General features: G+C 34.2%; 9 protein-coding genes and 2 non-coding genes across 13 annotated transcripts in view; 5 read left to right on the forward strand and 6 right to left on the reverse strand.

The window, feature by feature from the left end:
- Positions 1 to 13,544: 13,544 nt before the first annotated feature.
- LOC18035479 (defensin D2) lies at positions 13,545 to 14,062 on the reverse strand. The gene is made up of 2 exons (XM_006423263.2): positions 13,987 to 14,062; positions 13,545 to 13,717 (listed from the first exon to the last, which is right to left on the reverse strand). Exons 1-2 carry the CDS (start codon positions 14,060 to 14,062, stop codon positions 13,545 to 13,547), a joined length of 249 nt encoding a protein of 82 aa, XP_006423326.1.
- Positions 14,063 to 16,821: 2,759 nt separating this feature from the next.
- LOC112095758 (defensin-like protein 1) lies at positions 16,822 to 17,185 on the reverse strand. The gene is made up of 2 exons (XM_024177884.1): positions 17,110 to 17,185; positions 16,822 to 16,997 (listed from the first exon to the last, which is right to left on the reverse strand). The coding sequence occupies exons 1-2, from the start codon at positions 17,183 to 17,185 to the stop codon at positions 16,822 to 16,824; spliced, it is 252 nt and encodes an 83-aa protein (XP_024033652.1).
- A 2,297-nt stretch (positions 17,186 to 19,482) lies between these two features.
- LOC18034480 (defensin-like protein 1) lies at positions 19,483 to 20,297 on the reverse strand. The gene is made up of 2 exons (XM_006423264.1): positions 20,222 to 20,297; positions 19,483 to 19,655 (listed from the first exon to the last, which is right to left on the reverse strand). The coding sequence occupies exons 1-2, from the start codon at positions 20,295 to 20,297 to the stop codon at positions 19,483 to 19,485; spliced, it is 249 nt and encodes an 82-aa protein (XP_006423327.1).
- Positions 20,298 to 23,320: 3,023 nt separating this feature from the next.
- Positions 23,321 to 23,684, reverse strand: LOC112095754 (defensin-like protein 1). The gene is made up of 2 exons (XM_024177880.1): positions 23,609 to 23,684; positions 23,321 to 23,496 (listed from the first exon to the last, which is right to left on the reverse strand). Exons 1-2 carry the CDS (start codon positions 23,682 to 23,684, stop codon positions 23,321 to 23,323), a joined length of 252 nt encoding a protein of 83 aa, XP_024033648.1.
- Positions 23,685 to 25,981: 2,297 nt separating this feature from the next.
- On the reverse strand, positions 25,982 to 26,796 carry LOC18035227 (defensin-like protein 1). 2 transcript variants are annotated; one of them, XM_006423265.2, is made up of 2 exons: positions 26,721 to 26,796; positions 25,982 to 26,154 (listed from the first exon to the last, which is right to left on the reverse strand). In XM_006423265.2, exons 1-2 carry the CDS (start codon positions 26,794 to 26,796, stop codon positions 25,982 to 25,984), a joined length of 249 nt encoding a protein of 82 aa, XP_006423328.1. The 2 variants fall into 2 exon arrangements, 1 of the variants encoding a protein (XP_006423328.1); XR_002904391.1 differs by lacking the exon at positions 26,721 to 26,796 and adding an exon at positions 26,293 to 26,320 and having other exon boundaries at positions 26,118 to 26,154.
- A 13,195-nt stretch (positions 26,797 to 39,991) lies between these two features.
- Positions 39,992 to 40,128, forward strand: LOC112096585. The gene has a single exon (XR_002904486.1). It is a non-coding gene; the product is annotated as a small nucleolar RNA Z247 (small nucleolar RNA).
- A 13,457-nt stretch (positions 40,129 to 53,585) lies between these two features.
- On the forward strand, positions 53,586 to 53,671 carry TRNAY-GUA. Its single transcript is given in 2 exon segments — positions 53,586 to 53,622; positions 53,636 to 53,671. It is a non-coding gene; the product is annotated as a tRNA-Tyr (tRNA).
- Positions 53,672 to 59,462: 5,791 nt separating this feature from the next.
- LOC18034183 lies at positions 59,463 to 60,476 on the forward strand. The gene has a single exon (XM_006423267.2). The coding sequence runs from the start codon at positions 59,744 to 59,746 to the stop codon at positions 60,431 to 60,433; it is 690 nt and encodes a 229-aa protein (XP_006423330.1). The 5' UTR covers positions 59,463 to 59,743; the 3' UTR covers positions 60,434 to 60,476.
- Positions 60,477 to 61,185: 709 nt separating this feature from the next.
- On the reverse strand, positions 61,186 to 64,044 carry LOC18033673 (probable aldo-keto reductase 2). Of its 2 annotated transcripts, none has more exons than XM_024179114.1 (5): positions 63,737 to 64,044; positions 63,440 to 63,640; positions 62,485 to 62,657; positions 62,276 to 62,348; positions 61,186 to 61,781 (listed from the first exon to the last, which is right to left on the reverse strand). In XM_024179114.1, the coding sequence occupies exons 1-5, from the start codon at positions 63,947 to 63,949 to the stop codon at positions 61,443 to 61,445; spliced, it is 999 nt and encodes a 332-aa protein (XP_024034882.1). In that variant the 5' UTR covers positions 63,950 to 64,044; the 3' UTR covers positions 61,186 to 61,442. The 2 variants fall into 2 exon arrangements, with proteins under 2 accessions (XP_024034882.1, XP_006423334.1); XM_006423271.2 differs by having other exon boundaries at positions 62,276 to 62,378.
- A 4,567-nt stretch (positions 64,045 to 68,611) lies between these two features.
- LOC112096283 (salicylate carboxymethyltransferase-like) lies at positions 68,612 to 70,382 on the forward strand. The gene is made up of 5 exons (XM_024179706.1): positions 68,612 to 68,686; positions 68,787 to 69,042; positions 69,128 to 69,191; positions 69,768 to 69,894; positions 70,020 to 70,382. Exons 1-5 carry the CDS (start codon positions 68,612 to 68,614, stop codon positions 70,380 to 70,382), a joined length of 885 nt encoding a protein of 294 aa, XP_024035474.1.
- Positions 70,383 to 71,148: 766 nt separating this feature from the next.
- Positions 71,149 to 71,245, forward strand: part of LOC18035385 (protein HYPER-SENSITIVITY-RELATED 4) — a 6,743-nt gene continuing 6,646 nt past the window's right edge. Inside the window, exon 1 of the mRNA XM_006423273.2 lies at positions 71,149 to 71,245. This exon is cut by the window's right edge and continues 378 nt beyond it. Within this exon, the coding sequence (XP_006423336.2) occupies positions 71,180 to 71,245 (66 nt within the window). The 5' untranslated portion in view covers positions 71,149 to 71,179.

Genomic DNA, 71,245 nt, shown 5'->3' on the forward strand with positions numbered 1-71,245 from the left:
TGTTGAATTCAAAGAAGACCCTTGAAGCAAGATCACCTCCTCCGTGGGAGCCTTGACACCATTAACCATGGATAAGCCGTCCATGGATTGACCGTTCACCCAGGACTGGTTCCGCCAATACCATAAATGCCATATCGATATACCAAAGAAACAAATCCAGTTTCGGACTCCATAAATAGGCCACACATTCTGAAGATTATTCATCATCCATTCTTTAAAAGAAGCTTGGAAGAATTGTTGCCTCATTTCTACCGGAATTACCAGATACTAAAAACCTTTCGTAGCCATGCAATCTCTTAGCACATGCAAGATGTCCTCAACCGGGGCCCCACATCTATCACATTCAGTATTTATCAACATGTGCCGCCTTGCAATTTCAGCTTTGGTTTTCAGCCGACCATGAAGAGCTAACCAAATGAAGACTTTAACTCCCTGTGGGCCTTGCCACTTCCAAGCCAACTTCCAACTATTATCCTGTAAAAGATTATCCGGAGGACTGATGGCATAATAAGCTGAGGAGACCGAGAAATTCCCCTTATTAGAATGCGACCAATAGAATTGATCCGGACCTATCAAAACTGAGGGTGGAAGTATTGACGCAATCTTCATGATGGTAGTGTTAGGAAGAAAATGATCAAATAACGCCCAGTTCCATTGCCCATTCATTGCCACACAATCAGCAACCATTAGATGAGTTAGATGATCAGGAATAGGAGAAATGACCTGACTCGCAAAGGACTTATCCTTATAAACCCAGCAATCCCACCAAAACTGGATTCTTTTACCATCACCAACAGACCAGCACACACTCGACATCGTATCTTGCCATATCTTACCAATATCTTTCCACATATGAGATCCATAACGAGTCGACAATGAAAGAGGGGGGTTTGAAATATTGACCCCATATTTAGTACACAGGACCCGAACCCATAGGCTATCCTTTGCTGAGATGACTCCCCAACTGAGCTTCATTAAGAGTGCTTTATTCATCACATTTAGATCCTTAAGTCCTAGTCCTCCATAAGCCTTTGGTTTGCACAATGTATCCCAGCTAACCATACTCATCCGTTGCTGATTGGAATTTCCACTCCAAATGAATTTCCTGCACGCCTTATCAATCTTCAGTTTAATTCTAGTGGGGAGGCTAGTTGTTTGCATTGCGTAAACCAGGATAGCTTGTAAGACCTTCTGTGCAAGAGTTATTCTGCCAGCCAAAGACAGCAAAGACGCATGCCAACCCGATAGGCGCTTTTCAACTTTGTCAATAATGTTCTGATATGTATGCTGCGAGACACGAGTATGCAGCAGCGGCATCCCAAGGTACATGCCCAAATCCTTGGTGACCGAGAACCCAAGTTAGCCCCAATTCTTTTCATGCTCCGAACCGAAATATTCTTGGAGAAGAAAACTTGAGATTTAGTCTTGTTAACTTTGGCTTCTGAGCTCTGGCAAAAAGTATTCAAGACCATATTTATCAACCCCGCTTGCTCGATATTTGCTTCAGCCAAGAGTAGGAGATCATCAGCAAAAAATAAGTGAGTTAGAGGAGCACCACGACGAGTAAGTCGAATCGGCTGCGACTCCCCAGTAGTGACAGCTCTATCAATCCCATGACTGAGTCTCTCTACACATAGAACAAAAATATACGGGGAAAGAGGGTCTCCTTGTCGTATACCTCGAGAGGGAACGAACTCATCAGACGCTTCACCATTCCATAATACTTTCATTGTAGCCGAAGTAATACATTCCATAATGAGCTAAATCATATCTCTAGGCAGTCTCGTTTCCTGCAGCGTCTCATAAATAAACTCCCAGTTAAGTCTATCATACGCCTTTTCAAGGTCTACTTTAATCGCCATGAATCCTTTCTTTCCCGTTTTCTTACGCATGGAATGAATAACTTCTTAGGCAATCACAATATTATCAATGATATGACGGTCAGGAACAAAACTAGTCTGCTGAGGACCAATAAGAATCGGCATTAGTGCCTGGTGTCTGTTAGCCACAATTTTAGAAATGGTTTTGTATGCCACTGTGCATAAACTAATCGGGCGATACATTTTTAGATTCACCGGATGATCAACCTTTGGGATGAGAACTAGAAGCGTAGTGTTAATTTCCTTAGGAATACTGCCACTGCTGAAGCTATGCTTTATAAATTTACAGAATGAGTGTCCAACGATATGCCATTGGGTCTGATAGAATATCGCGTGAAGGCCATCCACGCCAGGGGCCTTTAGTGGCTTCATGCTGAAAATAGTCTGCCGGATTTCATTATCCTCAATGGGAGCAGTGAGCCCTTGAGTGAGAACTGCATCAAGAATAGGGAAGCAGCCCCTAATCGAGTACGGTCGAAAAGCCAAAGTCTTACTAGTGTAAAGATCCGAGAAGAAAAACGTGGCATGCTGCTTAATAATTTCGTTATCCACAAGCCATTCCCCATTATCATTTTGAATAGTTGTGATTCGATTTCTTTTACGTCTGGCCAACGTTTTTTGGTGGAAATAAGCCGTATTTCTATCCCCTTGGGCAAGCCAATCTTTGCGAGATTTTTGAAGCCACAAAATCTCCTCTTGCGCAAGAATTTCCTCTAACTCCTTCTTCAGCTTGAGCTCTAACCTGACCAAACTTCGTCGATTATTGTTTTCTAACACCTTTTGAATCCCCCCCAGACGTGCTAGGATCCACCGCTTCCTCTGAAATATATTCCCAAAATGGTCTCTATTCCAAACCAATGCCTTCTTCACAAAAATATCAGCCGCATTTAAGTACGGCAAACTATTAATCCATGCATTAGAGACAAACTCACCAAAGGAATTATCTGTAAGCCATGCAGCCAAGAAACAGAAAGGTTTTTGTCCCCTAGCACTGCTGGCTTCATTACTAAATCGAACTAAGATGGGTCTATGATCTGAAGAAATCTTTGGCAAGTGTAAAACTGCATTGTCTGGATACTTGTTTAGCCATTTTGTATTAGAAATAGCTCTGTCCAGCCTCTTCATAAGTAGTCCACGAGACCAAGTGTAACGGGGTCCATGGAAATTTAAATCAAACATTCCATTCTGATTAAACCAACCCTTAAATAGACCACAAACCCCAGAAGTATGTGTAGAGCCACCTCTCTTCTCATCAGCACATAGAATGGAATTAAAATCACCTCCCACCATCCACGGACCATGAACTATTTTAGCCAAGAAATCAAGGTGATCCCACAGCTGCCTTCGCAAACTAGGAGTAGGGCTCGCATACACAGTTGTGATCCAAGATTCAAGAATGTTATTCTTTGAAATTTTGAAATGGACGAATTGCTTGTGGTTAAACGAGACTTCCACTTCATAATAACCCCGCCATAGGATCCAGATTCCACCAGAAAAACCTGAAGCTTCAATACGATCAGAATAATCAAATCCGCTGCATTTAATAAAATCATCGGCTTGCTTCCCGCTAATTCTAGGCTCCATTATAATAACCATAGAAGGGCCATAATTTTTAATAAGGGTATTAAAAGAGCGACGAAAGCCCTTCGAAGCTGCCCCCTGTACATTCCAAAATAGAATTTGTATCTTCATAAGATAAAGCTTGGAGAAAAGTATAGACTTACTGCAGTGGCCGAGATGCCTCTTCCGCTAGGTCCATGGCCGTTTCTTCAACAAGTGACACATCACCTTTTGAAGAGTCAGCCCCATCCTCACTTGTAGCCACATAATCACTATCATTTGCGTCGTCTTCCATGTCCATGTTTGCAGCCAAGCCATTGGAGTTAGGAGGATCACCGTCCAATTCTGACAGAGGAATATGCCCACCAGCACTATTGTGGCCATTGAAGGTTTTTGGCTGGACATCAGCCATGAGAAGAGGTGCAGTGGCATTATCAGCAGAGAAAGAGATGGCCGAGTGATGGAGGGAATTTAAACTGGTAGGGACGTACACGGGTAAAGGTAAAGGTAAAGGATTGGGGCTTGCATGGCTTACATGGAGATTGGTATAACCTCGTGAGACATGTGTGTGAATATGACTTTGAGGAGTTGTATTTTCTTTAGTAAGAGATGTCGCATGCCATCCAATAGATGTATCCATGTGTCCCGGATCTGTGGGGTTAGCTGATTGGTGGCCATTTTTCCTTCTAATGGGTCTATTTTTTGACGACCAAGTAGGGCTAGAATTTATCGTATTAATATCTCTATGTGTCCGTTCCATAAGGGCTTCCTGTTTTTCCTCGTGGTTGGATTCCTCTTCTTCGAGATTAGCTAAGATATTGAAACGTGATTCCTTCCCATACTTCCCCCGAAAAACTTGCTTAGTTGTCTGATTGGAATTGCTTTCCTTCTCCACTCTCAACTTTCCTTTACGAGACACTACCATCCATGGCCCGAATTTTGGCTCATGTTGGCTGTCATGTCCGGCCTTACTCATCCACTGCTGCTCCGCCGGATCAACAGGGGTAAGCACGTCGTCCTCAGTCAGACTATTCTTTTCCTTATCTGAGCAACTTTCCATATAATGTCCGTACTTCCCATAGTGAAAACAAATAACCGGAAGATTCTCATATTCAACTCTCTGCACTTTACCATCCAGCTGAAACTGTGAAATCAGAGGGCTCTTAAGGTCTATTTCCACAGCAATACGAGCGAATTTACCCCTCTGTGCAGATTCTGTATTATAGTCAATGCGGATAACTGAGCCAATGATTTTCCCAAGTCGTCGGAGTATTTTCTTGTGATAATAATGCAGAGCCATGCCCGGGAGACGAATCCAAGCCACCACTTTATCTATCTCCCCTTTAGAACTATCAAAGTGGGGTGACCATGGTTGCACCGTCAGATAGTGTCCCATAATAGTCCAAGGTCCAGAGGTTAAAGCATAATCCGCATCTCCTTCATTCTTGAAACGGACCAAATAAAAATCATTTTCTAGATCAATGATATTAAATCCCGGCGTCATATTCCACAGCGACTCTAATCTGTTACACAAAGCCCGATATCCTATGCGGCGACCCAACAGTTTCACCACGACTGTATTCTGCCAAGGCTTGATTAAGTGCTCATGAACTTTCGGTGAGAAAGTTATAGAGGGCATAGATTCAGTATTCATAAAAAGCACATCCTCCGGATTTAAGTCTAAATCTTCGTCGCAGCCAAACAACTCTTCCTCTGTGTCCTTTTGTGACTTCATCAATTGATCTCGAAAGGAGGGGTGCCCAGAATTATCACCAACATCACTTTGTGCCCGAAACTTTGCCTTCTTGGAGGAACGATCATCAGCCATGGGGGGGGGGGGGAGGGGTTTTCTCAAAGCTTTCCATGTTTTTCGGAGCTTTTTTATTTAAAATATTATCTAGATACACGTTTTTTTAATATATCACCACTTGATTAATTACACGTCTAGCTGATTTTATCTGAATGAGAGAATATTTAAATGACTTCATAATTTTCTTTTCACAAAGAAGGGAAATTCCTATTAAATTCATTTAATTAATTCCTACCAAATAAAACCTATCCCCTAGAATTGTACTTCCTATATACTTTGGGTTCTCTAAGAACAAGTAGATATTTTTTAAGTCCAAAAATTATTGATGTTCAAAGCCAAGCTTAATTTTGCTATAATCATGACCCATTTTTGGCTTTTTCAGTAAATGGCAATTGCTTGTTAACTCTATATTTAGTTACTCGATTCCTTGTTGATGACAAATATCGATGAGTGTAAAGCTAGAAGCGATAGTTGCAAGTCACATATGGTGTGTGAAAATTTCGATAGAGGTCATTGTTGCAACCATCACAAAAAACTAGAACACATAATTCCGATTTCAGGGATATATAAATTCTTATTAAATACTTTCTGATACTCAAATAAAATCACATCTTTGGTTACTTCACTTGTACTAAAGAACAAGGTTTAATGTTTGCTTGGGACTTCGGAGCTTAATTTTCTGATAACTCAATCCACGGTAATGAATGTAAAAGTGGGTATATCTAAAACATAGCTAAGTTTAGGGATGACTGATATTACTTTTTGGAAATTGACCGTCCATACAAGATGATATATTGACCTAATTCTTGCCATATTGCAGGGACGGAAGTACTTGTAAAATCCAAGAAAAATAAAAAAAATTGAATTGAAAATTTACTTATTTTATATGAATTTTAGTTCGATCGCCTCAGTTTTTATAAATTTGTTATAGCCTATGAAACGTTGTGGATTGATTATTCATTACAGCCCACCGGCCTCCTCAATTTTATATATTTATTTTGTAACCTAGTCAAATTTATTGTTTCTTCGTTATGGCCCTATCCAGCAAAAAAGTATAAGTCCACCATTGCACATAATTATGTCATATCGCTTTAATTTGTCGTGATGGTGTTGCTGAGAATGATCATCGTCTGATTCCTATCATCTTTTTACAAAGATTTTGATGGTAATTACTTCAAAATGATAAAAAAAAAAGATATTTAATTTCTAATTTTTTTTTAAATTAAACGATGCAAGTATTAGATCAGGCCTTTTAGGATTTCTCCTAGTAGTAGATGCATGGTGGCTACGCGTTCGGATAAAGAAAAGAAATGACATCAAACTCAAAGAAAAGTTTTTCAAAAGGAATGGTGGTCTGCTCCTGCAACAACAACTAACTTCTTCTGAAGGCACTGTTGATAGGTGCAAAATATTCTCGGCAAAGGAATTAGACAAAGCCACTGATCATTTAAATGTGAATATAGTACTTGGTCAAGGAGGCCAAGGTACCGTTCACAAAGGAATGCTGGCAGACGAGAGAATCGTTGCAGTGAAAAAATCCAAAGTAGTTGATAAAGGGAAGCTTGATGAATTCATTAACAAGGTTGTGATTCTTTCTCAAATCAACTATAGGAATGTGGTTAAGCTTTTGGGATGTTGCTTGGAGACTGAGGTTCCATTGTTAGTTTATGAATATATCCCTAATGGAAACCTTTCCGATTATCTTCACGAACAAAACGAAGATTTTGTCAAAGATGTGGGCTTTATTCTTTCTAGAAGAGGTGGAATTACCCAGTTAAAAAGAAAAAAGAAGAAAAATAAAATTTGGAAGCAGCAAATGTTAAAGGGTTTGGCACTGAAAAGGAAGAAGTTTGAAAAAGAAAAATGGAGGCACACTGTTTTGAAAAGGAAAGAAAACAAATATTAATATTTTAATAGTAAATTTTGGCTATAAAAAGGGAGCTTCCCATTTTGTTTTGGGCATTCAATTTTGTGAGAAAGAAAGTAGAAAGCTTGAGTGATTTTAAAGGCTTAAAATTATAAAGCTCTTGTAAGTCTAGTAAGTGAGAGATTGGGTGTATTGGAGTTTTGGGTAGTGAGCCAAAATATTACAATACTTGTAATCCTCATATCACTAGTAAAATATTTTCTTTCTACTTTCACCCATGAATGTAAGCTAAAATGCGAACCACATAATTTTCTAGTGTCCTCTTTGTGCGTGTTCTTTATTTTTTTCTAATTTCATTTTAGCTATGGCCCTACTTCACCCACCAAAATTTCAATAGTGGCATTAGAGCTATTGGTTGTATTTTTTAGAGTCGGGGTTATTGTTAGTGTTGGCAGAAATACCTAGCGGGCCTCAAACTCGCGGGGCCCCGATTAATTTGGGACGGGTATGGGGCCCCAAAAAAGCTGAAAATAAATTTGGGTTTGTTTTGGGTATGGGTTTAAGCCCCAAAAAGTTTTCGAGTTTGGGTTTGGGGATTTGTCAGGTCCCCTAACCCGACCCGAAGATAAAAACAAAAAAAAAAATTATCTAATATTTTTTCTTTCCCTTGGATCATCGAATCGATTTTTATTTCCCAAAAGAAACCCTAACAGCTTGTCAGTCGTCGTCGTCAATAACAGCCGGTCAGCCGCTATCGATCGTCGTCACTGACCATCACTTATCTGCGCCTGTCGATTCTCCTACCGCAAGGTTTTTACTTTTTCTATTTTTCTTTATTTATTTGTTTCAAATTGCATCTGGTTTCATTGATTTGAGTCAATTTTACATTTTATATGTTTTCATTCATCTTCTTTTGATTTCATTTTCAGTCATATAGTACTGAAGCACTGACTGTAGCCTTGGAGAGCTTACTGAAGCAGAGGCCGCAACCTTGATTTGAGTCACCGATAGCCATGATTTGGGCCTAATAAAGGTCAGATTTCATTCATGTACTTAATTGTTGGCAGCTGATTGTTGTTGCTTCTCTTATTAATTTCACCCATGCAGCCATTTTGTCACTAACTTTAAAAAATTATTTGTTACTTTCTGTAATTTCGCACACCCCGACACTAGTTATTAGTTTTTTTTTTTAATTTAATGAATTAACTTCTAATTATCCCCTGAAGTTATTATGTAACCGCTCGCATATTATGAGTTGTTTGAATGACAATGGTGACATAAGAATGAAGAAAAGCGAGATCCTTCCAGTGAATGCCAACTGAAACATCACCGGTTCATTGCATTCATTTTCAATTTGTTTAAGAATAGATCTGGTAGAATTAATATGGGTTGTCTATCAGTGGACAAGATGTGCTTGTTTTCTTGTTGAAACACAAGCTAGCTATAAGTCACATTTTGTTTTTCTGTTTTTGTTTTGTATTCTGTTGTTTCCTTCGAACCTTTAAATTGCAGTTTAATATTATTAGTTCTTCAAATACAAAACAAATGAATCCGGATAAGATTCCAGTCACACGGTAAATCAGATAAATCATATATATTGCGCTGAGAATATGATCATCTACAATCATTTTTTTTCCAAGGTCGTTAACAAAACAATGGATGCATTTGGAAATCCCTGATGCATGGCAATGACTTTTGAGTTACATGACTTCATTGATGATCAAAACTTTGATCAATTCATTGATCTAATTCAAGACGAAACGAAGACCCCTTTCCTAGTTTAGTAAAGTAGTACATCTTTTAAAGTTTACTTTTTAGTTGAAATGATGTTTATTTGCTACATGTATACCAATTGATAAGGTGGCACAACTAAGCCAGGAAACTTGAAATTATGTTGGGAAAAAGTTGCTGGAACTCACTTTAATGGAGCTTTTTGTCTTCCAGTTCATGCAGGCATGTTTTCTCTTTCTCCACACCATTTTTCTAATTACTTTCTGTTTGGCGTTTGGTTGCATCAGAGGAAAGTTTTTGTTGCTAGTGATACAGATTATATTCTTAGTAGGACGGTTTAAGTTATTTTCCAGTTTATTTTAATAAACTAATTATTCAGTTTAATTTTGTTTGTTTATGTTATAGATTTATGAAAAATCTTAGAATGTGCATCAATGGTGATGGCTACAAGTTTATGTTGAAGACTTAAAATTATTTTGATTTGTCGTATAAAATTTGATCATTTGTAATTATGTCAAAGGTTTAGAATTATTATGTTTTTATTTATGTGAAGGTTGTTAAAATTTGAACACTTGTAATTTTATTTCTAATATAGAATTTGATTATTTGTAATTTTATTTCTAAATATGGAGGTTGTTAGAATTATTATTATTATTATTTTATTTGATCATTTGTAATTTTATTTCTAATATGGAGGTTGTTAGAATTATTATTATTATTGTTATTTTAAAAAAATAGAGGAAAGTGAAATATTTAGAAATTATTATTTAAAAAATAGGGATCGGGTCCCCGCTTTAATCCCGCTCAATTCGGGGATATACCCAAACTATCCCCCATTACAATTTTTCGGGTATGGGGCGGGTTCGGGGGAAAGCTTCTAAATTGGGTTCGGGTTTGGGGATCATGATCCCCGCCCCAACCCACCCCATTGACATCCCTATGTATTGTTCACGTAAAGGGTATTGTTCACGTATACGGTACTATTTACGTATACGGTACTATTCACGTATAAGATACTATTCATGTATATGGTACTATTCACGTATAGGATACTATTCACGTATACGGTACTGTTCACGAGAAACGGTGGGAGCGATCCAAGAATTTTGGCAGTGCAAAGTAGGGAATAGTGGTGTGAGTAGAGCAATTGTTTGGTTTTGTACATGTCTAGGAAAGTTCTGTCACAAAGGTGATAAAAGCCAATGAGTCTGGGTTTTAAGTGGGCCGTTGTGACCACTCCAGTCTTTTCTAGGAACTTTCCTGGTGTGCATTTTCACACATACTCATAACTATTCAAGGTGGTACACTAGCTTATGTGCGGTATTCATTAATAAAATGACAGCAAAGTATGAAATTGAGAAGTTCAATAGGAATAATTTCTAGTTGTGGAAAATGAATATGCGGGCAATTTTGAGGAAAAATAATTGCTTTGCAGCAATTGAAGAAAAGCTCATGGAGATAATTGATGATGACAAGTGGAATGAGATGGACGACAATACAATTGCTGATCTACACTTGTCACTTGCAGATGGGGTGTTATCCAGTGTAGAGGAGAAAAAGATAGCAAAAGAAATATGAGATATTCTCACAAAATTGTACGAGGCTAAGTCGCTACACAACAAGATTTTCTTAAAAATAAGACTCTTTACTCTTTGAATGGTGGAATCTACATCGGTGATCGATCATATCAACACTTTGAAGACTCTATTTTCGCAACTCACAACATTGGTTCATAAAATAGAGGAAAATGAACGTGCAGAGCTTTTACTTCAAAGTCTACCAGATTCGTATCATCAACCTGACGAGCAACAATCCAGCGGACTGTCTAATTTTCGACGATATTGCAGCCTCCGTATTAAATGAGGAGAGTAGGCGAAAAAGTAAGGAAGACAGAAAAGTAAGTTCGCAATAAGCAGAAGCGCTATCGGTGACGAGAGGGAGATCAACGGAATGTGGCCCTAGTGGGAGTCACAATCATGGTATGTGAAAATCCAGAAGTAAGAAGAATATTAAATGCTACAATTGTGGCAAGAAATGGCACGTCAAGAAAGAGTGTTGGAACAATCAGAAGAAAAGAGAGGGCAAAGAACTTGAGTCATCAAATGCTCAGGGGTGTGTAGCAAGTACCTCGGATAATGGTGAAATTCTCTACAGTGAGACAACAACTGTTTCAAAAGGTATAAAATAGCTATCTGACACATGGCTCATAGACTCACGAGCTACCTAGCACATGACCTCTCGGAGAGAATGATTCCACACATATAAACCTATCTCAAGAGGATCTGTATATATGAGAGATGATCATGCCTTGGAAATCACTGGCATTGATACTATCAAAATAAAAATGTTTTATGGTACAATTTGCACAATTGAGGAGGTACGACATGTCAACGACCTGAAGAAAAATCTATTGTCTTTGAGACAATAGATAGTCATGGGTGCAAAATTCATGTAGAAAATGAGATCATGAAGATTTCTAGATGCGCGCTTGTATTGATAAAGGTATAAAAGATCGGTGCTAATTTGTTTATGCTTAAAGGGGAAACACTACAGGAAGTTGATGCGTGTGTCACGTCAAATGGAGAAGAATCAATGATGACGTGCACCTCAAACTCAGTCACATGTCAGAACAAGGTTTGAAGATTCTCTCTGAGCGAAAATTACTTCCAAGGCTCAAATCGGTTAACTTACCGTTTTGCGAGCATTATGTTACAAGCAAGCAGAATAAATTAAAATTCAGCAGATCTAACAGCAGAAGTAAATGCATTATAGACTTGGTTCATTCTGATGTTTCGGAATCGCCGTATATGTCCATAGAGGTGCAAAGTACTTAGTGACTTTTATTGATGATTATTCTAGGAGATATTAGGCGTATCCAATTAAGAAAAAGTTAGATGTGTTTCCAGTGTTCAAACAGTACAAAACACAGGTAGAACTTGAATCGAGGAAGATGATAAAGTGCTTGAGGACAGATAATGGTGGAGAATATACAGACGACGTGTTTCTTGCTTTCTGTAAGAAAGAAGGTATTCAGAGGCAGTTCACAGTGGCATACACTCCTCAACAAAATGGAATGACGGAGCAAATGAATAGAGCTCTTACAGAAAAAATAAGAGCTATGTTGAGGATTGCGGGTCTACCTAATTCATTCTGGGCAGAAGCAGCCAAGACTATCTCTGTGGCAAGCACCACGACCTGCACCCTCACGTTCTTGGCACTGCCTATCACAATTTTCTGTTATTCCCACGAACATATTGCACGCATACATAATTTGCAAATGTCAACCTCATGTCATACAAACTCACAATTGTAGTTCAATATTTAATAGGAGAATGACAATTTCCCCTAATAGTTTTGTTGAGCTTATAGTTCAACTCTACAATTTTTTATAATAATACTTTGTTAATTGCATCATTAATGTCAAATTTTTTACAAAAATAATACTCCTCTTATAAAAAATAAAATCATTATTTTATTAAAGTTTCAACGTTAAAGCGTAATGAGATATTATGAAAGCTATTGTAAAAGGGTGAGTGGTCATATAGGAAGGGCAGAGAAGGGTAGCCCTTAGAAGATTTCATTTAGCCCTAATAACTTTTATGATATTTTTTATAATCACTAAATAAATAAATTTTTTTATATCAGCCCTTAACAAAATTTTTAATGAAATAAACAACATTCATATTAGTCCTTAAAAATATTCTTTCAACGAAATATTACATTAGTTTAAACCGAGTTAATTTTCTAGCTTCACCCTTATAAATGGTAAAACCCAAAACCCATAAGACGAAAGTGTCAAACTCCTTATTTAACATGGACAATTAGTGAGCTTTACTCCTTAGAAAAGGGTAAAAGATCATTTTTTTTTCCTATATTTTGAGGTTAGTCTACGTTTAATCTCTGTATTTTTAAAAATACCTCAAAACATCATTACCATAACTTTTTTGTTCCTTTGGCTTACTTTTAGAATATTATCCTCTTCAAAAAATAAAATAGAAATATGAAGAACATATATTAATTTTTGTGAAACACCCTACTAAGGAGTTAATATATTGATTTTTTTTATTAATGTCCAAAAAATGCTAATTTAATTTTTTTCCAATATTAATTTTTTTGACATACGTGAGCCTCTACAAAAACTAATATATATATATATATATATATATTTTAATTTTTGGATTAAATTGATAATTTAATTTTTTAACAAATGTAAAAAATATTATTATAAAAGGGTAATATTATAAAAGTAAGCCAAAATTAAAGAAATAAAAAATAATAGCATAAGTGTCAATAGTTTAACGGTAATGATATTCTAACATATTTTTAGAATTACAGGGACTAGGTAGATATTAATATGAAAATATAGAGATTAAATGAGTTTTTACCCCTTAGAAAAGACATTAAACCAAAACAAAAATGCAAAAAAGCAAAAAACTAACTCTTAAACATTTAACATATAACGCTTTTATATATATATTATCTTACATAATTACAATCACAATATAACGCAATACAATAACAACCCAAAGAAGAACACCTGATGATTATTTAATTATATGGCAGCTACAATTAGCTATCGATGGCTAACGGTAGCTCGTCGTTTCTCAAAACACAAGACGAGTAAAACAAACACACATGCACACAGTACATATGTAGCAGCAAAAGCAGCTTTATTCATATGTTGTAAGTGATTTAATTAGCAATTGTAGTAGCAGAAGCATGCAAATCCGGGGAAGTCGTAGTGGCAAGCCCCGTCAACTGCACCCTCCCTCTTGCGGCAATGATTCCTACAGCTTCCTGTCTTGATACAGGGACCAGTCCATTTCTGGGCGCGTTTCGAACATTGTTTTGCTTCTGCCACTGGCATTTCTGTAACATATACACAACATATTTAATGTACCCTGTAAGCCAATATCAGTTAGGCACGTGTGGGCTTTTAAATGGTATTTAGTGCACAAGTATACCCACATCGCTTAAGAGCAGTTATTTTAGAAAACTTCAACTATAAACTAATTTTTGAGTACGAGTTGGGCTCATATCTTTTTTAAAATGCACAACTTAACATCATAGGCACAACTTAATATCAAATTTTGATTGATGAAAAACTATTAAGTACAGATTGACATCAATTCACTCACCGAAGGAAGCAAAGAGTATGAAGAACGCAAAAATAAGAGCAACAGCTGTGGTAATGCTAGCAACTGACTTAGCCATTTTTGCACTTGCTTTGGTTTTAATTTGATGAAATTACTGAAGGCCCCAACCCCTATTTATACTTGGATATAAGCTGTCTCTTCGTGTCCACTCAAGATCCGCGAGAGACAAAGAAACAATAAATTAATTAACCCGGGAAATTTGAATTAGACACTAAAAAATGGATTCACACTCGGATTATTGACAAAAGATTTTACAGGTTATTCAAATAATTGTGAATTGGAATGACGTCCTCCCAATTGCTATATTCATATGCACTCTGAAGTAGTCTTAGTTGAAATCTTCAAATTTAAATATAATATCCAATTCCAACTTCAATGACCCACTCTTCCCTAACCTTGTCATTGACAAAAGATTTTACAGTTTGTTCAAATAATTGTGAATTGAAATAGTGTCCTGCCAAGTGCTATATTTCATTATTTCATATGCACTCTGAAGTAGTCTTAATTGAAATCTTGAAATTTAAATATCATATCTAATGCCCAACTTCAATGACCCATTCTTCCCTATAACCATGTTAAACCCTATCGAATTCTGTATATTCTATATATTGTATTGTATGGTTAATTGTCCTTATCAATCTGATTTACGACATACAGCACTTCATCTTTGTAGCAAAATGATGAGGCAAGTATCATTTTCTATTGCTTATAAACAGAAAATTAAACGTTTTATTCATAGTATTACTTTTATCAGTTTTATATAAACTTTTACAGACGATATAGAAAAGATAAATTCATTCTTGTTATCATTCAATTTAGCTCAAGGTCAATTTATACCAGAATATTGATAAGATAGAAAGAACTTAAACAATCATACTAAATAGGGGATTTCTTCCATATTTTTAATACTATAATGTCGATGATACATACTATTTTTACATTCAATGATGAAAATGATTTTGGCTCATCTTAGTCTTAATAAAGAAGAATTAATATTTAGGATCATAAAGTAATCCCTTTTTTGTGAAATTCTTATTTATTTCTGACAAAAAATCTTAAAGATAACAAGACAATTGAGGAGAAAATTCCTCCAAACATACATAAAATCCATGACAAAAAAAATGAAAATGAGCCAAAGCATTTCTTGATTACAAATTCTTGGGACATAACAGATTCGAAAATCTTACTTTGATACAGGTAAGTGTTAGAGATTAGAAGTAATATGAAACAACTCTGTATGAGTATGATGGATACCCTGGATCAGCTAAACAATGCACAACATAGTCATCCTAATCTTATTAAAGGGATGTATCCTCGACAACTTATTTGATCTCTTATGCTGTGGGGGCCAAATTCATTTATGTGGGGGAAATTTGTGAACTATGACCTTCAAATTCTTGTACGTGTAAGGTAAGAACTCTCATCTAAAAGCCTTGTTTTATTAGGTGATTATTGACATAGACAAATAAAATATAGCAACTGATTAGTGATTACGACAATGTTGATGCCTAATCAAATAGAATATTAATGATTTTTTTATGCTCATCGGATGTTAATAAGATAAGAATCGCGATGCAAAGGTCATCAATGTATATGGTACGCATGTTGATAGAGGACAAAAAACATTGTTTGAAATTAATATTTTTTTGGGTTTGAAGGTATTGGACTTTTCTTCTTTGACTATGGATATTAGTTTTTTTTGGAATCAAATACAGTATGATTACTAGAACATATTAAAATACTCAATAAACATGTTTATTAAAATACTCTTATTAAAGATTTCTCTCATTGTTTCTTTTTAAACCCTCCATCCACTCTTAATTCTCTCCCATCTTTTATCTGCCAGTATTATCCTATTTATAAAAGAAATTTAGGCTATGGACTTTCTAGTAATAAAATTTTTAAAACTTAAATAAAAAATGAGTCTAATGAATAATTTTATGGGTTCAAATAATTAATTCCGCCTACTCAAGTATTATTCTTTTATTTGTGGATAATAGTAACAGCGTACGATTTCAAAGATAACAATTCAAATGGGTAGGAAAGTCTTCCAATGAATATTAGATATTTAAATTAGTAGTTCGAAGATAAAATCCTAGTAGGATCATGGAGCGGGCATGACTGGATTAGCAACAATGTTTTTAAAAAGGTAGAGATGTGGGTAAAAATTAAAATAATTTTTTAATATTTTAACATCAATTAAATAAGACTTCTTAAAAAGTCGTTGGCTAGATCCTGGAGGTGATTACCTGCCAAATTCATTACATTGATTTTACCTGCAAAATTCATTACATTGATTAAGGAGTATCTGATTAGCAGATTTGATATTACTCGTATAGTTATAGGATGGATAAAAGTATTAATTGGAAAAAAAAAGTTAATGGAGAGTAAATGGTGGATATCATTATGTGGCTCGAACTCATACGCAGTTACGCTATTATAAATTGCAATCCTACCTATAATTAGGTTGAATGATCAAATGAAGATACAACAATCTTAAACTCACATATAAATTTGTAACAGTAGGAACAAATAAAGTGAAACATTAAACCAAACAATATTCAGTCATAGTTCAAGGTATACATTTATAAAAAAAAAAAAAAAAAAAGCACAATAAACATTGATTATTTTCATGAAAATAGCCACATATAACCAACAGTAAGGTTACTTATTATTTTAAATATTATTTCGTGAAACAGCTGCAGCTACATAGCTGACCAACACAACAGTAGCTTGTTATTTCCAAACACAAGAGGAATAAACACACAAAAGCAGCAAAAGGCATGCATGCAGCTTCTTCAAGTTGAGTAACTATAGCTAGCAATTGAAGAAGCAGAAGCAGGCAAAACCAAGACCATCTCTGTGGCAAGCACCGCTACTTGCACCCTCGCGTTCTCGGCACTGTTTATCACAGTCTTCTGTTACGAAGCACGGGCCAGTCCAAGTCTTACTACGCCGCTCGCATAGTGCAGCCTCTGCCGGCTTTGCCATTTCTGTAATACACAACACTTACACAAAATGATTAATTTCTAGTTAATTAAATTTTATAACGCATGCGTGCTTGCACAAACTTATCATCATGAAGTACACATCAATGTCACTCACCGAACGAAGCGAAGATGATGAAGAATGCAAAAAGAAGAGCAAAAGTCATTGTAAAGCCAGAAACAGATTTGGCCATTTTAATTTTTATTTGTTGCACTTGCTGAACTGGTTTATTATTTCGTGAAAATTGTAAGTGACCCTAGCCCCAATTTATACACTTGCAATGTAAGCTATCACTTCCCTTTTTGAGAAAGTTTCGATGAAATTTTTAGACCTTACTAGTTTTTTAATGTATCGATAAAGTGCAAGGTTTAATTCTTGTTTTGTATTAGTTCTTGTCCTCCTGTTTTTTTTAATTGATTCCAAGGAAATATGCCCATATATATTCACTTTGTTTCCCATGTTTATGCTTTGAAATTAACGCCGTTTGTTAAATTTAAAAGTTTATTATGATAAACACGTACATGTATCGAATTTACAAAATAAATTAATTTTTAAATAAACATATGATTTTAAACTTCCTATACGTGCACAATATGGTTGGCTATTCGGTAACCATCTCCCACGTTGGGAATATGTAAACAACAAATATATCAGTACCAACAAAGACAGATAAATCAACTCTTGATGGTGGTTCTAATCCAGATTCAAAAGATAGCTCATGATAGTTGTCCGAGGTTTGTTCTTAGCCTAATAAGTATTTTCAGCCGATGTGGCAAACGAGGTTGTGAGGCCAAAATAAAATATTTACAAAGTAATGAGGTAAAAATGTAAAATTTAAAAACAGCTAAATTTTATAATTTTATAATTATTTTCAAATCTTTTTCTTTTACGTTACTTTCTAAAAAATTTCAAAAAGTAAGCCGGGGGTCACCTTGATTTTTTTTTTTCTGGTTTTTTTAACTTTTAAAATTTCAAAGATAAGTTAGGGTTGCCTTGAAAGCCTTTGCTATAGGTTGCATTACTTTTGAAAAATTTTCAAAAAGTCAGGGGTCACCTTGCGCAAACGCTGTTCCGCTTCTATATTTATATTAATCTCGAACTTAGTTCAATATATATCGAGATTGCATATCAAGTGGAAACATAACATCACTGCTACAATAATCCTAAACTTTCATACTGTTGGGTGTGGGTACACAAAGATACATCAGCAATGGTACAATGAAACTTCATCGGGGCCAGACCAATAACTTAATTATATCTAGAATATAATGGGAGGGGAAAAAAATTCGATCCTACACAAATAATTTATCATCATGTGTTAAGTGACGATTGACTTTATTAATTATTGGTACAAAATTATAATGCCAAGCACCAATGATTAATTGAGATACAAAATCTTGGTTCTCCACTGCGTGTCTATATGTACACCATGTAATGTTGTCATCACCACCCAAAACTCTCTCTGAATTAAGCAGGTACCGGCTCTAATTCATCACAAGATTATTACTGCACTCGCATGAAGTGAAAATAGATTTGTTGGATATCCCTTATTCATATCTTTTCTCATTAGTCATAATTGTCCCATAGACAATAACAAATGTAGGATTTTAAAATGAATAAAAAAAGTTCTTTTCAATAATCTCATATTTATATTTTCTTTTAGTGTTTCCAAAAAAGAGAAACATGTAAAAAATATTTATTAGCTTGTTATCCGATTTTTTTTGGTCAAGTGATAGTGCTTCAGGTAATTTTTGTAAATAAAATTAAGTTTTGTTTCAAATAAGCACTCCCCCCAACAAAAAAAAGAAGGGGAGAAGGCAAAACCCAGATTGATTTTTTAACCGTTACTTTTCTCAAAATCCATACTCAAGTGGTCGGCCAAAGAAATTTGCGTAAAAACCACTCGGTCAAGCCCTTAGGGCTCATTGAGTACTCATTGATGGCGATATAATTAATTAATTCTAATGTGACCAAGTCATTTGCAGGTGAGAGAAAATTAATGTTAATTATATTTCACCAGCAGCTATATCCAATTTTGTTATTTTATATTATTAAGTCTCAAGATGGTTATGTTTCATACACATTTAACTAATTAAGAACATACTAAATACTTATATGGAATAAATAATTTTCATAATAGTACATGAATGTTCATTCCTGATGCTTGCGTATCATAGTAATATAAATAGCGTGAAGAGATGGAGTAACAACTTATAATTAGATTTGTAGAGTGTGGCTCATTATATGAGAATTACACAAACAAGCAATACAACAAAGACCCAACAAACATTGACTCGTTCCTTATTCAGAAGCTACGTACGGTATAGCTTGTTATTCAGAAGCTACGTATGGCTAACCGTACGTAGCTTGTTATTGTTCTAAACACAAGACGACTGAAACGAGACACATCACAGGAACGACAGCAAATTAATTAAGGTAGCCACAGCTAGCTTTCGCTGCTAACGATGGATATCTTTCATTGATAAGCAACTAGCAGTTGAAGTAACAGTAGCACGCATAACCAGCTCCTTGTCTGTAGCAAGCCCCGTACCTTGCATACTCCTGCTGCTTGCACTGCCTGCTACATTTCCCCGTGTTGAGACACGGCCCCGACCATGTCTTGCTACGCCGCTGGCACACTTTTGCTTCCGCCATTGGCACTCCTGTAACAAGCATACAAAATCATTAACGTGCACTTAGATATATAAGTTATTATCAAAGCTCATGGGTGTCAACAAATTCAGGTGGTAAAATGATCTCTTAGGTTGAAACAAGAAGTCTGAGGTTTAAACTCTGCTTACATGAATGGAAGCGGGCTTTATATTACAATATACCAATATACAAACACACACACACACACTAAAATCTGAAATTAAAAAAAGATTGTTATGAAAGCTTAATATGCATGCATATGAAACATATATATGATTTTGCTTCCCCTCTGGCATTTCTGTAACATATACACAGCATATTTAATGCACTCAGTTAGCTAATATTAGTTAGGCACGTGGGCTTATGAATGGTATTTAGTGTCAGACTCATGCGCAAGTATGCCCTCATCGCTTAAGAGCAGTTATTCAAGAAAACTTCAACTATAAACTAACTTTTTGAGAATGAGTTAGGCTCATGTCTTTTTGAAAATGCACAACTTAATATCATTGGCACAACTTAAAATCAAATTTTGATTGATGAAAAACTATTAAGTACTGGTTAACATCAAGTCACTCACCGAAGGAAGCAAAGAGTATGAAGAACGCAAAAATAAGAGCAAAAGCTGTGGTAATGCTAGCAACTGACTTAGCCATTTTTGCACTTGCTTTGGTTTTAATTTGATGAAATTGCTGAAGGCCCCAACCCCTATTTATACTTGGATATAAGCTGCCTCTTCGTCTCTAGCCAAGATCCGCGAGAGACAAAGACACAATAAATTAATTAACCTGGGAAATTGGAATTAGACACTAAAAAATGAATTCACGCTCGGATTATTGACAAAAAATTTTACAGTTTATGCAAATAATTGTGAATTAGAATGACGTCCTGCCAATTGCTATATTATATGCACTCTGTAGTAGTCTTAAGTAGTTGAAATCTTCAAATTTAAATATAATACGCAATGCGAACTTCAATGACCCATTCTTACCCATAACCTTGTCGTTGACAAAAGATTTTACAGTTTATTCCGATAATTGTGAATTGAAATAGTGTCCTGCCAAGTGCTCTATTTCATTATTTCATATGCACTCTGAAGTAGTCTTAGTTAAAATCTTAAAATTTAAACATCATATCCAATGCCCGACTTCAATGACCCATTCTTCCCTATAACCTTGTTAAACCACCCTATCGGATTCTGTATGTTCTATATATTGTGTGGTTAATTGTCCTTATCAATCGGATCTATGACATACAGCGCTTCATCTACGTTGCAAAATGATGGTGCAAGTATCATTTTCTATAGCTATAAACAGAAAATTAAACGTTTTATTCATAGTGTTACTTTTATCAGTTTTATGTAAACTTTTAAAGACGAAATTGCAAAGATAAATTCACTCTTGTTATCATTCAATTTAGCTTAAGCTCAATTTATACCAGAATATTGATAAGATAGAAAGAACTTAATCAATCATACTAAATAGGGGATTTCTTCTATATTTTCAATACCATAATGTCCATGATACATCCTATTTTCACATTCAATGATGAAAACGGTTTTGGCTCATATTAGTCTTAATTGAGAAGAATTAATTTTAGGATCATAAAGTGATCCTTTTTTTTTAACGAAATCCTTATTTATTTCGGACAAAAAGTTAAAAAAATAAAAAGACCATTGAGGATGAAAATCCTCTAAACATACATAAAAACCATAATAACAAAAATGAAAATGAGTCAAAGCGTTTCTTGATTACAAATTCTTGGGACATAACAGATTCGAAAATCTTACTTTGATACAAGTGTTAGATATTAGAAATAATATGAAACAACTCTGTATGAGTATGATGGATACCCTGAATCAGCTAAACAACACATAGCATAGTGATCATAATCTTATTAAAAGGATGTATTCTCGACAACTTATTTGATCTCTTATGCTGTGGGGGCCAAATTCATTTATGTGGGGGAAATTTGTGAACTATGACCTTCAAATTCTTGTACGTGTAACGTAAGAACTCTCGTCTAAAAGCCTTGTTTTATTAGGTGATTATTGACATAGACAAATAAAATATAGCAATTGATTAGTGATTACAACAATGTTGATGCCTAATCAAATAGAACATTTATGATTTTTTTATGCTCATAGGATGTTAATAAGATAAGAATCGCGATGAAAAGTTCATCAATGTATATGGTACGCATGTTGATAGAGGACAAAAACATTGTTTGAAATTAATATTTTTTTGGGTTTCAAGGTATTGGACTTTTCTTCTTTGACTAAGGATAGTAGTTTTTTTTGGAATCAAATACAGTATGATTATTTGAACTTATTAAAATGCTCAATAAACATGTTTACTAAAATACTCTTATTAAAGATTTCTCTCATTGTTTCTTTTTCAACCCTCCATCCACTCTTAATTTTCTGCCATCTTTTATCTGCCAGTATTGTCCTATCTATAATAGAAATTTAGGCTATGGACATTCTAGTAATAAAAATTTAAAAACTTAAATAAAAAATGAGTCTAATGAGTAATGTTATGGGTTCAAATAATTAATTCCGCCTACTCAAGTGCCGGTATTGTCCTATCTATAATAGAAATTTAGGCTATGGACATTCTAGTAATAAAAATTTTAAAACTTAAATAAAAAATGAGTCTAATGAGCAATTTTATGGGTTCAAATAATTAATCCCGCCTACTCAAGTGCCAGTATTGTTATTTATAAAAGAAATTTAGGCTATGGACTTTCTAGTAATAAAATTTTTAAAACTTAAATAAAAAAATAGTCTAATGAGTAATTTTATGGGTTCAAATAATTAATTCCGCCTACTCAAGTATTATTCTTTTATTTGTGGATAATAGTAACAGCGTACGATTTCAAAGATAACAATTCAAATGGGTAGGAAAGTCTTCCAATGAATATTAGATATTTAAATTAGTAGTTCGAAGATAAAATCCTAGTAGGATCATGGAGCGGGCATGACTGGATTAGCAACAATGTTTTTAAAAAGGTAGAGATGTGGGTAAAAATTAAAATAATTTTTTAATATTTTAACATCAATTAAATAAGACTTCTTAAAAAGTCGTTGGCTAGATCCTGGAGGTGATTACCTGCAAAATTCATTACATTGATTTTACCTGCAAAATTCATTACATTGATTAAGGAGTATCTGATTAGCAGATTTGATATTACTCGTATAGTTATAGGATGGATAAAAGTATTAATTGGAAAAAAAAAGTTAATGGAGAGTAAATGGTGGATATCATTATGTGGCTCGAACTCATACGCAGTTACGCTATTATAAATTGCAATCCTACCTATAATTAGGTTGAATGATCAAATGAAGATACAACAATCTTAAACTCACATATAAATTTGTAACAGTAGGAACAAATAAAGTGAAACATTAAACCAAACAATATTCAGTCATAGTTCAAGGTATACATTTATAAAAAAAAAAAAAAAAAAAAGCACAATAAACATTGATTATTTTCATGAAAATAGCCACATATAACCAACAGTAAGGTTACTTATTATTTTAAATATTATTTCGTGAAACAGCTGCAGCTACATAGCTGACCAACACAACAGTAGCTTGTTATTTCCAAACACAAGAGGAATAAACACACAAAAGCAGCAAAAGGCATGCATGCAGCTTCTTCAAGTTGAGTAACTATAGCTAGCAATTGAAGAAGCAGAAGCAGGCAAAACCAAGACCATCTCTGTGGCAAGCACCGCTACTTGCACCCTCGCGTTCTCGGCACTGTTTATCACAGTCTTCTGTTACGAAGCACGGGCCAGTCCAAGTCTTACTACGCCGCTCGCATAGTGCAGCCTCTGCCGGCTTTGCCATTTCTGTAATACACAACACTTACACAAAATGATTAATTTCTAGTTAATTAAATTTTATAACGCATGCGTGCTTGCACAAACTTATCATCATGAAGTACACATCAATGTCACTCACCGAACGAAGCGAAGATGATGAAGAATGCAAAAAGAAGAGCAAAAGTCATTGTAAAGCCAGAAACAGATTTGGCCATTTTAATTTTTATTTGTTGCACTTGCTGAACTGGTTTATTATTTCGTGAAAATTGTAAGTGACCCTAGCCCCAATTTATACACTTGCAATGTAAGCTATCACTTCCCTTTTTGAGAAAGTTTCGATGAAATTTTTAGACCTTACTAGTTTTTTAATGTATCGATAAAGTGCAAGGTTTAATTCTTGTTTTGTATTAGTTCTTGTCCTCCTGTTTTTTTTAATTGATTCCAAGGAAATATGCCCATATATATTCACTTTGTTTCCCATGTTTATGCTTTGAAATTAACGCCGTTTGTTAAATTTAAAAGTTTATTATGATAAACACGTACATGTATCGAATTTACAAAATACATTAATTTTTAAATAAACATATGATTTTAAACTTCCTATACGTGCACAATATGGTTGGCTATTCGGTAACCATCTCCCACGTTGGGAATATGTAAACAACAAATATATCAGTACCAACAAAGACAGATAAATCAACTCTTGATGGTGGTTCTAATCCAGATTCAAAAGATAGCTCATGATAGTTGTCCGAGGTTTGTTCTTAGCCTAATAAGTATTTTCAGCCGATGTGGCAAACGAGGTTGTGAGGCCAAAATAAAATATTTACAAAGTAATGAGGTAAAAATGTAAAATTTAAAAATAGCTAAATTTTATAATTTTATAATTATTTTCAAATCTTTTTCTTTTACGTTACTTTCTAAAAAATTTCAAAAAGTAAGCCGGGGGTCACCTTGATTTTTTTTTTTCTGGTTTTTTTAACTTTTAAAATTTCAAAGATAAGTTAGGGTTGCCTTGAAAGCCTTTGCTATAGGTTGCATTACTTTTGAAAAATTTTCAAAAAGTCAGGGGTCACCTTGCGCAAACGCTGTTCCGCTTCTATATTTATATTAATCTCGAACTTAGTTCAATATATATCGAGATTGCATATCAAGTGGAAACATAACATCACTGCTACAATAATCCTAAACTTTCATACTGTTGGGTGTGGGTACACAAAGATACATCAGCAATGGTACAATGAAACTTCATCGGGGCCAGACCAATAACTTAATTATATCTAGAATATAATGGGAGGGGAAAAAAATTCGATCCTACACAAATAATTTATCATCATGTGTTAAGTGACGATTGGCTTTATTAATTATTGGTACAAAATTATAATGCCAAGCACCAATGATTAATTGAGATACAAAATCTTGGTTCTCCACTGCGTGTCTATATGTACACCATGTAATGTTGTCATCACCACCCAAAACTCTCTCTGAATTAAGCAGGTACCGGCTCTAATTCATCACAAGATTATTACTGCACTCGCATGAAGTGAAAATAGATTTGTTGGATATCCCTTATTCATATCTTTTCTCATTAGTCATAATTGTCCCATAGACAATAACAAATGTAGGATTTTAAAATGAATAAAAAAAGTTCTTTTCAATAATCTCATATTTATATTTTCTTTTAGTGTTTCCAAAAAAGAGAAACATGTAAAAAATATTTATTAGCTTGTTATCCGATTTTTTTTGGTCAAGTGATAGTGCTTCAGGTAATTTTTGTAAATAAAATTAAGTTTTGTTTCAAATAAGCACTCCCCCCAACAAAAAAAAGAAGGGGAGAAGGCAAAACCCAGATTGATTTTTTAACCGTTACTTTTCTCAAAATCCATACTCAAGTGGTCGGCCAAAGAAATTTGCGTAAAAACCACTCGGTCAAGCCCTTAGGGCTCATTGAGTACTCATTGATGGCGATATAATTAATTAATTCTAATGTGACCAAGTCATTTGCAGGTGAGAGAAAATTAATGTTAATTATATTTCACCAGCAGCTATATCCAATTTTGTTATTTTATATTATTAAGTCTCAAGATGGTTATGTTTCATACACATTTAACTAATTAAGAACATACTAAATACTTATATGGAATAAATAATTTTCATAATAGTACATGAATGTTCATTCCTGATGCTTGCGTATCATAGTAATATAAATAGCGTGAAGAGATGGAGTAACAACTTATAATTAGATTTGTAGAGTGTGGCTCATTATATGAGAATTGCACAAACAAGCAATACAACAAAGACCCAACAAACATTGACTCGTTCCTTATTCAGAAGCTACGTACGGTATAGCTTGTTATTCAGAAGCTACGTATGGCTAACCGTACGTAGCTTGTTATTGTTCTAAACACAAGACGACTGAAACGAGACACATCACAGGAACGACAGCAAATTAATTAAGGTAGCCACAGCTAGCTTTCGCTGCTAACGATGGATATCTTTCATTGATAAGCAACTAGCAGTTGAAGTAACAGTAGCACGCATAACCAGCTCCTTGTCTGTAGCAAGCCCCGTACCTTGCATACTCCTGCTGCTTGCACTGCCTGCTACATTTCCCCGTGTTGAGACACGGCCCCGACCATGTCTTGCTACGCCGCTGGCACACTTTTGCTTCCGCCATTGGCACTCCTGTAACAAGCATACAAAATCATTAACGTGCACTTAGATATATAAGTTATTATCAAAGCTCATGGGTGTCAACAAATTCAGGTGGTAAAATGATCTCTTAGGTTGAAACAAGAAGTCTGAGGTTTAAACTCTGCTTACATGAATGGAAGCGGGCTTTATATTACAATATACCAATATACAAACACACACACACACACTAAAATCTGAAATTAAAAAAAGATTGTTATGAAAGCTTAATATGCATGCATATGAAACATATATATGATTTTGCTTCCCCTCTGGCATTTCTGTAACATATACACAGCATATTTAATGCACTCAGTTAGCTAATATTAGTTAGGCACGTGGGCTTATGAATGGTATTTAGTGTCAGACTCATGCGCAAGTATGCCCTCATCGCTTAAGAGCAGTTATTCAAGAAAACTTCAACTATAAACTAACTTTTTGAGAATGAGTTAGGCTCATGTCTTTTTGAAAATGCACAACTTAATATCATTGGCACAACTTAAAATCAAATTTTGATTGATGAAAAACTATTAAGTACTGGTTAACATCAAGTCACTCACCGAAGGAAGCAAAGAGTATGAAGAACGCAAAAATAAGAGCAAAAGCTGTGGTAATGCTAGCAACTGACTTAGCCATTTTTGCACTTGCTTTGGTTTTAATTTGATGAAATTGCTGAAGGCCCCAACCCCTATTTATACTTGGATATAAGCTGTCTCTTCGTCTCTAGCCAAGATCCGCGAGAGACAAAGAAACAATAAATTAATTAACCGGGGAAATTTGAATTAGACCCTAAAAATGGATTCACACTCGTATAATTGTGAATGGGAATGACGTCCTCCCAATTGCTATATTCATATGCACTCTGAAGTAGTCTTAGTTGAAATCTTCAAATATAAATATAATATCCAATGCCAACTTCAATGACCCATTCTTCCCCCTAACCTTGTCATTGACAAAAGATTTTACAGTTTATTCAAATAATTGTGAATTGAAATAGTGTCCTGCCAAGTGCTATTTTTCATTATTTCATATGCACTCTGAAGTAGTCTTAATTGAAATCTTGAAATTTAAGTATCATATCCAATTCCCAGCTTCAATGACCCATTCTTCCCTATAACCATGTTAAACCACCCTATCGAATTCTGTATATTCTATATATTGTATGGTTAATTGTCCTTATCAATCCGATTTACGACATACAGCACTTCATCTATGTAGCAAAATGATGATGCAAGTATCGTTTTCTATTGCTTATAAACAGAAAATTAAACGTTTTATTCATAGTATTACTTTATCAGTTTTATGTAAACTTTTAAAGACGATATAGAAAAGTTAAATTCATTCTTGTTATCATTCAATTTAGCTCAAGGTCAATTTATACCAGAATATTGAGAAGATAGAAAGAACTTAAACAATCATACTAAATAGGGGATTTCTTTGATATTTTTAATACTATAATGTCGATGGTACATACTATTTTTACATTCAATGATGAAAATGATTTTGGCTCATATTAGTCTTAATCAAGAAAAATTAATATTTAGGATCATAAAGTGATCCCTTCTTTATGAAATTCTTATTCATTTCTGACAAAAAATCTTAAAGATAACAAGACAACTGAGCAGAAAATTCCTCCAAACATACATGAAAACCATGACAACAAAAATGAAAATGAGCCAAAGCATTTCTTGATTACAAATTCTTGGGACATAACAGATTCGAAAATCTTACTTTGGTACAGGTAAGTGTTAGAGATTAGAAATAATATGAAATAACTCTGTATGAGTATGATGGATACCCTGAATCAGCTAAACAACACACAACATAGTCATCCTAATCTTATTAAAAGGATGTATCCTCGACAACTTATTTGATCTCTTATGTTGTGGGTGCCAAATTCATTTATGTGGGGAAAATTTGTGAACTATGACCTTTAAATTCTTGTATGTGTAAGGTACGAACTCTTGTTTAAAAACATTGTTTTATTAGGTGATTGTTGACATAGATAAATAAATATAGCAACTAATTAGTGACTACAACAATGTTGATGCCTAATCTAATAGAATATTTATGATTATTTTTTTATGCTCATCGGATTTAATAAGATAAGGATCACGATGAGAAGATCATCAATGTATATGATATGCATGTTGATAGAGGACAAAATCATTATTAGAAATTAATATTTTTTGGGTTTAAAGGATATTGGATTTTTCTTAGTTGACTATGGATAGTGACTTTTTTGGAATCAAATATAGCATGGTTATTTAAACCCATTAAAATACTAAATAAACCTATTTACTAAAACACTCTTATAAAAGATTTCTCTCATTGTTTCTTTTTCAATCCTCCATCCACTCTTAATTCTCTCCAATCTTTTATCTGCTAGTATTGTCTAATCTATAATAGTAATTTAGGCTATGGACATTCTAGCAATGAAAAACTTAGATAAAAAATAAGTCTAATGAGTAATTTGATGGGTTCAAATATTCTCACCTAATCAAATATTATTCTTTTAATTCTGGATAATAGTAACAAAGTACGATTTCAAAGATAATAATTCAGAAGGCTAGGAAAGTCTTCCAATGAATATTAGATATTTAAATTAGTAGTTCGAAGGGAAAATACTAGAAGGATCATGGAGTCGGAGACATGGCTGGATTGCCAGCAATTTTTTTAAACAATAGAGATGCGGGTAAAATTAAAATAATTTTATCAATTAAATAAAACTACTTAAAAGCCAGTTAGCTAGATCCTAGGGTGATTACCTGCAAAATTCATTACTTTGGTTAAGGAGTATCTAATTAGCAGATTTGATATTACTCGTATGGTTATATGATGGATAAAAGTATTAATTGGAAAAAAAGTTAATGGAGAATAAACGATGGATATCATTATGTGGCTCGAACTCATACGCTATTATAAATTACAATCCTACTTATAATTAGGTTAAATGACCAAATGAAGATATAACAATCTTAAACTCACACATAAAATTGTAACAATAGTAACAAATAGAAGTGAAACATTAAATCAAACAATATTCAGTCAAAGTTAAAGGTGAAAATACACAATAAACATTGATTACTTTCATGAAAATAACCACATATAACCAACAGCAGGTTAATTATTATTTTAAATATTATTTCATGAAACAGTTGTTGGAGAATTTACAAATAAAACACACTATTTTATTTCTTCAACAACACTCCTCACCAATTACAACTCTTATTTTTCACTCTCTACACCTTAGAGATTTTGTTACTTCACTTGATGCTTAAACCAAAGGGGAGAAGGGGTATTTATACATTAAACAAACTAATCACAAGTATTCATTTATTCAACTAATACATAAATCCTCACCATCCATTAAAGCCTATCACTCACCGACTTCACCAACCGCACCTAACACAAATAATTCAAATCTCACCAACCATACCTACTCATGGAATCTTCCATGAGTTGGGCTTGAATTTATTAATCTTGGATCAAGTTTATGATCCAACACCCCCCTTAAACTTGATCCTGTGACACCAAGCAAACTTCTGAATTTTACGAAGTCTTCTTACTTGAGTGGCTTAGTGAAGATATCAGCTGCTTGATCTTGTGATTTAACATACTTGATTTGCACTTCTTTTCTTGCAATACACTCTCTTATGAAATGATAGTGAGTGTCTATGTGTTTGCTTTGATCATGAAAGATTAGATTTTTGGATAGGGCAATTGCTAATTTGTTATCAACATAAATCTCGGTTGGCTCTTCTTGTGGCAAACCCAACTCCTTCAGTAAATTTCTGAGCCAAATTGCATGACAAACACTTGATGTGGCAGCTACATACTCAGCTTCACAAGTGGATAGCGTGACAATATGTTGCTTCTTTAAGATCCATGTGAAAGCAATATCTCCCATGAAGAACACAAATCCTGTGGTGCTTCTTCGATCATTTACATCTCCACCCCAATCGCTATCACTATATCCAACAAGCTTGTAGTCATTAGAAAATGAGTATAACAAGCCGAAATTAGTTGTACCTTTGATGTAGCGAAGGATTCTTTTTGCAGCTTTAAAATGGGCGGTCTTTGGATTCTCCATGTATCGGCTCACAAGTCCAACAGCATAAAGGATATCTGGTCTTGTGCATGTCAAATAATGTAGGCTTCCAACCAAACTTTTAAAGAATGTTGGATCTATATCTTCGCCTTCATCATGTTTGGATAATTTAACTCCGCATTCCACTGGCGTGCTTATAGGCTTACAATAATTCATCTTGAACTTATTGAGAATCTCATTTGCATAACTTTCTTGGGAGATAAATATGCCTTCTTCCTTTTGCTTGACTTCAATTCCAAGATAATATGTCATCGGTCCGATGTTAGTCATATCGAACTCTTTGATCATCACTCTCTTGAACTCTTCAAACAAGCTTGGATTACTTCCAATAAAGATGAGATCATCTACATACAGGCACACAATCAAAATATCCCCATCTTTTTCTTTGACGTAGAGAGCATGTTCATATGGGCATTTGGTGAAGCATTTCTCTTGAAAATACTTGTCAATTCTGCTATTCCATGCCCTTAGTGGTTGCTTTAACCCGTAAAGAGCTTTCTTCAATCTCAAAACTTTGTCTTCATGTCCTTTCACCACATAGCCCAATGATTGTTCGATGTAAACTTCTTCTTCAAGGAATCCATTCAAGAAAGCAGACTTGACATCCATTTGAAAAATCTTCCATTTGTTCTGAGCAACCAAAAAAATAATAAGTCTAATAGGTTGAAGTCGAGCTACAGGAGTAAATACCTCGTCGTAGTCTATGCCAGTCTTTTGACTATAGCCTTTTGCAACTAGCCTCGTCTTGTGCATTTCAATTTCTCCCTTTGCGTTTCTTTTCGTGTTGTACACCTATTTGACACTGATCGTCTTATGCCCTTTAGGAAGAGTAGTAAGCTCCCAAGTATCATTCTTCACAATGGCTTTAATTTCTTCATCTATTGCAATTCTCCACTTCTCATCTAGTGCCGCTTCTTGGAAGTTGACTGGCTCACAATCAGCAAAGAGACAAAAGAGAGTGAGATTATCATGTCTCTTAGTTACCTCATAGAGATCTTAAAGACTCCTTGTATGTTCTTCGGTTCTTTCATTTAAGAAAGATGGCGGTGAATTTCCATATATGTTTGATGATGGTGACATAGGTGGAGTAATTGGCTCTTATTGTTATTTTACTCGTTTTATCTGTGTATGATCGTCTTCTTCAATGGGAAAGAAGTTGAAGTCATCCACACCAGAGCCAAAATCTCATTCTCCTTCTTCATCAAAAATTACATCTCGACTGATCACGATTTTCCCATTGTTTGGATTGTAAAGCTTGTATCCTTTGGAGTTGTTGTCATAGCCGATAAAGATAAACTTCTCACTTTTGTCATCCAGCTTGGCTCTATTTCGTTTGGTACATGTACATGGGCAATGCTTATGAAAACTCTTAGATAGGTGATGCCGGGCTTTCTTCCACTTCAAGTTTCTTGTTGGAGATCGATTGGATAAGTAGACTGCACATGCAACAACTTCAGCCCAAAATTCTTTTGGTTGCCTCTTACTCTTAAGCATGCTTCTTGCCATGTCGAGGATGATTTTGTTCTTCATTTTTGCAATACCATTTTGTTGGGGGGATCTTGGAACTGTCAAAGGGCGTTGAATTCCATTTGCTTCATAAAACTCTAAAAATTCTTTGGAAGTGAACTCTCCACCTCGATCAGATCTCATGGCTTTAATTTGATATCTACTTTCTTTTTCCACTGCAGCTTTAAACTTCTTGAAAGTTTCAAAGACTTCTGATTTCTGCTTCAAAAAATACACCTAAGTTTTTATTGAAAAAATCATCTATGAAGAGAATGAAGTAGTTACTTTTACCAAAGGAGTTTGGTTTGAATAGACCACACACATCAGTATGAATGAGCTCGAGTGGCTTCTAAGTTCTTGAGTTTGACTCCTTTGGAAAGCTCTTTCTGAACTGCTTGCCAAGTAAACATCCTTCACAAAGTTGATCAGGGTGATTGATGTATGGTATGCCTTTCACCATATTCTTCTTAGATAGTAGCTTCAGTCCTCCAAAGTTGAGATGCCCTTATCGAAGATGCCAAGTCCATGATTGATCTTTGTGACAGGCTTTGAGACATTTTACAACATCATTTTGAATATTTAAAGGAAACATTCTATTCTTCGACATTCTCACCTTTGTAATTAGATTTCTTTTGTCATCTCTTAGAAAAAGAGTATAATCTTTTAAGTGAATATCATAGCCTTTTTCTAAAAGTTGACCAAACTAAGGATGTTGCTTTTCATATTGGGCACATAGTAAACATTCGAAATTATTTGGTGACTACCATCTTTTGCGCGAAAAAGAATGTTACCTCTACTCTTCATTGGTACTTTTGAATCATCTCCAAAAGCGACACTGTCATTCACATATTCGCTTAGTTGCACGAACATGCTTTTGTTTCCACTCATATGATTGCTAACACCTGTGTCAAGATACCATGTATTTTCTTGACCTCCACTTGTGTCATTGCGTGCTAGTAAAAGTGTGCCATCTTCACCATTTTTTTCTTCAGCATAGTTCACTCTCTCCTCAATTTTGGCGCTTGGAGCTCTATATTCTAAAGCATAATGCCCAAACTTTTGACAATTATAACACTGTACTTAGGATTTGTCATACCTCGATCTTGGATTACCTCTGCCTCGTCCTCTGGTTGAGCTTTCTCCTTTGGCATAATTGGAGTTATTGTTGAAATTCCAACCTTGTCCATGACCATGACCTCTACCTCGTCCTCGTCCTCTACCTCGAATATAGTGCATTTTCTTGTGGTCGGAGCTTTCTTCTCTTTTTTTTGGATTGACCTCCATCTTGAGAAGTTGTTCTTTGAATTCTTGTTTCTTTTTTAGTTTTTCTTCGTAGGCTTGCAACCTTCCTTGAAGTTGCTCAATCGTCATATCCTCAAGATCTCTTGTTTCTTCAATTGTCACAATAATATGGTCAAACTTCGAGTCTACTGATCGAAGTATCTTTTCAATGATCCTTACCTCTTTTAACTCCTCACCGTTTCTTTTTAATTCATTGGAAACGGTCACAACCCGAGTAAAGTAGTCAGAAATTGATACCTTCATGTGTAAGGACTCAAATTCTCCTCGTAATGTTTGGAGACGTACATTCTTTACTTGCTCCGCTCCTTTGTAAGAGGTCTCTAGTTTCTCCTATGCTTCTTTTGAGGAGGTTGTACCAGCAATCTTTTCAAAAGCATCTTCATCTAATAATTGAAAGATGAGATAGTTTACTTTATTCTCTTTCTTCTTCAAGTCTTTTAAATTCTCCTTCTACGCCGCACTTAAAGTGGCTTCATTTTCTGGCATAATAAAGCCTTTCTTCACGACATCTCATACGTCATGTGCACCCAATAGAGCCTTCATTTTAATACTCCAGTTGTCAAACTTACTTACCTTTAATTATGGAACTTAAAATGACAACATACCACCATTTGCCATAACTCACAAATTGAGTGAGAATTTAGAGATTCTAAATGCACAGATGAATCCAGCACGTTGAAAAACCTTGGGAAGGACTCGAGTCAACTTTCGGTCAACAGTCAACGTTGGTCAACGGTCAACTGTCAACGGTCAGCGTCGGCTTAGTAGTCTTGGTTCGGCTAGAGTTGGCTCTATTCGACTTGATTCGGTTCTGCTCGGCTCGACTTGGTTCAGTTCGGCTCAGCTTGGTTTAACTCGGTGAGTCGACTCAGCTTCAGGACAGAAAACTTCCGGCGGCACGTGTAGGCACGTCTAGTCTTGGATCGAGATAATTTTTACGGCGTCACGTTCCTCTCGTCGAGATCTTCGATTTGATATGCTATATGTAGGCTTGGCAAAATCCGGGTCCAGTCCGGGTTTTGGTGTTGCCCGGGACCGGACCGGATGAGTGACAAAAAACCCGGACCCGGGTTAAAACCCAGTTTTTCCGGGTGCGGGCCGGGCTCAAACCCAGCACCATCCGGGTCCGGGTTTTTGGTTCGGGCTTAGAAACCCGCGTGTAGTAACTTAATAGTAATGGCAATGTGGCATGCAATTCTCTCCTACAGAAGCTGAGAAGCAGAACCTTTTATTATTATCAACTATTAACTAAATAGCTAAAACCATATGAGAAAGTTACTTATGTCAAATAACAATGTAAATTTATTACACAAATAATAAATAAAAATTATTTCAATCTATTTAAAAGAAAAATTAGAGAAATCTAATATAAATAATAAAAAACTTAAAAGAAAAATTAAGCAAATAAAATTATAGACAAACTACTTAAATTCATCTAATTTTTAATCTAAACTCATTCAATCTATGTCAAAAAAAATTTAAATTCAACAATACAATAATCACTAAATAAATCTAAATATTAAAATAATATCCAACATATCATAAGTTCATAATTATGATACCAAAATACCAATTACCAATACAACATATGAAAATCTTAAAATATTCAACTCAAAAAATAGTTCATTAAAGAGTCAAAATACTTCCATGTAAAATAAGTAAATAACAAGTTCATGTCTAATTCCAAATTAAAAAAAAAAAAAGGTTCATGTAAAGTGCTCCCAAGCTTCAGAGGCTTTCTTCTTTTTTCCGGTTTCTTCCTTGCTCTTACTATCATTCACAGTTGACACTGAAATTTCCTCAACCTCATTATCAGTTTTATCTTCGACATTATGAGATAAAACTAGAACACTCGATGAATTGATTTCCACGTTGTCCGACATTGAGTTGCTCATTTGGTCTGTTGTTACAATAGCAAAGAAATTACAGAGACTGTCAAAAATACTAAATTTCATATTTTAGTAATATCATAAAAAATATAGCTCATATTACTGTATTACTTATGTTTATTATTATAAAAAATCAGCTCGAGCATACAATAACCAACCAAATCAACATCCAAAAAAATACAAAGCATAAATAAACATTATAACAAAAATAATCATAATAATTTATCATTTTTTTAACTAAGTCAGAAAAATTTTAACAAAGGAAAAATACAAAGCATAAATAAGCATAATTTATTTTCCCCTGATTTTGACTGCTAAACTCAAAAGGATGTAAAGATTATGTATTGGCAAAAATGCAACAAGGAAGGCAAAATTAAGAAGTAAAAAATCAATACCTGGGGCTGGTATTAGTGGCTGTGATGGTGGTTGAGAAAGTGGCGATGGAGAGTTGGAGACGATGGCGCTGACGGCGTCGGAGGGGGCCTCACCTACACGAACGACTCACTGTCACTGAGTCACAGCCGCACTGCCACTGGAGATGGAGCAACCGAGTAAAGCCGCGTGCCAAGCTGAGTCAGCAAACGAGAAAAGATGATGCCGACGAGCGACGGTGACGGTGGGTGGTGGTTGATACCGAATGCCGATGGTGATAAGAAGAGATTATGCCGGCGACAGCATTGCTGGCTTGCTGCTTATGCCTCTTTCAATCGGGAATTAGCCAATTAGGGATTTGGGTTTTGACATTTTTGTTTTTATATATATATATAGTTTTTAATTTAGAAACCGGGTCCGGTTCCGGGTTCCGGGTTTTTGGTGTTGAACCCGGACCCGTGCCCGAAAATGACCGGGTTTTGAAATTCTTAAACCCGAACCCGCATTTTCAGTGCGTGCGGTCCGGGTTTTGCTTAGACTGGATTGGTCGGGTCCGGGCCGAGTCCGGTTCGGGCGGATTTTTTTGACACCCCTAGCTATATGACTATATATAGCATCACGCACTAGCTCTGATACCACTTTGTTGGAGAATTTACAAACAAAACACACTATTTTATTTCTTCAACAATACTACTCATCAATTACAACTCTTATTTTTCACTCTCTACACCTTAGAGATTTTGTTACTTCACTTGATGCTTAAACCAAAGGGGAGAGGGGGTATTTATATATGAAACAAACTAATCACAATCATTCATTTATTCAACTAATACACAAATCCTCACCATCCATTAAAACTTACCACTCACCTACTTCACCAACCACACCTACCACACCTAACACAAATTCAAATCTCACCAACCATACCTACTCATGGAATCTTCCATGAGTTGGACTTGAATTTATTCATCTTGGATCAAGTTTATGATCCAACAACAGCTGCAGCTACATTGCTGTGACCAACACAACAGTAGCTTGTTATTTCCAAACACAAGAGGAATAAACACACAAAAGCAGCAAAAGGCATGCATGCAGCTTCTTCAAGTTGAGTAACTATAGCTAGCAATTGAAGAAGCAGAAGCAGGCAAAACCAAGACCATCTCTGTGGCAAGCACCGCTACTTGCACCCTCGCGTTCTCAGCACTGTTTATCACAGTCTTCTGTTACGAAGCACGGGCCAGTCCAAGTCTTACTACGCCGCTCGCATAGTGCAGCCTCTGCCGGCTTTGCCATTTCTGTAATACACAACACTTACACAAAATGATTAATTTCTAGTTAATTAAATGTTTTAATGCACGCATGCACAAACTTATCATCATGAAGTACACATCAATGTACATTAATTTCTAGTTAATTAAGTATTTTCAGCCGATGTGGCAAAGAATGCAGTGAGGCCAAAATAAAATATTTACAAAGTAATGATGTAAAAATGTAAAATTCAAACATAGCTAAATTTTATAATTTTCTTAATTATTTTTTTCAAATCTTTTTCTTTTGGCTCACTTTTTGACAATTTTCAAAAAGTAAGCTGAGGGTTACCTTAATTTTTTTTTTGGGGTTTTTTAACTTACTTTTAAAATTTTCAAAAGATAATTTAGAGTTGACTTTGCCATAGCTTACATTACTTTTTTAAAAATTTCTAAAAGTCAGGGGTCACCTTGCACAAACGATGTTCTGCTTTTATATTTATGATATTCTCAAACTTACTCAGTTGGATATATGTATAGTTTGCATACCAAGTGAGAACATAATATCACACTGTAATAATCCTAAACTTTCATATGGTTGGGTGTGGGATACATAGAGATATCAAAAGTTATGAAAGTAAACTTTTAGAGGCCCAATTACGTCAATAGTGGTAATATCAAACTTTATCGGGGCCGAGACCAATAACTTAATTATATCTAGGATATAATGGGAGGGGAAAAAAATTTGGCCCCTAACATAAATAATTTATCATCATGTGTTAAATGAGGATTGAGTTTATTAATTATCGGTACATAATTAATATGCTAAGCACCAATGATTAATTGAGATACAAAATCTTGGTTATCCACTGTGTTTGTACATGTATACCATGCAATGCTGTCATCACCACCCAAAACACTCTCCAAATTAAGCAGGTACAGACTCCAATTCATCACAAAATTATTACTCCACTCGCACGAAATGTAAATAGAATTGTTGGATATCCCTTATCCATATTTTTTTCTCATTAGTCATAATTGTCCCATTGACAATAACGAATGCATGATTTTAATATGAATCAAAAAAGTTATTTTCAATAATCTCATATTTATAAATATTTTCTTTTAGTGTTTCCAAAGAAAAGAAACATGAAAAAAATATATTTTAACTTATTATATGATTCCTTTTGATCAAGTCATAGTGTTTCAGATAATTTTTACAAATAAAATTAAGTTTTATTTCAAATAAGCACTTCATCACCCCGCCCAAAAGAACGGGAGAGGGCGAAACCAAATTTTATTCTATGATTATTTTCTATCAAGTCATAATCTTTCAGGTAATTTCATAATAGTGCATGAAAGTTGATTCCTGATGCTTGCATATCGTAGTAATATATATAGCGTGAAGAGATGGACTAATAACTTATAATTCATTTTGTAGAGCGTGGCTCATTATATTAGAATAACACAAACAAGCAATACAACAAAGACCCAACAAACATTGACTCTCTCCTTATTCAGAAGCTGCGTACGGTATAGTTATGGCTAACTGAACGTAGTTTGTTATTGTTCTAAACACAAGACGACTGAAACGAGACACATCACACGAACGACAGCAAATTAATTAAGGTAGCCACAGCTAGCTTTCGCTGCTGACGATGTATATAATTTCTTTCATTGATAAGCAACTAGCACTTGAAGTAACAGAAGCATGCAAAACCAATCCCTTGCCTGTGGCAAGCCCCGAACCTTGCATCCTCCTGCTGCTTGCACTGCCTGCTACAGTTCCCCGTGTTGAGACACAGCCCCGACCATGTCTTGCTACGCCGCTGGCACACTTTTGCTTCCGCCATTGGCACGTCTGTAACACGTACACACAATCATTAACGTCCACTTAGATGTATATGTTATTATCGAAGCTCATGGGTATCAACAAATTCAGGTGGTAAAATGATCTCTTAGGTCGAAACAAGAAGTTTGGGGTTTAAACTCTGCTTACATGAGTGGAAAAGGGCTTTAATTACAATATACAAGGATATATTTTATCTTAAGTTGAAAAAAATTGTTACAAAAGCTTAATATGCATGCATATGAAACATATATATGAATCAATTTTGTCCAATCTGCAGCATACTAGCATTAGTTAAGTTACTTACCAAAGGCAGCAAAGAGAATGAAGAATGCAAAAAGAAGAGCGAAAGTTGTAGTAAACTTGGCCATTTCTGCACTTGCTTATTTAATTTGTTTTGATGATCAAAATGGTACTAGGCCACGACCCCTATTTGTACATGGATATGATCAATAAAAAATTAAATCGGGTCACTGAAATTAGAAAAAAAGGGGAGGATGAATTCAAAGGTGGGATGAATAAAAAATTGTACGTGTGAGCATAATTTCTTGCGTTGTGTCGCCTGACTTCATTGACTTATCTTTCCAATATCTTTGCAAAATAATTCGATCAGATTACATGCGCGCGCGCGTGTCGGAGTAATTGTAGTTTTGAGTGCTCTGAGCACATACATACTATGCTCTCTGCATGCTAAGTGTTAAGGAAGCTCACACTTGTATAGTAGTCAGCAGAACAAAGGATGATAGCAGCAAGATTAATCAGTTACGCATTGATGATGTGGCATGCCATGTCATGCCTGGTGATTATGAAATATATATACACGTGACTGATTAGTTAAAGGTTGTTATATTCAGTTATCAAGTTGAGCTTAAGCACCTGTATATAAGAAATAATTCAACACACATTATGTGTGTATTTGATTAATAAGATCAGAAGTTTTCTCAGATCTATTTCTTAATTCCTTTCATTTTCTTTTACTTTCTAAGTAACCAAACATCATTTTCAATCTTCAACTTGGTATCAGAGCTACGGTAAAGTAATGGCATCAGTAAATCTTGTTTCATCTTCTGCACCAGTTCTTAACACAACTGTTAACTCAACAACTTCTTCATTTACATTCAACACTCCTGTTAAACTTGATCAATCCAATTTTCTGATATGGAGATCTCAAGTTTTGGCTTCAATCTGCAGTAACAAACTGGAGAAGTTCATAGATGATTCAGCAACTCCACCTCCATCTCACATTGCTCAAAGGATTGGTGATGATATCAGATCTGTGGAGAATCCAAAGTTTGTGATTTGGAGGTCACAAGATCAAGTACTTCTTGGATGGCTGCTCTCATCAATGAGTGAAGGTATTATTAGCTTAGTGTTTAATCTGGAAACTTCTGTTGAGGTGTGGAAGGCTATTGAAACACAATTTGCCTCACAATCTAAATCTAGACTTCTACATCTGAGATACATGATGAACTCAACTAGGAAATATGATTTGAAAATCAACGATTACTTTATTAAAATGAAATCTATAGCTGATAACATGGCTGCAGCAGGAAGTGCTTTGAATAATGATGATTTAATTCTGCATATACTCTCTGGTTTGGGATCAGAATACAATTCTGTAGCCACTTATATAACTAGACAAGTAGGTGTTGGAAAAATGAATGTTAATGAGGCTTATGCCATGCTTTTAACTCAAGAAGCAAGGATTGAGCAACAAGCTCAAATGCTTGCTGATACAAATGTGAAACAGAATTTTGAAGCAAATATGGTTCTAAATAGAGGATTTAAGAAAGGAAACATGTCTGGTGGTAAAAACTTTGGTGGTTATGGATACAATACTGGAAATAGTGGAGGTTTTGGAACTAATCATTACAAAGGCAATTATGGAGGATCTGGATATGGATTTGCTAGTAATGGAGATTCTCAGTACAAAGCCTATCAAGGTGATAATCAGAGAGGTGGAGGAAGCAATTGGAATCCAAATGCTGGTAATGGAGGATATAATGGCAGACCTTCTGGACATATCAAGCCTCAGTGGAATGGTTCTAAACCAACCTATTAAATATGCCTCAAGACTGGGCATACTGCAAACATTTGCTGGAAACTTACTGAGTTCATGAATTCTGGAGCATATAGACCACCACCAAATCGAAATCCAAAAGCTGCATACTTAGCCAACATAGAGGGACCATCTGATGCAAACTGGTACTTAGACAGTGGAGCTACACATCATCTGACAAATGACATGAATAATATGCATGTTTATGAAAGCTTTACAGGTACTTCTAAGCTCATTGTTGGTAATGGTGCTGGTTTAAGCATAACTCACTTAGGCAGTGTAGTCTTGAAAATGCATAAAAATAGAGATGATGTCTTATCAACACTTAAACTTAATGACATGCTCCTAGTACCACAAATTACCAAAAATCTCATTAGCATATCCAAACTTACCAAAGATAATAATATAGTGGTTGAATTCACTGACAAATTTTGTTTTGTGAAGGACCAGATGAAGAATGTGGTAATATTGCAGGGCAAGGCTGAAAAGAGTCTCTACAGATTGCTATTGGTTTCTTCTAATAAAACTCTTATCACATCATCTGGTCAGAGTTATATTACTAATGTAGAGTCAACCAAGACATTAACTCCTCTTTCAATGTTCTCAAGTGTTAGTTCTGAATTCCAAAATAAAACCAACTGCTTACACACTTCAGCAGTTCCTTGTATAAATTCTGAGTGTTTGTTAAGTACTTCTGTATTACATCAAAGGTTAGGTCATCCATCTTCTCATGTTTTAAATCATGTAATCAAAACATGTTCATTTGTTCAAACTATCAATGGAAACAAAACCTTTGACTCTTGTGATGCCTGTAAGATGGGAAAGATGCACAGATTACACTTTCCTGTTACTGAAACAAAAACAAAATTTCCTTTAGAAATATTACACACTGATCTATGGGGACCATCTCCTGTGATCTCTCCTCAAGGATATAAATATTATGTAAGTTTTGTTGATGAGTGCACTAGATTCACTTGGATATTCCCATTAAAAACAAAAAATGAAACTCTCCCTGTCTTTAAAATCTTCAAAACCCAAATTGAAAAACAACTCAACAGATCCATTAAATGTCTTCAATCTGATTGGGGGGGAGAGTTCAGATCTTTTGTTAACTATCTTCTTGCCGAGGGAATCCAATTCAGACACTCATGTCCCTATACTCACAATCAAAATGGTTTAGTAGAAAGAAAACACAGACACTTCACTGAACTTGGGTTAACTTTACTTGCACAAGCTACCATGCCTCTTAAATTTTGGTGGGATTCTTTTCATACAGCAACCTATATTATAAACAGACTACCCACTCCTGTGTTGAGCATGAAATCTCCCTATGAATCTCTATTTCAACTTTCACTAGATTACAAGTTTCTAAGAGTTTTTGGTTGATCATGTTTCCCTTTCCTTAGAGAGTACAATAAACACAAGTTTCAGTTTCATACATCCAAATGTGTCTTTCTGGGTTATAGCCCTTTACATAAAGGCTATAAATGTTTATATCCCTCTGGTAAAACTTATATAACTAGTCATGTTTTGTTTGATGAATCTTCCTTTCCATATTCATCTCTTTTTCATATTTCTTCATCTGGAAATCATTCCTCAGATTTTCAGTACAATCTTCTCAAATGTTATACAGTTCCAGTTTCCAGTAGCAATCAAGACACTCTTGAAGCTAATACAGCTGATAATGACCATTATTCTCCTCTATGTTCTTCTCACAACATACCAAATGTTTCCTCACCATCAAATAACCTTCCTACTGACTCACTTTATTGCTCATCACTCATACAACCAGCTTCTGATCTAAACACTTCCATACAGCCCAATAATGCCACATCACTACCAAATCAGCAAAATCCATCTTCTTTACTAGTTGAAACATACCAATCATTAGTACCAACACAAGTCAAACCACTCATATCTACACACAAAATGATCACTAGAGCTAAGGCTGGAATCTTCAAGCCAAAGGCCTTCATTGCCAACCATAACAGCCTGGAACCATCCACCACCTATGAGGCATTATCTGATCCTAAGTGGAAGGAAGCTATGCAGGCAGAGTATGATGCCCTCATGAAGAAAATACCTGGAGCCTAGTACTTATATCTTCCTCTTATAAACCAGTTGGATGCAAATGGGTTTTTCGAACTAAGTACAACACTGATGGTTCAGTCTCCAAGTACAAGCAAGATTAGTTGCAAAGGGGTTTCACCAAACTGCAGGCATTAACTATTTAGAAACCTTCAGCCCTGTAATCAAATCTTCAACAGTAAGAGTTATCCTAAGCTTAGTTGTTATGAAAGAGTGGAAAGTAAGGCAAATTGATGTAAATAATGTCTTTCTCAATGGAGAACTTTCTGAAGATGTGTATATGACACAACCTGAGGGTTTTGAATCTAAGGAAGGTTACATTTGCTAACCCAACAAAGCTTTGTATGGGCTAAAACAAGCTCCAAGAGCCTGGTATGAAAAGCTCAAAGGCTGTCTAACTGACTGGCAATTTATCAATTCTAAGGCTGACATTTCTCTCTTCATCAAGCATGATACAAGAGGATTAATCATTGTTCTCATCTATGTAGATGACATTCTAATTACTGGCCCTGATACTGATCTACTGGAGGTATTCATAACTAAACTCAGCACAGTGTTTGCTCTTAAGGATTTGGGGCTGGTTGCTTATTTTCTTGGAGTGGAAGTGTGTTAGACTGCTCAGGGAATGCATCTTTCTCAAACAAAGTATATCAAAGACTTGTTGAGTAGAGCTTCAATGCAGAATTGCAAAGGTTCTGATACACCTTTTAATATTGGTTTCAAGCTGGAAAGAGTTGTACAAGATTCTCTGGGGCAAGAGTTTGAGGATCCCACATTGTACAGAAGTTTTGTTGGTGGCCTTCAATATCTAATTCTTACCAGACCTGATATTGCCTACTCAGTTCGTAAGCTTAGTCAATATCTCAGTGCTCCCACACTTCAACACTGGCTGGCCTGCAAGAAGGTTCTTAAATATCTTCAAGCAACAATCACCTATGGCCTTCACATTCAAAAGGAGGGAATACTTGAAACTACTGGATTGACTGGTTATTCAGATGCTGATTGGGCATGTGATGTTGATGATCGCAAATCCATTGGAGCTTATTGCATATATCTTGGTAACAATCTAATCTCTTGGTCATCTAAGAAGCAACCTATTGTTGCTAAATCTAGCACAGAGAGTGAATACAGAGCCCTGTCCTCAGCAAGCTCAAAATTATCATGGCTGCAATCCTTATTTTCTGAGCTTAAGATTATGAAGTTACCTCCTCCAGTTCTTTGGTGTGACAACCAAAGTGCTGGTGATTTAGCTAGGAATCCTGTTTTTCATTCTAGATCAAAGCACATTGAACTAGATATTCACTACATTAGAGACAAGGTGCTAAAGAAGGAGCCGGAAATCAGATATATTCCTACAAAGGAACAAGTTGCTGATGTGTTTACAAAACCTCTGTCATTTCCTAAGTTCAGTTACTTCCGCTCCAAGCTCAATGTTATTAACAGACCATTGAGCTTGAGGGGGGATGTTAAGGAAGCTCACACTTGTATAGTAGTCAGCAGAACAGAGGATGATAGCAGCAAGATTAATTAGTTACACATTGGTGATGTGGCATGCCATGTCATGCCTGGTGATTATGAAATATATATACACGTGACTGATTAGTTAAAGGTTGTTATATTCAGTTATCAAGTTGAGCTTAAGCACCTGTATATAAGAAATAATTCAACACACATTATGTGTGTATTTGATTAATAAGATCAGAAGTTTTCTCAGATCTATTTCTTAATTCCTTTCATTTTCTTTTACTTTCTAAGTAACCAAACATCATTTTCAATCTTCAACTCTGAGAAATTCTATAATATTTCAGATGTATTACAATCAATTGATGCACGCATGATATGTGTAATTAAATTTAATACAATCACCACTTACATAATAGTGGTTTAATAAAATAAATGTATATATGTCATGATATTATTGCTTATTGTATGGGTGACATGGTACCTCAGATGTATTCTAAAATTAGTATATCATGCACTCTTATTTTTTTGCATATATTATATTTCAAATACTTTTAGGTACCAGTCTCACAATACCATTGTGTTATCCCACAATTATTGCAAAAATTGGTAAAATTAAGGTTTTAGAATCCATATATAAATATAACAAGTATGTGTAGAAAATTCATAATATATACACATCGGCCATGGAATAGTATTTCCAATTATTCTGTCATCAAATGAGTTAGCCAGGTTCAGCAAATCACATTAAATAAGTAGATTTGCTTAAAAATTAAGATATAAAAAAATGAAACGAAAAGTTCCTCAAGTAAATAAAATTCGTCCCCACTGCAATCTGTGCCCACCACCACTATGATTCAACATTATATATGAAATTATGGAGTCCAACTCCCAACTTCCAGCGATCAGCTCCCTGTTCTTTTTTTTTTTTTTTGGTTTGTAGTACTGTCCCAATCTTGTGATGTCTTTATGTTCGTTCACATATGTACGTAAAAGAGAGTTCACATTTAATCTTGAAGATTAGGAAATCGATAATGTTGTCTAATAAAAGTACTATAAGCTTTGTCAATAAATTAAATATGCCTGCAGCAATATTTGAGCACGATATTTAGGCGTAGATTATGATGTAATTATGGAGATTAATCGTCGGAAAATGTGATAATCACATGCATGCTGTTTAATTGTCTTAGCTGTCCACTTAGAATTTCTAAAGTCAACTGCTGCTGAGTGCGACCAAATTAATGGTGTAGATATGGTTGATGGGCTTATTCATTGATTAATTTCATTTAAATGATTTTATATGTATTATAAGACTTGACTTTAGTGTGTAAATGATTTTTCAGAGGTTATCATATCAATGAGAGTTGGAGCATTGTCACCCCTCAAATCTCCTCATAAAACTCTTCTTTTCAGTTATATTTATTTTATTTTTAAAAATATTTTTTTTAAATACACTCTTCTAATTTTTCATTTAATTTTTTTATTATTAAAACTCAAAGTAATGTTGAATTATTTTTTTATTCTTTTTGCAAATTGAAATGTTTTCTAGATGATGATTTTTTTAATGTTAATCATTAGTTTAAATAACACATATTTTATATTGTAGTTTGAAAGTAATCTTCAGTACAAAAAAATTTAATCAATAACAAATAGGAAAAGAAACATAGATTATTCTAAATTTATATGATTTATTCCAGTTAGATAAGAAATAACAAGTAGAGAAAAAAAAAAGGATTAATTATGAACATAAGTATTTTGTTAGAAGAAAAATCTATATGTGTTTAATACTTATTTGTCCTTAACTATAGTTTTATTTGACGTCGGATTTTATAAGGATAATGAAGGGGTGTCAATAGCTTCACTCTATCAATAATGTCAGTTAAATAACAGTAAATGGAATTGTATGATTAACATTTTATAACTTACCAAATCACTTATTTCATTCTTTATTCCATCATTCCTTATGACACCATTATTCTCATTATTTATGTCGTATTTACTCTACCTACTAATTCAATCTACTTATATTTACAATCAGAATTTTTCTAAAATAATTTTAGATTAGTTTTAAAATTAGGAAATCTGAACCTAGGAGAGGTAAGATTTGTTGCAAATTGGAAGACTTGAACCCCTACCATATGAGTGTGAGGGAAGTGATTTATCAAAGTGATTGAGTCATTGCCAATTCATGTTTTTATGTTAATAATGGATCTGTGAAGTAGAATCATAATAATTTTAAAAGTAAAACTGAAAGTATAAAGTTAATTTATAAAGCTTTTATACACTGCGGTAAGTTGACACTTTTTTATATGTTTGAACTTAGAACTTAGACATATTTTTTGTTTCTTATGATACTTGCATGTGTGCTTGTCAGAAGTATGAGGAGGGAAGGTAGAGGGGAGGGGAGCGAGGAAGGTGGAAAAATTAGGGAGAGTTTTGCCATTATTTTCTGTTATGTTTCTAAAAATTCAAGGCAGATTCAAGAGTTTATTAATATGGCTGTACAAATTAATGGGCCACTATCACCATTTGGTGTAGCGAGTGGGTAGGTGTAATTTGATTCAAAAATGTAATGCGTGCTATGCATCATATCTCTTGTCGAGTTATCGATCATATTAACAACAGCTGCAAGCGCCGATTTGCAGCAGATGAAGTGTTGACTAACTTGAATTTGAAACAAAAGGAATTCTTAGCTTATAAACTATTTATAGTGGGAAAAAAAAAAGATATCTATATATATATAGAAAATTTCTTGTGTTAATGCCTTTATTTATTTATTAATTTTTTTTTTATACAATCTCAATCGTGCATTATATTCCTTCATCTTATCATTATTCATTTTGTTTAATACACGTGATTAGAGTTAACATATTTTCTATATGCCTTTTCCCTACTAGAGTTAATTCACATCGGTCACATACACTATATTGATCTTGATCTCATCAAGCTTATCTAATTAACATCTGATAAAACTTAAGAGAGAAAAAAAAAAAACAAGGATCCATAAATTCCATTGGATATCATTATGATAATGGCAATTAATATTTTATAGCAGTCGGTGCAAGCATTTTGCTTAGCTTTACCACAACCTTGGCTCTTCTTTTTGCCTTCTTTATCCTCCTCGCTTCCTCTGGTGAGTGTCTTAATGTAACATATTTTGTTTTCAAAATAAACCAAGATCAACTAAAGGTATCTTTAAAAGTACGTGCTTAAGTTTAATTTTGAATGCACAACGGCTACCGTTTACTAAACATTGGTACTTAATGCTTATCACCATCCACATGTGAAAAATAGCACCACCTTTTCTAGAAGGTGGCACCACTTTTCCCTGTTTTGAATGCGGCTGTTGCTGCATTCTTTGAAACAAAGAAAACAAAAGAAGAATGGAGGATGAGGAGTCGTAATCTAGAAGCTGTAAATGTTTGAAGAAGAAATATGAAGTTAGAAAAAGAGATGCCGGGCCAAAGAAGGAAAAGAAAAGAAAAATTAATAAAATAAAAATAATAATTAAATATTAAATGAACAGTAGCCAATTTTTGGCTATAAAAACGCTGGCTCCCTTCATTTGTAAATCATCGAGTTCTTCAGTTCTTTTCTTTATTTAGAGAGGATTTTTAAGAGTTATAGTGATTTGAGAGTTTGGGTGTAATGGGGTTTTGGGAAGTGAGCTAAAATACTACAATACTTGTAACTCCTTTTCACTAGTAAAATATTTCCTTCTGTCTTCGCCCGTGGATGTAGGCTAAAAGCCGAACCACGTAATTTCTGGTGTCCTCTATTGTGCTTGTTCTTTATTTTATTTCCAATTTCATTTTAGCTGCGGTCCTGCTTCACCCACCAATTTCCTAACAGTGGTATCAGAGCTATTGGTTGTATTTTTGGAGTCAGGAATTGTTCACGTATTCACGTATACGGTGTACGGCACTATTCAATTATACGGCATACGATACTATTCACGTATACGGAGTACGGCACTATTCACGTATACGGTGTACGGCACTATTCACGTATACGGCGTACGGCACTATTCACGTATACGGTGTACGGTACTATTCATGTATACGGTACTATTCACGTGAAACGGTGGAAGCGATCCAAGAATTTTGCGGTGCAAAGCAGGGAATAGTGGTGTGAGTAAAGCAACTGTGTGATTCTGTACATGTCTAGGAAAGTTCTGTCACAAAGGCGATAAGAGCTTAAGGAGTCTGGGTTTTAAGTGGGACCATTGTGACCCCTCCAGTCTTTCCTGGGAACTTTCCTGGTGTGCATTCTCACACATACTCACAACTATTCAAGGTGGTACACTAGCTTGTGTACAGTATTTATCAATAAAATGGCGGCAAAGTATGAAATTGAGAAATTTAACGGAAATAATTTTTCGTTGTGGAAAATGAAGATGAAAGCTGTATTGAGGAAAAATAATTGCTTGGCAGCAATTGAAGAAAGGCCCATGGAGATAACTGATGACAAGTGGAACGAGGTAGACGGCAATGCCATTTCTGATCTACACTTGGCACTTGCGGATGGAGTATTATCCAGTGTGGCAGAGAAAAATACGGCGAAGGAAATATGGGATACTCTCACAAAATTGTACGAGGCCAAGTCACTACACAATAAAATCTTCTTGAAGAGGAAACTCTATACTCTTCGAATGGCGGAATCTACAATGGTGACCGACCACATCAACACATTGAAGACTCTATTTTCACAACTCACAACGTTGGGTCATAATATAGAGGAAAATGAACGTGCAGAGCTTCTACTTCAAAGTCTACCAGATTCGTATGATCAACTCATCATCAACCTGACGAACAACAATCCAGTAGAGGGTTTAGTTTTCGACGATGTTGCAGCCTCCGTATTAAATGAGGAGAGCAGGCGAAAAAACAAGGAAAACAGACAAGCAAGTTCGCAGCAAGCGGAGGCGCTATCGGTGACGAGAGGAAGATCAACAGAACGTGGCCCCAGTGGGAGTCAAAATCATGGTAGATCAAAATCCAGAAGTAAGAAGAATGTTAAATGCTACAACTGTGGCAAGAAAGGGCACGTCAAAAAGGAGTGTTGGAGTAACCAGAAGAAAAGAGAGGGCAAAGAACCTGAGTCATCAAATGCTCAGGGGTGTGTAGCAAGTACCTCAAATGATGGCGAAATTCTCTACAGTGAGGCAACAACTGTTTCAGAAGGCAGAAAACGACTTTCTGATGTCTGGCTTATAGACTCGGGAGCTACCTGGCACATGACCTCTAGGAGAGAATGGTTCCACACATATGAACCTATCTCAGGAGGATCTGTATATATGGGTAACGATCATGCCTTGGAGATCGCTGGTATTGGTACTATCAAAATAAAAATGTTTGATGGTACAATTCGCACAATTGGAGAGGTACGACATGTCAACGGCCTGAAGAAAAATCTATTGTCTTTGGGACAAATGGATAGTCATGGGTACAAAACTCATGTGGAGAATGGAATTATGAAGATCGTTAAAGGCGCGCTTGTATTGATGAAGGCAGAAAAGATTGGTGCTAATTTATTCATGCTTAAAGGAGAAACACTACAGGAGGCTGATGCGTGTGTCGCGTCAAATGGAGAAGAATCAACGATGATGTGGCATCTCAAACTCGGCCACATGTCAGAACAAGGCTTGAAGATTCTCTCTGAGCGAAAATTGCTTCCGGGGCTCAAATCGGTAAGTTTACCATTTTGCGAGCATTGTGTTATAAGTAAGCAGTATAGATTAAAATTCAGTAGATCTATTGCTAGAAGTAAATGCATTCTAGACTTGATTCATTCTGATGTTTGGGAATCACCGGATATATCCATGGGAGGTGCAAAGTACATGGTGACTTTCATTGATGATTATTCCAGAAGATGTTGGGTGTATCCAATTAAGAAAAAGTCAGATGTATTTCATGTGTTTAAAGAATACAAAGCGTGGGTGGAACTTGAATCTGGTAAAAAGATCAAGTGCTTGAGGACAGATAATGGTGGAGAATATACAGACGGCGAGTTTCTTGCTTTCTGTAAGCAAGAAGGTATTCAGAGACAGTTCACGGTGGCATACACTCCTCAACAAAATGGAGTGGCAGAACGGATGAACAGAACTCTTACAGAAAGAATAAGAGCTATGTTGAGGACTACTGGTCTACCCAATTCATTCTGGGCAGAAGCAGCCGAAACTGCCTGTTATATAGTAAATCGGTTGCCATCTACAGCTATTGGGTTGAAGACAGCGATGGAGATGTGGACTGGAAAGCCAGCTGATTATTCCTACCTACATGCATTTGGATGTCCTGTGTACGTGATGTACAATGCCCAAGAAAGAACAAAGCTAGATGCAAAATCTAGAAGATGTATCTTCTTGGGGTATGCTGATGGAGTAAAGGGGTATCGTCTGTGGGACCCCACTGCCCACAAGATCGTCATCAGCAGAGATGTTATTTTTGTAGAAGATCAACTGCAAAGAAAAGATGAAGATAATGGCACTGTAAAAGAAAAGTCAGAGACTGTGCCGGTATATGTCGAAAATAATCCAGAAGATTCAGATTCTTCTGAAGCAGCATCAGAGCACGAGGAACAAGAACCAGTTGAGTCCGAGGCTCCAGAAGTTCGTCGGTCAACTCGTGAGAGACGACCGCCAACGTGGCACTCGGAGTATGTCACAGAGATCAACGTTGCATACTGTCTTCTAACAGAGGATGGAGAGCCTTCAACTTTCCATGAAGCTTTAAACAGCTCAGATGTTGCTTTGTGGATGACAGCAATGCAGGAAGAAATTGAAGCTCTACACAAGAACAAGACATGGGAACTTGTACCACTACCACGTGGAAGAAAAGCCATTGGAAACAAATGGGTCTACAAGATCAAACGTGATGGCAATGACCAAGTGGAGCGGTATCGTGCGAGACTGGTAGTGAAAGGATATGCTCAGAAAGAAGGTATTGACTTCAACGAGATATTTTCTCCGGTGGTTCGACTCACAACAGTCAGAATAGTCTTGGCAATGTGTGCTACATTTGACCTACATCTAGAGCAGTTAGATGTTAAAACTGCATTTCTTCATGGAGAACTTGAAGAAGAAATTTATATGCTCCAACCAGAAGGTTTTGCAGAAAAAGGAAAGGAGAACTTGGTTTGCAGGTTGAACAAATCTCTATACGGTCTCAAACAGGCACCGAGGTGTTGGTATAAGAGATTTGATTCCTTCATCATGAGCCTTGGATACAACAGACTCAGTTCAGATCATTGTACATATTACAAGAGGTTTGAAGATAATGATTTCATCATTTTACTGTTGTATGTGGATGACATGTTGGTAGCAGGTCCCAACAAAGATCGAATCCAAGAATTGAAGGCACAGTTGGCTAGGGAGTTTGAAATGAAGGACTTGGGACCAGCAAACAAGATTCTAGGGATGCAAATTCACCGAGACAGAAATAACAGGAAGATTTGGCTTTCTCAGAAAAATTACTTGAAGAAAATCTTGCGGCGCTTCAACATGCAAGATTGTAAGTCAATTTCTACCCCACTTCCTGTTAATTTCAAATTATCCTCAAGTATGTGTCCTAGCAATGAAGCGGAGAGGAAGGAGATGTCTCGAGTACCGTATGCATCAGCAGTGGGAAGTTTGATGTTCGCTATGATATGCACAAGACCGGACATTGCACAAGCAGTGGGAGCAGTCAGTCGATACATGGCGAATCCTGGCGGAGAGCATTGGATAACTGTGAAGAGGATTCTGAGATACATCAGAGGAACCTCAGATGTTGCATTATGTTATGGAGGGTCAGAGTTTACTGTTAGGGGCTATGTGGATTCAGATTTTGCAGGAGACCTTGATAAAAGGAAATCCACTACTGGTTATGTGTTTACACTTGCGGGAGCAGCTGTAAGCTGGGTTTCGAAACTGCAAACCGTTGTGGCTTTATCTACAACAGAAGCAGAATACATGGCAGCTACACAAGCTTGCAAGGAAGCTATCTGGATACAAAGATTATTGGAGGAGCTCGGGCACAAACAACAGAAAATTCCTGTGTTTTGTGACAGTCAGAGTGCCTTGCACATTGCAAGGAATCCAGCTTTTCATTCCAGGACAAAGCACATAGGAGTTCAGTATCACTTCGTTCGAGAAGTAGTGGAAGATGGAAGTGTGGATTTACAGAAAATCCATACGAAGGAGAACCTAGCAGATGTTTTGACCAAGCCGATAAATACTGATAAGTTTGTCTGGAGTAGATCCTCCTGTGCCTAGCAACAACGTAGGCAACATGATTATGGCGAAGCAGAAAGGATAGTGTGGAGATTGATTGCTTTTCACTCTAATCTCCAAGTGGGAGAATGTGGAAAATAGCACCACCTTTTCTAGAAGGTGGCACCACTTTTCCCTGTTTTGAATGCGGCTGTTGCTGCATTCTTTGAAACAAAGAAAACAAAAGAAGAATGGAGGATGAGGAGTCGTAATCTAGAAGCTGTAAATGTTTGAAGAAGAAATATGAAGTTAGAAAAAGAGATGCCGGGCCAAAGAAGGAAAAGAAAAGAAAAATTAATAAAATAAAAATAATAATTAAATATTAAATGAACAGTAGCCAATTTTTGGCTATAAAAACGCTGGCTCCCTTCATTTGTAAATCATCGAGTTCTTCAGTTCTTTTCTTTATTTAGAGAGGATTTTTAAGAGTTATAGTGATTTGAGAGTTTGGGTGTATTGGGGTTTTGGGAAGTGAGCTAAAATACTACAATACTTGTAACTCCTTTTCACTAGTAAAATATTTCCTTCTGTCTTCGCCCGTGGATGTAGGCTAAAAGCCGAACCACGTAATTTCTGGTGTCCTCTATTGTGCTTGTTCTTTATTTTATTTCCAATTTCATTTTAGCTGCGGTCCTGCTTCACCCACCAATTTCCTAACACCACACACATAACAGTAAAATGAAAATTACAACACTTCAATTCCAAACACATATTGAGTCAAAATTAGGAGAAAAATCACATCAAATTGGGTTAAGTAAGATATAAAAATTTACTTATATAAAGCAGGAACTAATAAGTTGATAAAAATGGGCAATATTTTTAATTGAAATTAATCATTAGGCAATATTAATTGTAACATTTGACTGATGACTGACGAATTAATTCGTACATGTTTTTACAGAAATGGCAATGGTGGAAGCAAAACTGTGCCAGAAGCGAAGCAAGACATGGTCAGGATTCTGTGGCAGCTCACCAAACTGTGACAAGCAGTGCAAGGAATGGGAGGATGCAAAGCATGGTGCCTGCCACTTCGATTTCCGTGGTTTTGATTGCTTCTGCTACTTCGATTGCTAGGCATATCACTAGCAGCTGTGCCTGTACGCAAGCTGCCTTTTCATTTGCTGCTTTGTGTGTGCTTTGTCCTTTGAAAGAATATTAAACTATATAAGTAGTTTCGAAATAATGAAATAATCAAATGTTAATTTTGCTAGCCAAACATGATTCTCACTGGTTTATTACACTGTTTTCTTAGACTCTAATAGATGTTAATTAATTAAAGCCTTTTGTCATCAGCCGACCTTAGCTCAGTTGGCAGAGCGGAGGACTGTAGTAGTGAAGCTGTCATCCTTAGGTCGCTGGTTCGAATCCGGCAGGTCGGATGTTTTACACTTTACTCTTTTTTTTCTACACAAAAATAAAAAAAGACAAATTGGGTTAAGTTCAACTAAAAAAATCATTGAAAATAAACTCTCATGTTGCGTTTACTTCATGAGAATAGGAATGAGAATGTGTTGGAATGTCATTGATGTGTTTACTTGGCAAAATAAATGGGAATGTGAATGAGAATCAATTAACCAAAATACCCATAATATTAATAATTAATAAAAATAATTAATTTATCATTATTAACAATATTATCATTATTGTTGTTGTTGTTGTTGTTATTATTATTAAAAATAATATTAACAATAATTAATAATAACTAAAATAATAAATTTAATAATAATAATAATAATATTATTATTATTATTATTATTATCCTTATTAACATTTATTATTATTATTATTATTAAATTTTATTAACTTTATTATTTTAGTTACTGTTAATTATTGTTATTATTATTTTTATTAATATTATCATTAATAACATTTATTATTATTATTATTATTATTATTAGTATTATATTTTATTAACTTTATTATTTTAGTTATTATTATTACTATTAATATTATTTTTATTAATATTATCATTATTAACATTTATTTTTATTATTATTATTATTTTAATTAATATCATTTTTATAATAATATTTATACATGTATGTAGATAATGAAAATTACATTATTATTATTAAATTTTATTAACTTTATTATTTTAGTTATTATTAATTATTGTTATTATTATTATTATTATTATTATTAATAACAACAACAACAACAACAACATTAATAATGATAATATTGTTATAATTATAAATTAATTATTTTTATCCTTATTTTTATTGTTAATAATGATAATATTAATAAAAATAATAATAACAATAATTAACAGTAACTAAAATAATAAAGTTAATAAAATTTAATAATAATAATTATTATTATTATTATTATTAATGACATTTAAAATAATAAAATTATTTGTGATTTGAATAAGGTAATTTAAGAAATATGAAAAAATTAGAAGGATAGAAAAGTAAATTTATGTTTCATTCTCATTCCCATATTTTCATTCCCAACCCTCCCATGGGAATAAAATTCCCATTCTTTATTCCCAAATTATGTAGGATCCACACAATTTATTCACATTCCCAAAGTCATTTTTGTCAAGTAAACATAACTTTGATTCCTATTCCTCCATTCCCATTCATCATTCCAAGAAGTAAACACACCATCAGTAATCTTCCACCTTAAGAATAAGGAGAGAAGTTGATAAGAGTTTGCCACCAAGATACATTCTATGAGGTCGAGATACGTATTATGAGATTAAGACCCAAGCAAATAAGGTTTGAGGTTTGTGCAATGAGATCGAGGCCCAAGAGTATGAGGTCAAGATACGTGTTATAAGATTAAGGCTCAAGAGTTTGAAGCCGAAATACATATTAGCATTAGGGGCGAGCATGATCATGTAATTAAGCAAAAAGATGAGGGATAATAAGAAAATCAAATATACTATATTACTTGATATTAGAAAATTTAAGATGAGCATAATTACGTTGATACTCTAAATATAATTAAACAATTTTAAACTATAATAAATGTTAGATTAAAAAAATAAGTCAACATGATAAGATTAATCAAATAGTTAATTGTGTCATAAATAGGTTAGCATGTTGAAAACTCTTTATTCAAATTTGACATGATTGATAAATGAGTGATATAATTCAACTGATCAGTTAATAATTGTATCATTTTAGTTCAACCATAACTCACCGCCACGTATCGATTTCAAAAATTGTCACTCCTAGACTCCTACCAAAAGAATAAGCAAATTGCAAGCAAAATTAAGTTGACAATTCAATAACGAAAGAAAAATAACAATAAAGCTAAAGTCTTGTTCCTTGATTTAGAGAATCAATCAAGAGACACAAAGGAAAGCAACAGACATATTTAGTGGAATCCGATTCAAAAATTTCCGAATCCAACGTGTTGGAATTTTTGGGCACGTAAGCTAGACGTGTTCACATTACTTATGTCACAAATATAATTGAAAGATGCTAAGAATTTTAGAACCTTAATTAGTTATTAATTTTTAAAAAATAGAAAATCAAGGGGCGGACGGCTTGCTCCCGTTTTATCGAATCATCCTCCACTCTCAATGAGAGGGGTTTAAAATAAAATAATTAAAAGAAAATAAAATTAAAGAGTTCGATGTTACATCAAACTTACAAAGAAATATTAAAACCATCCGGCATTTTAATTAGCTTAACTAATTGATCAAGTAGCTTTTGAGTTTCATGCACTGCATGCCTTAGCCTTATCTCTTATCTAAGGTCTTTACAAGCAAGAAAGTGAGCATTAAAGCCTTAATCAGAAAGCTTATTATACTTTGAAAGAATTAACTATTCCACATCAAAGATTCTAAAATCATTTGTCTAGTTCCACATGGAATTAGCATATGATTGTTTTTCTTCAAAATAAGCTTTTAATTTTTAAACCTTTGTTTCCCACTAGGATTCTCTTTCAGTTGATTCCTTATGTTTCGCTTTGCGAATTGGATAATCTAATCAATTGAGTCAATGGAGCCCAGAGATCTAGCCCAATTTGGAGTATTAGCCACCCCCAATTAGCCCAATCATTTATTCGATTTTGTCTGCCAAGAGGGCTTTTATTTTGAGTTTCCCTTTAATAACTAGTCGTTTTCCTTTATCAACTCTTTTAGTTCACTATACCCTTTTGATACTTCAAAGGTCACTTAATTTATGTTGTGAATCTGCTTTATAGATTATTTGATAGTGTAGTTTTCACTTGAGCTACATGTGTCATAAAATAAAGATTTATATAATATGGAAAAGCTAAAAAAATAACTTCTCCTTAAATTTTACAGGTCCCCCACCCCCAAATGTAGGTCTTTAAGTTTTATTTACACAAATCACTCACATGTTACATGTTTTGCGATAGGTATTGATTCAAGTTGATATAATACTACGATCTTTAGTTGACAATTTAGAGATTAAGGTTTCGTTTGATGGTATTGTGATTTAAAAGTTATAACTGATATAAAATAAAAGTTGATGATTGTGGCACACATAAATTTTAAAATTAACGATTCTAACAACACAATAAGGATTATATACATTTGTTTATCAAACAATTAATTAGGTAAAATACTGTAACTTTCAAACTAAAGTTACAATTTATAAATATTTACCAAACACTTTATTATAGTCATGACATTAAACTATAACCGCTATACATCAATCACAAATGGAGCTTAATTTTAGGAAACCAAGAAGCAATACAAAAATTTTAATTTATTTTTTGATATTTTACACATTTAAAAGCACATGTATTTTAAAATTTAAAAACTAATAGTTGAATTTAAAACTATGAAATTTGTTTAACATTAACATTTAACAATAGCTTTTCACAAATTCTTAGTTATGATATTTTTTAATATAATAAAATGATCCAAGTGAATTTTAATATATACATAATTGAAAATTTATTAAATATGTAACATTTTTCTTCTTATTTCAATCACCTTAACAATTTCTATCCAAATAATCATTTGTGTATGGTGCTTGAGAGTGTATATCACATAGACCCCATTTGAGATTGCTTTTAAGATATTTAAAAGTGATTTTAAAACGATAAAAGCTAATTTTTTTTAGAGGTCACTTTTGGTAAAATCACTACATACTACTGCAGATTTTGAAAAGTATGGGAAGAAAAACTTTTTAAAATTTGATTTTAAAAATTATTTTTATATTTAATATAATTCCATATATATATATATATATATTCTCATAGATATTATAAAAATCCAAGATTATTTTTATTGATTAAGACTGAAGGGTAACTGATCAAATTCGTAGACATTCTTATGATAAAATCATTAAATTTAAAGAGATTATTATTATTGCCAATTATATTGAGATAACAAAATAACAAAATAAAATTAATAATTTAAAAATGTTTATTTTAGTTATCAATTATTGTATGTACATAATAAAAAAATATTGTATAAATGTGTAAATAAATTAGATTCAATGTTACATCCAATTTAACTATTTACATTCTTACAATGGCTTAAGCAATAGAATTTATAACACTTATAAAAATAAATTTTACCAAATGTTTAACTAATTCTCTTTACAGTTAATTATTTTTATAACACAATTAACAATAATTATTTTTAAAGTTACTGTATTATCAAATTGACCCGTAATATTATTTAGTTATTGTACCTTTTTATCACTATTCATAACACTTATAAAATTGCAGTACATATGTAATTATTAACTAGTTAAAGAATTTCTATCATGTACTTTAGGAAAATTAGATAAAAGATTAGTATTAGCATATGGGAATGGGACCGCCACTACTTTGCTTCCATCTTTTCAACACAATCCAAAGAAACCGTTTACTGTCACAATCAAATCAAATAACAAGATGAATCAAATTACAAATAAACTGTTAATCAAAATCAGAGAGTGAGGATTGATCAAGATTTGGCAAAACAAAATAACCCGTTGCCACGTAGCATCAATTCTTCTAAACCCTAAAAGTAGAAGGGATAAAAAAAGGCCAATACGCTTCACTCCTGCATTATTGGTGGGTGTGATAATAACCGAAATGCCAGTTAAAGGTGAAAGTCTGCTATAATTATCAAAGAAAAAGAAAAAGAAGAAAAAAAAAAGAAAAAAAAAAAGGCAGTTTAGTGCTATGTGTCAGTTTCTTAATTTGTAAGAAACCAATCAATGGTTTTGCGACAAGTCCATCAGGATTGTCATGTTAGCACATAGATTATAGAAACTCCACTTGCTAACTTATCGATGAATGAATTTTACTTGATTGTTAATTTACATGAAATATAATTTAGTGAGATTCGCAATCAATCATATTAATTGAGGGGATTCAGGGTTTCTTGATGAATTGTGTAATAAATTTTGATGAATTGTGTAATTTTTAACTTTTGCTCAAGATTAGGTGGAGTACTACTAAATACTAATGTCTTTTAATTATTATATCTTTCTGATCATTGAATTATTACTTTCCTTTTAATCTTTTAGGAAAGATAGTGGTTAATTCATCTTAAGTAGGATTGGAATTTTAGACCTCTAGTATCATTATAAGAAATTTTATCAATTGAACCAATTAATGTCTATTCTTAAAATAGAGTTATCAGTCCTTTTTCGAAATATAATCCTGGGTTTTTGTTTCATTTTTTAAAAATAAATAATTGAATTTTGAATACCATGGGTGGGAAAAGTTTGGTCATAAGAATATATAATGTCAGAAGTGGGGTAAAATAAATCTAATAAGTTATGTACAATTATCTCTCTTAACTTTTGTACAATAATCTCTCAGGAAAGTTGACGATGCAATCACTTATTATTATTATTATTATTATTTATTTATTTATTTATTTTTGGTTGCAAAATAAGCTAACAAGAATGTTCTGACTGGCCAGTTGCTCTCTAATTATTCTTGCTGTTCATTGTCAAATCTAAAAGAGGAAATGAAAATAAATGAGTAATTTACAATTGTACAAAAGTCTTTTGGAAGTGGTGAGAATATCACAAGAAAAAGAAAATCATTGGTCCAGTGGACTGTGGACTGGAAATCCCTCAACTTGCATATTTTCCAGTAAAGTAAATAATAGGGAATATGGTGTGTCTTTGCTAGATGAAGAAAAAAAAAATTGATATAATAAAAAAGAAAAAGGCTTATATTCTTCTATCTATATATAGCAAGCCAACCAACAAGTTTCAAGACCAAACAAACATTTCAAGCTTCCAAATCTTAGAGAGAAAAGCAAAAGCAGAGAACAGTCTAGCTCACTCTGTTTCCTCTGTTTTATCTTCTCTGTTTTCCACTCTGTTTCTATGAATCAGAACACCAAAAACACGTCACTCTTTGCTATGTTGATAGTAGCAACTTTCTGTCCTCTCTTTGGAGAAGCCCTGATCCAAAACCAACTCTCCTGAGTCTTGCTAGTGAGAACAAAAACACATCAAACGCTATACTTCACTTCAAAATCAGCTTTGATTCTTGATCCTTGTGTCCAAATGGATTCATTTGAAATCACCAACATTAAAGTTGCGAAGGCTAATGCAATCCACAAGCATCGCCGGATTCGAAAGATGGCAAGCTTGTTCAGGATAGTTGAGATTTGTGTTATCCTGATTTTGGTCTCACGTTTTACCCTTCAGCTCCCATTGGCTGTAAAGATTTCGGCAGAGTACTTCAAGGATTTCGCACTATTCCTTGTTAGCCCTCGCTTTGTCTTCATCCTCGGCAACGTGATTGTTGCCATTCTTTTTGCAAACTCAGGGCAGTTTTCCTTGGAGGATTCTGCCAAAAAGGATCCAGCAAACGATTTCTACACACAGTTTGTGCACAAGAGTGAAAAGACTCAAAATATTCATCGGTATGAGGTTGAGAACAGAGAAAAAAAGAGCATCTGTGCAGAGAAATTACTTTGTGATGAAGCATACACTTCTTTGCAAGCCAAGGGTTATAGGAGATGCCAATCGGAGAACTTTAAGCGTGTAAATTGCGAAAAGTCATGCCGGGAACTGAGGAGAGGGGGAACTGAGAAGTTCAAGAAAAGTACTAATCCTGGGGAAAGATTGGTGAAAAGCTCGTTCCCTGAAGATAGAATGAGCAATGAAGAATTTCGCCGCACAATTGAAGCTTTCATTGCAAGGCAACAGAAGTTTCGAAGGGAAGAAGAGTTAGAGTTCTCTTTGATCTAAAGGGTACTTAGATAATAGCATAATTAGAACGTTCCCTTTTCTTTTCATTTCTGTTCATATGTTTGTATGAGTCTCTTTTGTAAATTGCTATATCATATATGCAATGGAACATTTCTAGTTACCTTAGTTTTCTCTTTTGCTTAACTGTTTCTACAACTTCAATTTTTCTTAAAAAACGATTCATTGATGTCAAAAGTTAATGGATAGTCTAGTCAGTGAAGGCACTTCTCGAAGATTTGGATAAGCGGATGAGAGAACTACAGGGATTGCCATATTCTGAATGATGTAACAATTTTGACAAAATGAGCAGGAATGTATTCCAATTCCATATCTTGTTACATCATAATATCCTTTAGTGCCAAATTCTAATTCTGAGTTGGGTGCGTCAAATTCCAAACTAAAAGATCAAAGAACAATACCAACTATTAAATCTGAAAAGCATATACATCTGTTTGCCCATGCCCGAATTTCAAAATCTATACAAATCAGATTAAGGGAGTACCTGTGGCAGCACAAGTTCTATTCTACAAAAGTACAGGATGAGTTGGAGTTTATGCTTTTTCATTGGCGGTAAAATTTTTAGCGAGAATATGCAATGCTACAAGTGCTAAACGTACACAAATCAGAAAGAAAGGATCATTCATGAACTACCAATATTTCATTCTGATAAAGAAATGGGATATCATGGGAAAAATATCTTCATGAAATAGGTTGTAGATTCCAATCAACAGAGTAGGTTTGACAAGAAGTAATAAAGTTTTCTATGCTCCAATCTTATTACTAAAATGTAAGTGCTATATTTTTAATTGTAATAGTAACAAAAAGAAGCCAAACGGTTCTATTTATTCATACAAGGAGTGTCATCTCAACACTTCTGATGAAAATATTGTGAGAAAGTTTATGTAACAAACAATCTTATCCATAACAAATTTACTGCCTTATTCTGGTATTCAGAAAGTGCATACTGGGACCAGAGAGGCAGAATAGCCATGGCTAAAAGCAATCCATTTTAAGAAGGGTTCCATGAAGACAATGGTGGGGTATCAGCAGTCTTGTAAGTACCCAAGGAACTCGGATATCTGTCACCCTTCACATTATCTGCTGAAGCAATAGCTTCAAGTTCGGCCATTTCTTCTGGAGTTATTTTCACTGACAGAGCCTTAATATTTTCATTGAGGTTGGCAATCTTGGTGGTTCCAGGAATGGGACATACGTCATCTCCTTGGTGATGAACCCAGGCTAATGCAAGCTGTGATGGGGTGCACCCTTTGTTCGCAGCTATTTCATTAACACGTTCAAATAGCTTTTGGTTATGCTCCAAATTTCCAGGCTGGAATCTTGGTAGGTGCTGCAGAAGTTAGAACACTCACACTTCAGCAAACAAAACTAAAATCAAATCATTAAGAAAGAACAAGATATTGGATATAGAATGCATTTACAAGCAGAAGTAAATGCAACTCTCGTTTTGATATTACAGCACTTTGGGTGGTTCCTAGGTGTTCCACAGCCCCAATTTTCTTTTGAATAATAATATCATGAAATGCTAAATATACAGAATCGTCAAACATATGGACAAAGAGAACCAAAAAAAAAAAAGGTGAAAGCGAGGTGAAAGACACTAAGTTAGAGGAACAATGTAATAAAAGGATGCCACAAGATAGCATGACGCAAGGTAATAGTCTACAGAAAGCACACCTTCATATTGTAGGTTAATGATGAGATAGGAGAATAGTTGCTTGCCATGCTTGCAAACATCCAATTATGACGCTAAAAAACATTTTTAGGCCAAATGCAGATGCATTGCATTCCAAATATTAGTACTTGCACGGTAGATTTACAAACCTTTCTATAATCTCCCTCTGATAAGCTTTCAGCCAACTTAGACCCTGATGAAAAGAATCCTCGTCCTAGAGGACTGTACGCAACAATCCCAATGCCGAGTTCCCTGAGGAACCATTGGCATTGCATTAGCGGATGTTACAATACTTTACTCATGATTTCTTATTTCCTTTTAACTCTAAATAATTGAGTTCCTCTCATTAATGCCTCACCTGCAAGTAGGAATTATGTCTTCCTCTACATCTCGTGTCCATAGGGACCATTCCAACTGCACAGCTGTTATTGGATGAACAGCATGAGCTCGTCTAATTGTTGAAGCAGAAGCCTCAGACAGTCCAATATACTTTATTTTGCCCTCTTCAACTAGTTTCTTGAGTTCTCCAATCTTTCAAAAGAGCGAAAAAAAGAATTACTTCATGTTCAATATAAAGCCAGTTTCAAAGTCCAACTAAGAAACTTGATGGGAGAAGGAAACATTGTGAGAAATCAAACTTCATAACCCTATCAGATCGTTAAGTTTCAAAGAAAGATGCGGCTTAAAAAAAAAGGATAAATGCTCATTACCTGACAAATACAACAATATGTGTAGGTCATTAACATTGATCCAACGTTGTTTTTTGAGTTTTCACACAGATTTCAGCATGGTAATTCAAAACATGGATGCAGAAAGTCTCTCAGTCAAGTATACAACAAGACAAATTGCACTTTCGTGTTAAGAATAATTAAATATGATAATATCTCGTCTTCCTTCGATGAGTCACGGTCCACATATAACAGACCATGTCTTCACAGTGTCTGTAGTGTTAGTTAACATGAAAAATAAAAACCTTCCCTCTCCTTACCCCCACACATCTAACATGCATTCTTCCTGCCAACCCCTTTTCTTCAACAAAAATACATTCCAAAAGGGTCTGCGATATGCATTACACATGGATATGTTCACACGCATTCAACAATTGAGACAATGTTTTGACGAAACAAAAATCACTAACTATACAATACAATAACAAACTAAACAAGTAAAACTTTATACTCACAGTTGATAGATGAAAAAATCTATATTAGTGAACAGTAATAACATTTGTTTCGCAACCAAAGCTACAACCCCACAATACAAAATGCGGCATTTAAGCTTAACAAAAGAGAGCAATAAGGAGAGGAAATTACAGTGACTTCAATGGGAGTTTGAGTGTCAATGCGATGTTGGTAATAAAGATCAATACAATCAACATCAAGACGCTTCAAGCTGGCCTCACATGCAGCTCTCACATAAGCAGGATCCCCATGATATCCGTACTTACCATCCACAATACCTATTCCAAATTTAGTTGCCAATTCAGCTCTTTCCCTGAACCCTCCTTTCAAAGCCTATCCAGAATTAATAATTAAATAATACCCGCACGCTAAAGATGCAGGAGAATTAAGAAAAGCAAAATAAATTTATGAAAAATTAAGATGACCGACCTTGCCCAGAAGAATTTCATTTGTGTGCGGGCCGTAAATATCAGAAGTGTCAAGAAAAGTGATGCCACTGTTGATGGCATGGCGGATTAAAGCGATCATATCGGGCTCAGGCTTCGGGGGACCGTATAAAGCGGACATGCCCGTGCACCCCAAGCCTTGTGCTGATACTTCAAGGCCTTGTGAACCCAGCTTCATTCTCCTCACCGTCGCCATTTCCAGAAATCACCACACTTGTTAGCTTAGCTGACCAGGAGAGTGTAAGAACAAAGATAATGGCAGGATTATAATACTTTAATATAGCGTTTGCTTTTTTTTATTGGACTGACAATATTGAAGAATGAAAATTTTATAATTGGGAGTATGGAGTGGGAGTAGAAGTGGGAGTGAGAGTAAATTGTTTATTTATACTGAAATAAAAGTATAGAATGAAGATTAAAATTCAATTTATATGTTTACGCTGTCTTGGATTGGGAGTAAATAGTTTCAAATTATAATTTTATCTTTATTTAAAAAATTATAGTTTTTTAATTATAAAGTTAATAAAAAATATATTTAATGAATAAATTTTTATTTTATTATATTTGTAAATTTATAATAATTATTAATATTCTTAATTATGAACATCACAATTTTTTATTAATTTTAATTTTAATTATATAAATTAAAAATTATTGATAAGGACAATATAAATGAAATATTTTTACCATTAACATAGTATGAAATTACTATTTTCTTAGAATAAACTATTTATTAGTATTAATTATTAATATTAAATAAATATAATACTAATATTTTAAAATAAATATAATAATATTATATTTTCAAATAAAGATGGTTTATAGTAATATTATTAATTCTCTATTAATATAATAATATTATTTTAAGTAATTTAGACTTAGAATCAAACCAAATTATTATTTAACAATAACAATAATAACAACAAAATTAACTGAAATAATAATATTAATAATGATAATAATAAAAATAATAAAAATTATTAATAAGTTTTAATAATAATAATAATAACAACAATAATTAATCATAATTAAAATGATAAAGTTAATATATTTTAATAAAAATAATTTTAATCATAACAAGATAAATATTAATATTAATGAATTAATTACAGTATAATAACAATTAAAATAATAAAAGAAATAAATTTTAATAATAATAATGACAGTAATAATCATAAATAATAATAATTAAAATAAATAAAAATAATAAAATTTAATAGAAATAATCTTATATAATAATAATGATATTAATAATAATAATAATAAATTAAAATTCTTTTCAAATGTCATTTTATTCCAAAAATGGGCTTATATGTAAAATTTTGTTACTTTTAGTGGCTATTGAATTTTGCAGAAAATATAAGGTAGTGTAGTGTAATCAAACACAAAATGACAAAGGTTGTTGTATGTTGCAACCGTTGCAATATAGGCGGACCCTCTTTTTAGAAATAAATAAATTGTATTAAAAGGCTAAAAAAATTGACCAACAATATATCCAAGTTTTCCTATTTGAGTTTGAAAAATTATAAATTAAACTCTTATCCGATTATTTTGAAACAAATTTAAAAAATATTCTTGAACATGTATAGTTTAACATACAAAAATTTTAGACTGAAAATCAATTTGTACTAATTATGTGATTGGCATATTGAAAAAACTATTTTGATATGTGTGGATATAAATTTATGTGATTTGCCTACAAGTTTATGTGATTTGTTGTTATGCATTAAACGTGATAGTGTATATGAGCATGTATGTGTGTAGATCCAAAAAATTAATTCCCTAAGGGTGCGTTTGACACATTGTATTATATTATATTGTATTGTATTATTTTAATGTTAGTGTATTATATTATGTTGTATTGCATTAACACTTTATTATAATAATGTTGTACAATATTTGGTGCTACACTGTACTGTGTTGATTTTTTTGTGGTTAATTTAAATGAAATATTATATTATGTTAATATATTTAAATTGTATTAATATTATATATTATTATTAATTTTAAATTAATATTATTCAAACTTATTCATATTTAAATATTTATTATTAGTTATAATAAATTATAAATTTATTAATAAATTATAATGTAAAAATAAAAAATATTATATAATATTAAAAATTTATATTTATTTTTATTATTATTATAATAAAGCAAAAGAAAAAAAAATTATTAGTATTATTTTAATGTAAATAATATTTTAATGCCCCATTATACAATGTAACAAACATTTTCTAAGGGTAAAGAAAGAGGAAGAATTTTAGTGGAGTAGAAGAGGATTGCGTCGATCAAGGGTAAGAACTGAGAGGCCACAGATGGTTAAAAGGGCTCTATTTTTTCAATTGAAAAAGAGTAGTATGAGTTGTCTGTGTGAGATTCGAGAGATATTTGAAAAATCATTTTGTAAATATTTTAATTTAGTTGAAAAAATATTAACCCACTGCAAAAGACTATTTATAAAATTAACTCGTTATGAAATTTTCTTTACGACATTGCTCCCACTAAAAAATAATTATACTAAAATTTTACATGAAATTTAAGGAGTTTTGTTTTCCCCAATGGTGTCAAACTGTCAATTGCCCGCACTAGCCAACGCGCACATCAACCCTGCATATTATCCGCCGTGCGGGCGCAACCGCGCAAGTAAGATCACATTGAGCTAAAATACAATGCTAGGATCAGGGGGTAGGCGACGTGTTGGCTGGGACGGGCTATAGCTTGTCCAATATTTGGAGAAAATTTTCAGCTTTATTTACGGAGATATCATTATAATTATTTTACAGAACTGCCATTGTTATGTTTACAAGTTTGTCCTTTCATGTAAATTTGAAAACAGGCCATACAAACTATTGAATTTAATAATTCAAGTTAATCACTAAAGGTGATTTTGTTTCCGACCTTAAATTTTTGTTCTTTTTAATTTAATATCTGCCACTGCCCAATTTTAAACTAAATAATTTAATTCGTAAAATCCAAAATCCAATAATTATATGATTATAAAAGTAAAAATTGTAACCATAGTCAAACAGTAAATAGATTTAAAATAAATTAGCCACACATTTCAGAAAATAAAACACACACTTTAGTTAGTAATTATTTTACATAATTACAACATAAAGAAATTAAAATAAAAAACGGTAACCAATTCCTAGTCTATTTAAATTCTTGGGAGACTTCACATAGTAATATATAGTCCTAATTAAAAAATAAAAGAAATTAATTCACCCTAAAAACAAAGTTCCTAATTTGGTCCTTGCATAGGATAACACACTCGATTTCACTTAACGACAGTGCCTAAGGTTAACCCTGATTATAGGTCAACTAAAGAATTAAATAATGGGATGATATAAAAATCAGAACACATAGAAGTTACATGATTTAGCACTTAACTTACATCCAAGGGTATAGAAAGAGTAATTTTCACTATTGAATACAAATTACAACGAATTTTTTTTTTTTTTTTTTCAAGTTTAGCTATTTGCTCTTGTCCCTTTGTGCATCAAGGATTTTCTATCCATAATATAATTTAGGTATCATTAATCTTTGATGACTCATTATTCTGATAATCTTTATCACTAAGAGTTTTATATGATATCGATATTTATCTCCTTCTTAAATTGAGCTTTTTATAATATCAACGCTTATCTCAAGCATTTATCTTCTTTTTAAACTCGTCTTGTGCTTCAGGAGCTTCTAAATTCTTCTACTGGGTTTAGATAATGTCTCAAATTACTCGTCTCTAGTTATTGGACTCAAAACCTGGGTTTTTTCTAATTAAATTTATCTCCCATGGTGGTGCTCATATGCTTCCTTGGTCTTATACGCACATGCTCTCATGCTTTTATATAGGTGTACTTAATTAACTTATTAAGCATCCTACTGAGCTAGCATGCTTTCATGATCTCATGCTCACGTGCTCTCATAGTCTCACGCACATGCTCTAGTACTCTTATGTAGTTGTGCTTAGGTAACTTGTTAAGCTTCATACTGACCTAGCATGCTCTCATGGACTCATGCTCACAAGTTCTCATGGTTTCATGCTCATGTACTCTCAAGTTCACGTGCTTTCATAGTCTCATATAGCTATACTTGATAGACTTATTAAGCTTCAACTGATCTAGAATGCTCTCATGGTCTCATTCTCTCATTATTTGACTTGCTACATTTTTCCTTGCAACACCTACCAACCAAGAAAACAGAATAAATTAACAATACAAAATTCATATCACTACGAATTCCTTTTACACGAAAGAAAAAAGGAAAAAAAAAACAATGTTACATTTATAATAGAGGGAAGAACACAAAATAGAGCAAAGCAAGCTTTGAAAATGTGACCAGAATAAAATATGTGTCATTTCCCAGCCATGTTTTTGCTGGGGAGGCAGGGGACATTGCCACCAAATTTAAGCAAAGTAACAAAGACTCCCAAATTCCGATACAATAATGCATTCCTCGGAACGCAATTTAATCTCAAATGTAAAATTATTCACCTAACAAGCTCGATTTTCCAACAGATGGAGTCAAATACCAGTTGATTTATAATGTATTATGTAACATAATACTAAACGCGGCAAGTAGCAATTTTTAATGCCAAAGTTGAACATTGAAATTTCTCGTTTCAGAAAGTTTAAGGGGTTGCTTTACGTACAGTGAAAGGTCAGCTGATCTCTCCATGTAGTCCAAACATGGCGTACGTTATTTGCTTTTGCCTCAAATCTATCACAACGTAAAATATATTCTCAAATGCGCATGATCAGATGAGTTTTTCTAGGAGACTGAAAAAAACTGAACATAAATAAAAGGGTGGATCGACAATGCAGGTAGCATCTCAACAAGGCCAGAAATAATTTTAGCAATGGAAGTACAGCAAGTTCTTTGCATGAATGGTGGCCGAGGAGATACCAGCTACGCCAACAACTCAAAGATTCAAGTCTCTTTCCTATTTTCACTCTCACTCTTACACCCATATTCTCACACAAAATGATCTACGTTGATGATTATATATCCTTTTATTTTTGTTTTTGGAACAGAAAAGAGCAATGCTCACGGCAAAGCCAATACTACAAGATAGCATAAAAAAGTTGTATTGCAATCGCCTTCCTGAGTGCTTGAAAATAGCAGATTTGGGCTGTTCTTCAGGACCTAATACTCTTTCTCTATTGTGGGAAATCATAGACACGATTGATGGAACGTGCAAAAGGCTGAATCGCGAGGCACCAATGTATCAGGTTTTCTTGAATGATCTTCCTGGAAATGACTTCAACACCATTTTCAAGTCATTGCCAGGTTTTTATGAGAAACTGAAAGAAGTAAAAGGAAGCAATTTTGGACCCTGTTTTATTGCAGGAATCCCTGGCTCTTTCTATGGCAGGTTATTTCCCAACAAGTCTCTTCACTTTGTTCATTCTTCCTACAGTCTTCATTGGCTTTCTCAGGTTAGCAAGAAAAATATGAATATTTCCTCGTATGGAGGTTAATATCTAATGCTTATATAGTGCATATACACTAGTGTGAGATTGATTTGCACTTATTGCATAATTCTCTCTATTATTTGGTGTTCAACGTTACTGCATTATCACTTTCTAGCCCATGAAATTTGACCCCTTACAATATGGTAACCAATATCGTAAGCATATATAATTCTGTATAAAATGACCGCACCTCTTAAAAATTGAAATCACTATTAAAAGTTGATCTTCTTTGCTTTCAGTTCCATAAAGGCAGGAGCGTTGCTTAATTAAGCCAGTCTTCTATGTATATATGTTGAGCTATTCCACATATTTTAGCAGTAGTATGTTATTCATTACTCAGACTGGCACTAAAACTTTTGCATATGTACAATCATGGTTAGTTTTTCGCATGAATTATGAGGTACCAGAAGGGCTTGTGAGCGAATCAGGAGTTCCATTAAACAAAGGACATATTTGCATGGCTAAAACAAGCCCTGTTGGCGTACATGAAGCTTACTTGGATCTCTTCTAGAGGGACTTTACATTGTTTCTGACATCAAGGTCAGAAGAGATACTTTCTGGTGGCCATGTGCTCCTCAGCATAATTGGAAATGACAGAAAGCCGGGTGACCCTAGATGTACCGGCTGGGAGTTGTTAGGTGTCACTCTGAATGACATGGTCCTAGAGGTAAATGACTCTCTCCCTCTCTTTGATGTTCACCATTGATGCTTGTAATGTAATGCACAACTGGGAACGGCAAGCAGCAGTAAGCTGAACATAAAGTCTAGCTAATTTCCCTTTCTGTTCTTCAGGGGTTGGTAGAAGAGGCAAAAGTGGACTGGTTTAATCTCCCTTATTATGCACCTAGTCCAGAAGAAGTGAGACATGTTATTCAAACAGAAGGGTCTTTTAATATCCGTCGATTTGATATACATACAGTTGATTGGGATGCTAATAAAGATGATGGCAGCAAAAGCCTAACTTCTGGTAGACATACAAGAGGCAAGAATATTGCCAAAAGTATAAGAGCGGTTTCCGAATCTATGCTAGCAAGTCATTTTGGAGAGGAAATCATGGATGATTTGTTTGAGAGGCTGGCGAAGAAGATTTCTGAGTACTTGGAGTTCGCACCAGGCCACTCTACTACAATGGTCATTTCCATGACCAAGTCCTGAGTTTTCGTCACATGTTCTGGCTTTTGTAGTGTGATTTCGTTCATTAAAATAACGGAGAAAATCAGTTTAGCAGTCCCGTTTTATAGAATCTGACAAAAACATGCAATTTGGGAAAATTTTTTCTTTAGTTTCATAATTAATTTCTGGAACAGAAACATTTAACCTGTAAACTAATGGTAATTTATCCACTTTTCAGTTCATATTTCTGCGATGACATTCCAAAATAGCACATCGAATTACAATTTGCTACTGTTGGACCCATATATGCAAGATGTGATAATGTGATCAGAATCTCTTCTTGTCCGGAAACAAACTTTGTTATTAGAATTACAGAGTGGACAAACAATGTGGCGATGAGCCCAAGAGTTGTCGTTTCTGAGAGTTTGCCAAGCTTGAGAATTAGGTCATTTTCCTGAATTAAAAAAATTGGGTCTCACCTCTTTTCAGAGAAAAAAGAATAACAATTTGAAAGTTAAGCAGAAATGAATTTGAAATGATCTGTTTCTGATTTATTTTGCTTCATGACAAATTACATTTGGCAGTTTGCACACAAGATGGAGGTATGCCAAGTGTATCCACACAGATTGTTCTGATGGAAACAATTTCAAGAGGCCAAATAGACAAGGACAAAACAAGCTTTTCGGAAGAAGGAAGAAAACATCCAACTAAAGCACAAGAATCTTGTTTTTCCATTCAGGTTCCACGAAAGTGACTATTCAAGACCTTGGAACAGATCAATTTTAAGGTGAAACAAGAAGTCGCCCAATATCAAATTTTACTTCAGTTCCCTTACCAACATGCTTTCTGCCAGAACAATTGCATCGAACCTTGAGAAATTTTCTAATACCAAAATGCCTTCTGCC

Source organism: Citrus clementina, unplaced genomic scaffold (assembly GCF_000493195.1).
Source record: "Citrus clementina cultivar Clemenules unplaced genomic scaffold, Citrus_clementina_v1.0 scaffold_8, whole genome shotgun sequence".
In the NCBI taxonomy this organism is placed as follows: domain Eukaryota; kingdom Viridiplantae; phylum Streptophyta; class Magnoliopsida; order Sapindales; family Rutaceae; genus Citrus; species Citrus x clementina.

Coding starts and splice junctions, on each gene's coding strand:
- LOC112096283 (XM_024179706.1), top strand. CDS start 68,612: ATGGAAGTACAGCAAGTTCTTTGCATGAATGGTGGCCGAGGAGATACC. Junction 68,687..68,786: donor CCAACAACTCAAAGATTCAA/GTCTCTTTCCTA, acceptor TTTTTGGAACAG/AAAAGAGCAATGCTCACGGC. Junction 69,895..70,019: donor TGAATGACATGGTCCTAGAG/GTAAATGACTCT, acceptor TCTGTTCTTCAG/GGGTTGGTAGAAGAGGCAAA.
- LOC112095754 (XM_024177880.1), bottom strand. CDS start 23,684: ATGGCCAAATCTGTTTCTGGCTTTACAATGACTTTTGCTCTTCTTTTT. Junction 23,497..23,608: donor CATCATCTTCGCTTCGTTCG/GTGAGTGACATT, acceptor TGTGTATTACAG/AAATGGCAAAGCCGGCAGAG.
- LOC18034183 (XM_006423267.2), top strand. CDS start 59,744: ATGGATTCATTTGAAATCACCAACATTAAAGTTGCGAAGGCTAATGCA.
- LOC18035227 (XM_006423265.2), bottom strand. CDS start 26,796: ATGGCTAAGTCAGTTGCTAGCATTACCACAGCTTTTGCTCTTATTTTT. Junction 26,155..26,720: donor CATACTCTTTGCTTCCTTCG/GTGAGTGACTTG, acceptor TGCTTGTTACAG/GAGTGCCAATGGCGGAAGCA.
- LOC18033673 (XM_006423271.2), bottom strand. CDS start 63,949: ATGGCGACGGTGAGGAGAATGAAGCTGGGTTCACAAGGCCTTGAAGTA. Junction 63,641..63,736: donor ATGAAATTCTTCTGGGCAAG/GTCGGTCATCTT, acceptor AATTCTGGATAG/GCTTTGAAAGGAGGGTTCAG. Junction 62,379..62,484: donor GACATAATTCCTACTTGCAG/GTGAGGCATTAA, acceptor ATGGTTCCTCAG/GGAACTCGGCATTGGGATTG.
- LOC112095758 (XM_024177884.1), bottom strand. CDS start 17,185: ATGGCCAAATCTGTTTCTGGCTTTACAATGACTTTTGCTCTTCTTTTT. Junction 16,998..17,109: donor CATCATCTTCGCTTCGTTCG/GTGAGTGACATT, acceptor TGTGTATTACAG/AAATGGCAAAGCCGGCAGAG.
- LOC18035479 (XM_006423263.2), bottom strand. CDS start 14,062: ATGGCTAAGTCAGTTGCTAGCATTACCACAGCTGTTGCTCTTATTTTT. Junction 13,718..13,986: donor CATACTCTTTGCTTCCTTCG/GTGAGTGAATTG, acceptor TATATGTTACAG/AAATGCCAGTGGCAGAAGCA.
- LOC18034480 (XM_006423264.1), bottom strand. CDS start 20,297: ATGGCTAAGTCAGTTGCTAGCATTACCACAGCTTTTGCTCTTATTTTT. Junction 19,656..20,221: donor CATACTCTTTGCTTCCTTCG/GTGAGTGACTTG, acceptor TGCTTGTTACAG/GAGTGCCAATGGCGGAAGCA.